This window comes from Lepidochelys kempii, chromosome 17 (genome assembly GCF_965140265.1).
Source record: "Lepidochelys kempii isolate rLepKem1 chromosome 17, rLepKem1.hap2, whole genome shotgun sequence".
Classification (NCBI taxonomy): Eukaryota; Metazoa; Chordata; order Testudines; family Cheloniidae; genus Lepidochelys; species Lepidochelys kempii.
This window is the reverse complement of record NC_133272.1, coordinates 3550768-3621341: the sequence shown is the minus strand read 5'-3', so window position 1 is coordinate 3621341 and position 70574 is coordinate 3550768. Positions and strand designations below refer to the sequence as shown.

Below are 70574 nucleotides of genomic sequence, written 5' to 3'. Positions count from 1 at the left end.
CAGGCAAGAGTTGAGGCTGGAATCCAGATCTCCTGACTCCCAGCCCTGTGCATAACCCAGAAGACTTTTCAGTATCCCTGGGAAATCACAGCCTATTCTGTCTATTGAAACATGACAAGACTCTGAGACGCCTGCCCAGGTCAGGAGGAAGAGCAGAGCACACACCTCTGGGCATTTCCTCCAGAATGACGTCATCATGTTGGAGATGAAACCCTTGGCTCTTTCAAAATCCTCAGGCTCGATGCTTCCTGATCCATCCAGAACAATGGCGATCTCTGTCCCTGAGTCTGCTAGGAGAGTTAAAAGTAGACATTTGAAAGGACAACAAGACAGAGCAGCATAAGCAAGAGGTCAGGAACCCCAACCTTCCCCAGCTTTGCAAATTGGGAACCACATAATTAGCAATAATGAAAAAGGGGAGAGGAACAGGAATTATTTCCCCAAAATCATATGCAACACCCGGGGCTCTGGAACCTGTGTCCAAAACGGCTGCATTTTCGCTCAGCTTCTGTTGAAGCGACTCCTGGTTCTGCAGCTTCATCAGTGCTAGCAACGATGGGAGCACCAATTTGGTGTAGCCGCTGATTTTACCAGCATGTCATCCAGCCACACTCAGAGTAGATCTAGTTGATATTGTATGGCGGTTTACACTTGGGAACTCCACCAGTACTACACCAATACTGAGAGACTTCGAGGAAAAGCTCAGTGACTAAATTACTACGATGATTACTACACATCACCACAAATCAGCCTTCATCTTCCCCCTTTTCCTACCCAGCTCACTCCCAACAGTGGGTTGAAAGTTATTTAGCTCCCATCTAACACACCTCTCCACCCTACTCCCCTGACTCATGAGACCACCTAGGCTAGCACATACCTTCGCATGCATGGCTGCTTCTTGAATTGTTGGAGGTGCTATCGACAGCTGTGCTGATGCCCAGGGCACTGTCTGCACCGATGAAGTTGTCAGTGTCCGTAACGTTGATTTTGTTGTTGTTGTTATTTTGGTCCCTGTTGTTAAATTTGGTCTCAACTACAGAACCAAAATAAAATAGTTTTTAGAAACACAAGTTTTTAACTAACAGGTTATGATGCAGATATATTTCTCTATCATAACCCACCCCCAGAGGGTCTCCCAAACCAGCATGCTAGGGGATAGATTTTTAAAGGTATTTAGATCCCTAAAGATTTAGATCAGTGGGAATTAGGTGCCTATGCACTTTTGAAAATACCACTAGATGCCTGCTGGAATCCTTAGACACCTAAATGCATTTAAAAATCTGTCCCTCAGTGCCTGATCATGCAGGATGCACAAGGCATGTAACAGAACATAAGTACACACAGTTATTCAAGAATGCCTAGGGCCAAATTCTACCCTGATGTCCCCCCGCACAACCCCAGTGAAATCCGCAGAGCCACATTTGTATAACAGATGGCAAAATTCAGCTCAAACTCTGGTTCTTAGATACTCCTAGCAGGCAATAGAAGCCACCTGGCTGGTGCTCAGAGGCATCTGGTGTCAGGGGAGCGGAGCTGGAATGGAACTGAAGTCATGGACAGCACAGAGGCAATTCCCATTGTCAAGGTCCCTCCCCACAGACAAGTTGCTCGCTTTGCTTCCATACTGATATTGCCAAGGTTAAGGAAAGCCTTCTCTTGGAAGTCTGCTGTGAGCTGGGTACAAATTCCATTCAACTCTTCTGTGATGCTAAGGGCCCGGTGCCACTTTTTCTGCAGGCAAGCCTGTGGGGGAAGGGAGGGCAACGCTGATAAGTAATGAGCAAACTGACCAAAGATGTGCAAAGAAACCAACTGGCAACACTTCAGAATCAATCAGGCCAGGGGACCAATAATCATGCCTGGGTTGTGTTGGACTTCAATGCTTAACCAAAGCAAAGGGTGAGGCTTCAATCCAGGACAGCCAGGAAGTGGTGTTAGATTTAAAACACACACAAGTCAACCGGGCTCCAGAGATAACAGCAGCACATCAGCCAAGTCCAAGTCTCTGCCCAGTTCAAACACCTTCTGCTTAGCCTCCTTTCCGCCTCCTCTCGGGAGGGATGGCATCTGCCAAGCACCGTTTCCCCTTGAAGACTCAAAGGTACAGCCCTCCCCACAACTGAAGAGAGGTCCTCAAACCTTGTCACCTGCATGGCAATGCAATAATGCTTGAGGCTAGAGGCCCACTGACTGCCAGGATGCCATCAGTACACAGCAGTATTAGTTCTGATTCTTTATATATTGCAGCAAATGGATACTGTACATTACAAACAGACATTCCAAGCCCTGAGGATCTGCCAATCTACTTACCAGGATCCATTCTGCGCTTCTGGCTATCACTATGCCACCATCCTGGATATTTTTTGACTTTTGAATATTTCCTAAATAGTGTTAAAAAAATAAAATAAATCAAGCAGAAAGGGGGGGAATTTAATTAAATGGAAATATGCCTCGTAGGTTTCCTAGCACCGGTCATCTCAACATTTCTCATCCTTGGGCAGACATGATACACTCAGACAAAGGCTGCTAATTCAGTGTGAGGGCTTTAGGAGTAGCCTATACAGTTAATCCATCTGTTAATATGCTAAGTTCAACTACTGTGGTGATGGGCACCATGGAAACACACCAAGTTTTCCCATGGATTCCAATGGGCTTTGAAGTAGGCTTCAAGTTAGACGGTCTCCAAACACTAAGATAAGCTTCCCCCCAAACCATGGCAGTGTGCATTTGGATTTCTTTTCCCATCAAAGCTGAGTGATGACCTAGAGATCCTTCATGCGTCAGGAAGTTCTCTCTGCCTCCTGCCCGAGTCTCTCTGTGATGGCACTTGCTAGCGTTTGCAACGTCCCCATCCCGTTCAAAACCAATTCAGAGCAACTACTGGGAAGACTGAGCCAGACTGTACCTCTCAGGCCAACTTCCTCGCAGTGGAGCCCATTGGAGGTAAGAGTACACTTATTCAGCCTACCGAGCTGCCTGCTTGGATTGTCCTCCACTGAGGAAGTAGCCAAAACCCTAAAGAAAATGGAGAAATAAGAAGGGCAGGGTGGGAATGAGGAAGCGGGGTCTGTTCTCATTGCAAAGTACAAGGGAGAAATCTATGTAACTATCAGCTCAAGCCAACCATGCTGGCTTCCCCTCTATGTTCCCATAGGTCACTGTTGTGTCTGACCCTTGGGTAGACTTAACTCATCATCGGGAGGGAGGGATAGCTCAGTGGTTTGAGCATTGGCCTGATAAACCCAGGGTTGTCAGTTCAATCCTTGAGGGGGCCATTTAGGGATCTGGGGCAAAAATTGGGGATTGATCCTGCTTTGAGCAGGGGATTGGACTAGATGACCTCCTGAGGTCTCTTCTAACCCTGATATTCTATGATTCTATGATCATCACAGCCAGACAGATATTTCGCAGTTCAATAAAGGAAGCGAAAGGTCTCTCACTTCCCCCCCACCACCTTAGCTTGGCAGCAGCTCTCGCAGCCCAGCTTTTAGTGCCTGGCGTTACAGCTTTTCCCATTACAATACCATGGGGTATGTGGACAGTGCCAACCAGCGGCTGGTCATATAAATAACCATCACTGTTCTCAATAGCTATTCGACAAGATGCAGTATGGTGCAAGACCCGACATTTCCCAGTTTAGGGAAGAGCCTGGGATTGCATTGCATATGGCAACATCTGCCAGGTTTATCCAATTTCTCTTGCAGACTCTTGGGTGGGGAGGGAAGGGGGAAGTCTTCCCACCATTCCCTCCCACCATCCTGTCATTGTCACCAGTGGGTCCCTTCCTGTGCTATTAACAAGAGATGGACAGGGAAGGCTTCCACCTTAATATGCTCCACCTTACCCTAGTCACCTGCACCTCCAGTCCAACCATTACCCACAGCAATGCCAGTTGCCTTAGCTGGCGGTATGGGGCAGGGAGACATCATTCATCTGATTCTCTACCCCCGCTGTGCTGAAGCAAGCAGCATATTGTCTGAAATACTGAGTCAGGTCAGGTGGGCCACGACCAAGCAATAGGTCCCAAGGGGACTTGCCCAATTCCCTCACTGGAAGTGAGGGGAGCCCAACTCATCTATGTAGTGGGCAGTAAGGCAGATCCCCCAGTCCTAAGAGATTCCCGCACTGCACTGGGAAATGACACATGCTGGGGGTATTGTCTACTTCACTCTCTGCTGAAATGAGCAAGGGCATTGTTGGGGGTTTGTTGGTTTTGGTTTTTTTAAACACTCCAAAGCTAAAACCAACCCTTCCTCCTTTATAGATACACTGCTACTCTAGCTCTCTCCCCTACACTATCTAGGCTGTCTCCATGACAACCCTTCTATCCACCTATCAGCACAGACACCAACTGCTGTTCCCCCACAAACCCAAGAGAACAAACACGGCAATCTCTGGCCAGTTATGCCATCACATCTCACGGCAGGTGCTGGGGGAGGGGTTGGAGCAAATACAGTTGTATCGTAGAACTTGGCTATAGACAATGGATCATGTGGTGTGGTCTGGATGAAAGCTGGAGGCATGTAGGTAGGAATAGCGGTCAGTAGGTTTCCGGTATAGGGTGGTGTTTATGTGACCATCACTTATTAGCACTGTAGTGTCCAGGAAGTGGATCTCTTGTGTGGACTGGTCCAGGCTGAGGTTGATGGTGGGATGGAAATTGTTGAAATCATGGTGGAATTCCTCAAGGGCTTCTTTTCCATGGTCCAGATGATGAAGATGTCATCAATGTAGCACAAGTAGAGTAGGGGCATTAGTGGCCGAGAGCTGAGGAAGCATTGTTCTAAGTCAGACATAAAAATGTTGGCGTACTGTGGGGCCATGCGGGTACCCATAGCAGTGCCGCTGATCTGAAGGTATATATTGTCCCCAAATGTGAAACAGTTATGGGTTAAGGACAAAAGTCACAAAGTTCAGCCACCAGGTTAGCCGTGACGTTATCGGGGATACTGTTCCTGACGTCTTGTAGTCCATCTTTGTGTGGAATGTTGGTGTAGAGGGCTTCTACATCCATAGTGGCCAAGATGGTGTTTTCAGGAAGATCACCAATGGATTGTAGTTTCCTCAGGAAGTCAGTGGTGTTTCGAAGATAGCTGGGAGTACTCTTGTCGGGGTATTTTAGCCATCAGGCCAGGGGAGATTTTTTAAGGAGAGACTTGAAGGTGAATAACGAAGTCTAGTCTAGTAGCCTGTCTGCTTCAGAGAGAGTTGCAAGAAACTCTATTGTGGAAAATTATGAGATAATCTGCCCACCTATGTAGGAAGGGAAGGTAGCTTAGAGACTGTTGTAAGCAATGTGCTGTGAAATCTTTGCCAACAGAACCAGCCATGAGCAAAATTCAAAAGGCTGGGAGGCTGGGTTTGGAGAGGCATCTGTACTTATTGCAAACCTGTGAACATTGATTTCTCTCCTGAGATTGCCAGGGGGACAGAGACCACGGCTTGTCTATATCATGTTTATCTTTGGCTTTGCATGTGTGTCACAGGCTTTGCCAAAATCAGGCTTGTATGGGTTCCTTCCTGCAAAGCCACTCCGTTAGGGGAGGGATGGCTCAGTGGTTTGAGCATTGGCCTGCTAAACCCAGGGTTGTCAGTTCAATCCTTGATGGGGCCATTTAGGGATCTGGGGCAAAAGTTGGGGATTGGTCCTGCTTTCAGCAGGGGGTTGGACTAGATGACCTTCTGAGGTCCCTTCCAACCCTGATATTCTATGACAGACAATCACACTTTGAGGAGACACGGGGCTTAAGTGAGACTGTAGCTCCAGAACTCATACCAGAGCCATTTAGAGCAGATTGTGGCATTCGGGGGTGGGTTGGGGGGTATCTCAGGGCTCTGAACTTCTGAAGCAGGAGTAGGGATGGGGGTGGGTATGCTTCTTGAATTGTGCATGCATCTTTTGGCGTAGTGCATGTCTAATAATACAGTATGTTTATAAGGCCCCTTCCGTCAGAAATGCTTTATAAAACTACATTAGAATCATTTCCCCCCTGAAATGCAGCCATCTCTGGGGTAGTCACGCAGACAACCAGTGCACACAGCACACCAGCAGAAGGGAAAGGCAAAACTACAGCCATGGGGCAAACCTCTAATCTTACGAATAATGCCATGGAATTGCTTAAAACTGGGAGGTAGCAAGGGCTGGAGGAAAGAACACAGAGCTGGGAACCAGGAACTCCTAAATTCTAAACACAGCTCTGCCAATGACTTGCTGTATAAACAAGTCACTTCCTTTCTGTGCCTTAATCTCCCCACTCATAAAAGGAGGCTAAAACTGATCTTCCTCCCACAGGGGTGTTCTGAGGAATGAGGAATTAATGTTCAGACAGGGCTCTGAAAAGGTGTTTTCACGAAATAAATAAATAAAAAGCCGTGTGCATCACATATTAACTGATGCATGATGGACGTGGCCTTTTCTGTATGGGCAAAATAGCTATGGAGTTTATATACAAGGGATAGAACTGACAGAAAGCTCCTCAGCACATAACCAGGACATGCTTAGACCCAGAGCTGAGCCCAGCGTCTACAGGCTAACACCTGATGATAAAACCCACAGGCACAGAAAAGGGTGACAGAGGATACCAAAGTGCACTGAAGAGAGGAGCTCTGTTGTAGGCTAAGATGGGATAGAGGTCACTGACAGCTATTCCATTTTAGTTTAAGTTTACATGAGTTAGATCCGGGCAGAGTAGGAGTTCGGGAGTTTTAATTAGAATTGTAGAAATCCCCATGCAGTGTTTACATGGTTAATAAAGATGAAAGTCACCTATAACTCTGAGCTTGAGTATGTTAACCTAATGTTAGTATCCTAGGAGAATACACCTAACAGACAAATACTCTACTCTTCAATGGCTGACCTATAAAACCTATTTCAGATGCATGCAATCTAACACACAACACACGCACACAAAAATTATGTTTAAAGAACATTGAGGTTGCAAAGCCAATCACTCAATTTAGGAAATGCCAGAATTAATGTTAGCTGTGCACCCCTAATTCGCCCCCCTTATGATTATGCATTCTGATACACATACTGGTTTTTCCAAGAGAACCCTGCCTTGTTCGCTGCGCAGGTGGGAGGATGCTCACTCTGGGTTGTTATGCAATATTTCTTTTTATCCTCATCGTTCACTGTGTGGTCTCAAGACATATTCACCACACACCAGCCAAACCCTGCAAATTATTTATTTCCCTGTGGACTCTTCTAAGGTATCCTCACCGTGCTATCTGAGTGCTTCACAAACATCCGTGAATTTATCTTCACGCACACCTGTGAGGTGCGGTAGTAGGATTAGCCCCATTTTATTAATGGGGGACTGAAGCACAGAGAGATTAAAGCCAAAATTGTCAACGTCCACTAATTTTGTGTGCCTAACATGAGATGCCATGGGCCTGATTTTTCAGTGCGTTTAGCATTTTTATAGTGCTTTGTATGTTCAAAGCCCTCCTCCAAACAACTTCAGTTGCAGTTTTGTGTGCCCAGCGCTTCTGCAAATCAGACCACACAGTCTCAAGTTGAGCACCCATAAAATAAGGAACACATAGTTAGTGGCTAGTCCAGTTTTCCAGGGCAGCAATCAACTGCCTTAACCATGCAACCATCCTCTTTCTTCCTGCAATCCCCTGCCTCATTCACTTCCAACTTCTGCAACAAATGAGGAAGGGGTTCTATAGACAACAGTCTCCTCCACAACCCTGATTCATCCCCAGAGCATGGTCCAGTTAGTGCACTGAATAAGGCACGGGTCTTGTGGAGGAAACTGTATATGATCACGTCAAGATTGTAACAAAATACATATGAAGAAGGGGCTGAATGAAGGTTGCTACTCCCTCCCCTCTTATCCCCTCCTTCCCCACTTCATGTGGGTCAGGCTGATTCCACCTTCTCCTCCAAGCTGCTTGGGTGCCAACAGCAGGGGCATGGAAAACACAGAAGACAGTCTCCTGGGTTTCACTTCTGGTGCTTGGTGACAAAAGAGCTCCTAGCTCATGTGGGAAGTAGCTGCAGGGAGCAGCCTGGAAATGAAGCATCCTGCCAGTATCAAAAGTGAGTAGGTTTTTAAACAGCTATTTGTCCTCATTTATATTTAACTTCTTACTTCCAGAATTTCAAAGTGAATTTTCTAATTCATATCTGCCTCTTTATTTATATCAATCCTTATTTCCAAATAAAGGGCTGAGAAAGAGGTTCTCTTTTTATCCTAAATACTAAGTTCAGAACACTTGATCAGAGTTCAGCCAGCCAAATCTCCATGGGCAATGAATTACTCAATGCATTCCCTGATTGGCACACAGACATGTATTTCTCAGGATGCTTATAAAAGGGAGAGCTCATGGACATAAAGACACTGGTTCACACGCTGCTCTCCATTACAACAGTGTAAAGACACTAACCTCACTGACTAAATAAAGCTTTTTACTTATGTAAATGAGAACAGAATTTTCTCAGTTGATTCATCGTGATTATATAGTGCAGTCTATCTATATACCCAGGCAGTTATATGATCCTCACCACTATAATATCTGAGCCCCTACCTGTCTGTCCCCTTAATACAGTTGAGCCCAGTGGATTTCACGAACACTAGCTTTTTCTAGAGAATTGCAAGAACTTACAAGACACTGAAATTACGCCCCCACCCGCCCCCACGATTAACTGATCATGCTGAAATACTAGAAAACCAATAATTTTGCAACAAGGACTTTTATACAGTGCATCTACAGTAAGTGCTGAAACCTTGAAACTTCCAAAATACGCTGCAGGCATAAAGCACTTTACTTCGTCAGCTTAAGTGACTGCCTCAAGTCCTCAGATTCACAACTTTCTTTTCACAGTCCAAGACTTACGTTTTCTAATTTAGGCGGGTGGAAAATAAATAAAATTCACTTACTTATTAAAAAGAGAAGGCATGGAAGGGACCTCATAACTCTGTTCCTGGCTTTCACGTGAACGATGCAGGACTGTAGTTTCAATATCTCACTCTGCCTGCAGATGACTCTCCCAGGACTGCTGGCTGCTGAGACACAGTTAGGCAAGTCTGTTGTGGATTTCCTAGTTGGGGTTTCAGTGTGTATTCTAGTGAAATACATTGAAATATAGATGCGGCAAACTACTGGCAGACCATTTTTATCAGTGCCTCTATCTGTCTACCAGCATCTGTAGCCATTACCAGGGTATCCTTGTGGGTTACCTTTGAAAGCTGTTTCAGAGTAACAGCCGTGTTAGTCTGTAGTCACAAAATGAAAAGGAGTACTTGTGGCACCTTAGAGACTAAACAGTTTATCTGAGCATAAGCTTTCGTGAGCTACAGCTCACTTCATCGGATGCATACTGTGGAAAGTACAGAAGATCTTTTTATACACACAAACCATGAAAAAATGGGCGTTTACCACTACAAAAGGTTCTACAGTCTCTACGTAAAAGAATAAATGGACACAAATCAGATGTCAAGAATTATAACATTCATAAACCAGTTGGAAAACACTTCAATCTCTCTGGTCACGCGATTACAGACATGAAAGTTGCGATATTACAACAGAAAAACTTCAAAACCAGACTCCAGTGAGAGACTGTTGAATTGGAATTCATTTGCAAATTGGATACAATTAACTTAGGCTTGTGTTATACCAATAAAATAAAAACCAGCAGGATCTTATTAAAGGGGAAAAGGCAAAATACCACATTTATTGTGAATACAGAAAGAATCATAGTAAGCAGTTAGTTATAGCTATAACATTCCATTCAATCTCATATTTATTCACACATTCATTCATACAAACACACACACACAGGTTCTGCAAGGTTGTTATCATAGTTACCAGCCTTAGAGTTGTTCATGCCAAGCCACTGGCCAGGTGGCCTGGACATGAGGAGAGAGAAGGGCCTTGTCAGATGCTCATCTGATGCTCCTGGAAGTTGGTTTGCAGAATCAGACCCCAAAGTTCTCACTTTTTAGAGTCTATTTGTATAGGAATTTCTTCCTATGCCAGTCTATGGGAATTGCTTCATCATGCTGTTGCTGAATCAATCAGCAGATAGCACATTCCTGACGGCTCTGTGCTGCTAGATGTTATCTTGTTCTTTGGTTCTCCCATTCTTGAGGCTGTTGGGTGGATTCCAGTCTGCCCTCTGGGGGTCCTCTGGATATTTCCACTTGATGCCTTCTTCAGCCGATGGACACTGGATTCTTAGGCTGGCACCTCCCTGATCATTCAGTTATTATCCACACCAAGCATCCATTCACTTACATTCTCTATCTCTATTTTAATCACAATTGTTAATACAACAAAAGGGCGGGGAGTTTCTGTTGTTAGAGTATTGCTTTGAGTCTCTCTCTCTCTCTGTGAATTGCTTTGAGACAGACTCTGTCTTAGAATGTCTAACACAATTAGCAGCTTGCAAGTTTCACACACAGAGGGAGAGAAACGGTACCAAAAAACAAGAGACCTCTTAATTAGTAATACCCTGGAATTTAAACTATGGGGAATCAAACTCATTTGTGATTTTAATACAGAACTTCTTTAATATGATCCAACACTTGAATAGAGACTGGGAGTGGCTAAGCCATTATGCAAGGTAACCTATTTCCCCTTGTTTTTCCCACCCCTCCCCCCTCCCAGACATTCTTGTTAAACCCTGGATTTGTGCTGGAAATGGCCCACCTTGATTATCATACACATTGTAAGGAGAGTGATCACTTTAGATAAGCTATTACCAGCAGGAGAGTGGGGTGGGGGGAGGAGAAAACCTTTTGTAGTGGTAAACACCCATTTTTTCATGGTTTGTGTGTATAAAAAGATCTTCTGTACTTTCCACAGTATGCATCCGATGAAGTGAGCTGTAGCTCACGAAAGCTTATGCTCAAATAAATTGGTTAGTCTCTACGGTGCCACAAGTACTCCTTTTCTCTTTGAAAGCTGCTAAGTGAGGTATTTGCACTATGCATCTCCACTTTCCATGCTAGCTACCTGGAGGTGTCGTCATCCTATGGAAATGTCTTGGTAACAGAGTGGAATAAACTTCAATGCTCTCAAGCAGGGATTTAAAAGGTACGTCACCTTTCAGATGTGCCTCATGACAGACATCGCTCACTTTAGACCCAGGTTTTCCTCTTTCCCACACAACGCTGTTGTTCTCTCTCTGGTTAGCACATTGTTACTATCAGAAATGTTGGCTCTTGAAAGGAAAGTTTACTGAAAATGTAGGGCACACTAAAGAAAGGAAACCTTATCACTTCCACTCCCTCTGCTGCCAATCCTTTGCTCCTAGTGTCCCCCCCTTTGGGGTGTCTGTACCACATTTCATAAGGGCAAGGCCTAGGAGTCGGAAGGGTCAGTATGTGTTCGTTAAATACCCGTGCTGCATTCTACTCTGACCCAGAGGCGGATTAGGGGTTTGTGGGACCCTGGGTCAGAGTAAGTGGAAGCCCCTCCCCACCCCTTTCACCTGGAGTCCCTCCCGCTCCCCCTCCTGGTGCTCCTGCCAGAGAAATAGGGTTTGGGGCATGGGGGCTTGCCCTGCCCTGCCTTGCCTGCCCAGGGCTCCTGACAGTGAGTGGGGTCGGGGCATGGGGTCTTGCTCCACTCCCCGACAGGAGCGCTGGGTGGAGTGGGTCAGGGCATGGGGTGCCCATTTTTCCAGGGGCCCCCCAGGCATGGGCCCCATTGGCCCAGTGGCTAATCCAACACTGCTGTGACCTATTTTGTGACTGGATTCCAGCTGCACAGAAATAGCCCCAAGTAACTGGTTCATGATGGCAGAAACCTGGTTTCCTCACAGACTGGCAATGCTCGGGGGCTAGAGAAGTTCACAGGGAAGTAGAGGAAGCGTTTCTAGAAACAGGCTGGTCTTTCCCAGCTTGCAGCATCTGTGTTTATTATACCCAATATTCTGGGGAAAGAAGAACGTACCCAATACCAAAGGAGGTTAGTATATTACCACCTTGCCCTTTTTTAGCTCCCCTACACCAAAAGGGTCACAAAGTACTTCATCAACGTTCAACAACTAAGCTTCATGGCACGGAGGGGCAGCATTATTCCAATTTCACGGATATTTGCTTGCTCCTTTTGCACAGAGAAGAAATTACATCAGAAGAGAGCATGAAGCATGTGTTAGTCACTGCATGTGACAGTCACACATACACACTATCCTCGTCTGTCTGGCCACACTGTGACTCACACAGCCAGCAGGCGTAAAGCCTTCTCAGAAATGAAGAGCTTTAAAAAGCTCCAGAGGAACCATTTAGAAAAAAACCAACGTTTTCTAGAATATAATTGTATTCCTGGTGGTTTCAAAGCTCACTGCTAATCACAAAACAACTTGCATCAGAGGTCTGCAAGCTGAACTGGTGCAGAACTAACTCCATGCAGCTTGTGCACACTTAGCTGCAGAATCTAGTTTTTCAAAGCCCCCCCCCCCCCCCTCTCGGAGCTGAGAGCCGAGTTTCAAAGCCTCCTTCCGCTAGCCACAGACCCCAGAATGGAAAGTACGTTGTAATAAGAGTGGGAGGAGCTCTCTGAAGCTCTACATAAGAATAGCCAATCCTACAGCACTCTGACCTCCTGAAAGGAGAATTAAAGAGCCGTTTCTCTCCCCCTTTACAGTTTTTCCTTAGTGATTAACTGATTTATTTCTGCCTCAGAAGATTTCAGGGTGGGAGGTTAAATGATTACACTTGCTCTGACTCAGCATTAGGATAACTGTAGCTCCTAATAATTTATTGCTCTGGTCTTCTTCAGAGGGCTTTGGAAACAGATTCCCTTAGAAAAGTGAGCTCTCCACCCCAGTTTATTGTGAGTTATGGTTTGTTTACAGAGGATGTTAATCCTGCTGGTGTGACAGATACACCTTTAGCTTCCTCCACCTAAGAGCTCAACTTGTAAAATGTGAAGAATCAACAAAATTAATGAATGTGTAAAACATTTACAATTCTGCATGGACCTGCCTTTCAAGCTACATGGTTCTATGGGGAGACAGGAACTAAGGAAACAGAACTTTTCCCAGCACCAGGAAATCCTGCTACAGCTTCTTGCCCTTAGTGCTGCCACTAGCAATGCATACAACTTTCAAGTGATCTTGCCACCTTCACCAGTAAGAGGCAGCAGACGGTGATGCCCGGGGATGTGTGATCTAGTAGCTAGAGCAGGGGTCTGAGAATGAACAGGGAGAGTCAGCTGAGAAAGTGGTAAGAACACCAGACAGTCATATACCACCAGGGTGGGGAAAAGGGAAAGAAATCAATCCACAAAAGTATCACTTCAGCAAAAGGACAGAGTCGATTCATCTCTGTATGACAACTTGCCTGGTTTCCCTGTTCCGCCTCCAGGCAGAGATCTGAAATGGCAGGTCTTGTTTTGCCTAATCTGCCATAGTACGTACTCACTTTCCCCAACATTTTAGTATTAAAATGCTTCTTTGAACATTGCCTTTGGCTGTTCCCTCTGATCAAAGATGCATTGGAAACCAAGATGATGCATTTACAACTTCAAAGATGGATGCGGGAATTGGCTGGAGGTCTCTGTCACATTTCAGTGCTCATGAAAACAAGGGTCTGATAGCACTGGTTTGAGCCTGGCCTAGGGCAAGCAGAGACTGCGCCCAACTCTGCCAACACTCTCCAACCCTGACTCAGAGCACATCATCCCCTGTGCTCCTCCACTCCTGGGTCTCCCGCTCCAGGAGTGTGTATGTGGAGCTCTAGAAACCCCTGAGACAAACTCTTTCAGTGAAACGTCCCTGGTGCACTGGATACCATATGGAAAATTTTCAAGCTACCACTTTTTTTTAATACAGAGGACTAAATTTCTCTTCCTGCTTTCCAGCAGAATTTCACAGCATGCGTCTCACCCTGTCTGAGGTGGTCAGCATGTGAAAATCAACATAAACTTAGGAACCATTTGGAGCATGACAGAAGTCCACAGAAGCGAACAGGAAGTTGTTTAAGAAGGGTGAAAATGGCAGAGGTTGTATTAGCCCCTGCATCTTCAAGAAGCTCTGATATGCAGTGCTCAGCAGCTCTCATTTGAAGAAGAGCACACCTGTGGGGAAGGGATGCCATATATATTTGCATTTCTAAGTCACAGTTTCAATAAGAAACAGCTTGGAGTGCAGCTGTTAGCAAAGCATACAACTTTCAAGTGACTTTGCCACCTTCCGTTCAGATACAGGTTAATGGTTCTGAGGCTGTCAAAATGCCAAGATTTGCTACCTTTGCTATGACAGAAGCCGTAGCACTGAGCTTAATGTTTCAGCTTGAATACCTCTTAACACACCTCCCAAAGTGACACACACTGTCTTGCATACAAGCCAACCTCATGCCATCAGAAACTTTGAACAATGCTTTATACACCTTTAATTCCAAAGCACTTCCCAGATAGATTGCCTGAAATGCAGTCACATGTGGGATTGAGGATAACAGTGCAGAAGAGAACATTTTTCTGGCCACAAACACTAGGACAAAGTTCTGTTCTCACAAAAAGTACTTGGTATCTTATACTGTCAGTACACAGCAGACAGGTCCTGTGGTTGGAAAAGTATCATCCAAAAGTTCTACACATATTGAGCTGCATGGAACTAAGTTTTCCTGTCTCACAAGCATGAAGGGCTAAATTGACTCAAATGAAATTTTAACCTGGCCTTCCAGAGAGAAATTTCAAACCTGAGGCTTCGATTACAAAACCATCCCATCGAGGATACACACCCCCAATCTCTCTCACACACACATCCTCTTTTTAAGCATTGTAGGAAGAAAGTATCAGGCAGAAGAAGTTGAACAGAAATTATTTCTTCAAAGGAAATACTTTGTACGCACAAAACACAGACTGAAACACAGTCTTTGATGAGACATGTTAATACAGATTACTTTTCCATCTCAACATTAGTGGCACCATAGAATGAAGAATTCCGTTACAGATGGGAGCAACGACGGGATCCCAATGCCGAGAACATGCTACAGTCTCTTGGCTTGTCCTTTTCTAGTGGCCTCCTCTCATTTACTGGTTGATGGGATGTAATGGCAACTGCTCCTCCAGTTCTGCTGAGTTTGCTTGCGCCTGTGACATCCTGTCCCGCACTCTCTTCACTGTAACACGAGACATAACAATGGTGGCCCTTAGTTAGTAGGGAGATGACAAAGATAAGGAAGAGGGTATTGAGCTGGTCCTAGGGCTATTGCAGGTTTACATAAAACTAAAAAAATTCTATTTGAGGCATTTTTGAAGTGCTGTAAACCTCCCCATCCCACTCCCTTTAGGCCAGCAGTTGGAGACCAACCAAAGATGGAACAGTGAAAGGGTCGGGTTAATCCTGATGGGGCTCCTACACAAGACCTGGCAGATTAAGCAAACAATATATTTTCATTGAAAGGAACAAATCTCTGTTTTCAGTGTAGGGCTCCTTAACCACGCACAGGTATGCTGCACCACAGCTCAAGACAGGAGGTGGTGAAGGGGGATGGGACTGTATCCACTTGAAAGTGCGGAGGATGTTCAGGCAAGTAGAATGTGATTCTACAAGTTAGAATTTGGCCACGATGCCAAGGTTAACACCCCGACTCTTGCTGAATGTGCCCTGGGACCTTTAACACCACACTGGGGCTGGACCTTAGTTTTACATTTCCCATAAAAGGAAACACCTGGGCCATTGATTTAGTTTGGACCTGAAGGCACTTAACTGAATCCTCAACAGTGTTTATTGGAGAACATTATTTTTCTTAAGGCGTCCTCCATTCAAGTACGGAACAGACCCAAGCTTACTTGGATTGTGCACGCTGACCAGATCACAAATGAAGGTGCGATGGCTGCAAGACACTTGATAGACAGCAGTTTCACAGGGTGTATCGGGGGTGAGGGCAAATCCACCTGAAATTTCTGGCACACAGAGTCCACCAAAGAGGTAACAGGCAAAGTGCATAAAGCATTTGCCCAGCAGGTAGTAGAAAAGGGGCTGACATCCTCTGCTCAGCCCTGGGATATTTTACCTAGGGATTCTATTTCCAAGTCTCTGGAGTTCCCAGGATCCTCCTTGATGACTCCCAGCTCCTTTTCCCAGTTGGCCCAGTTAATCTCCTCCACTCTGGAGACAGAAAATAGAACAATTTCCCCCATCAGCCAGTAGACAATGAGGCACTGGGGCAAAACATACTGACCACACAGCTGCGTACCAAGGCTGCATCTGTGGCATCCCAGTGACATCCATTCCGATGGATTTCAGAGTAACAGCCGTGTTAGTCTGTATTCGCAAAAAGAAAAGGAGTACCTGTGGCACCTTAGAGACTAACCAATTTGAGCATGAGCTTTCGTGAGCTACAGCTCACTTCATCGGATGCATACTGTGGAAACTGCAGCAGACTTTATATACACACAGAGATCATAAAACAATACCTCCACCCACCCCACTGTCCTGCTGGTAATAGCTTATCTAAAGTGATCATCAAGTTGGGCCATTTCCAGCACAAATCCAGGTTCTCTCACCCCACCCCACCCCTTTTTCTTTTTTCGGGAAAAAAGGGGGGGTGAGAAAGCCTGGATTTGTGCTGGACATGGCCCACCTTGATTACCATGCACATTGTAGGGAGAGTGGTCACTTTGGATGAACTATTACCAGCAGGAGAGTGAGTTTGTGTGTGTATGGGGGTGGGGGGGGTGAGAAAACCTGGATTTGTGCTGGAAATGGCCCGCCTTGATTATCATGCACATTGTAGGGAGAGTGGTCACTTTGGATGAGCTATTACCAGCAGGATAGTGAGTTTGTGTGTGTGTTTTTTTGGAGGGGGGTGAGGGGGTGAGAAAACCTGGATTTGTGCTGGAAATGGCCCAACTTGATGATTACTTTAGATAAGCTATTACCAGCAGGACAGTGGGGTGGGAGGAGGTATTGTTTTATGATCTCTGTGTGTATATAAAGTCTGCTGCAGTTTCCACGGTATGCATCCGATGAAGTGAGCTGTACGAAAGCTCATGCTCAAATAAATTGGTTAGTCTCTAAGGTGCCACAGGTCCTCCTTTTCTTATTCCGATGGATGGTGGTCTTATCGCCACAGCACTAATGACTTGGCGGCACCATCAGGAGCGGCTTTGTTGCCAAGGGAGTTCTTATTTAGCTCATACGCCCTGTGGAGTGCGCTAGTTCTGTGTCTTCCTCTGTGCTGTGAACAGTGCCGGTGTTTAAATAACACCCCAGTGCCTGGAAGGGGGGGGGGCACTTAACTAATGGAGTTTTCCCACAGCAAAGTCCCTACGCATGGAATGACACAATGCAATTCATAAGGTCCTGGTGTCATTATCGGAGCGCTCCAGATTTGGCTCCCCCTGTTGAATGAGGATAAGGGGTATTCCAGGTCCCAGTCTCCCACGCTTTACATGAACAAAGGGAGTGCTGCCACTTTGTGGTTCACGTAGCACATTGCAGAGGGTTAGCAGCAGCATTCACACAGCCAGAAAACTGAGGGCGTGTCGACATTAGTGCTCTTCCCACAGCTGGGCTAGCATTGGGACAGCTCCACCATTGGTACCACCAGTGGAAGCGCAAGTGTAGAGGAGATGCCAGCAGTTTCACCTCCTCAGGAGTAGCGCAAGACGACAAGCAAAACGCCTGAGGCTTGACTACACCACAGCATCCAGCATTGCGAACATCAGTGGAGTTGCATGCATCCAAAACCAATGCTGGAAATAGTACAGTACCAGCGTAGGCAAGGCCAGGGGGAATTTGATTTGGTAATTCCACTGCAACTGACAAACCACTCAGACTGAGTCCAGCTGCTTTCCTTTCAGGATCCAGCTTGCAGGTCAAAGGGCCCCATTCCAGGAGAAAGGGGCCGTGGAAGAGAGGAGGACAGTCTCCTGGCTGTAACACAAGGCAGTAGAAGTACCAGCACTACATGATGCCTAGATACAAAAGGTGATGGGGGAGCATGAGAAATGCACCAATGGATACTCGATTATCTAGGAGTGAGCAGAGTAATGTCTTGATTTCCCCCCACCCGCATCTCTCATACACACACACACACACAGATGGGGGGGCAGAATCCCTCACTCTCACAGATCTTGGGAGACAGACCAGTCCTCGCTTACAGACAGCCCCCCAACCTGAAGCAAATACTCACCAGCAACCACACAACAAACACACTAACTCAGGAACCTATCTTTGCAACGAAGCCCAATGCCAACTCTGTCCACATATTTATTCAAGTGACACTATCATAGGACCTAATCACATTAGCCCCGCCATCAGGGGCTCGTTCGCCTCCACATCTACCAATGTGATCTATGCCATCATGTGCCAGCAATGCCCCTCTGCCATGTACATTGGCCAAACCGGACAGTCTCTACGTAAAAGAATAAATGGACACAAATCTGACATCAGGAATCATAATATTCAAAAACGGGTAGGAGAACACTTCAACCTCTGTGGCCACTCAGTAAAAGATTTAAGGGTGGCAATTTTGCAACAGAAAAGCTTCAAAAACAGACTCCAAGGAGAAACTGCTGAGCTTGAATTAATATGCAAACTAGATACCATTAAATTGGGTTTGAATAGAGACTGGGAGTGGCTGGGTCATTACACATACTGAATCTATTTCTTTAAGTTAAGTATCCTCACACCTTCTTGTCAACTGTCTAAATGAGCCATCTTGATTATCACTATAAAAGTTCCTTCTCCTGCAGATAATAGCTCATCTTAACTAATTAGCCTCTCAGTTTGCATGGTAACTTCCAACTTATCTGTGTGTATATTACTATATGTTCCATTCTATGCATCCGATGAAGTGAGCTGTAACTCACGAAAGATTATGCTCAAATAAATTGGTTAGTCTCTAAGGTGCCACAAGTCCTCCTTTTCTTTTTGCGAAGACAGACTAACACGGCTGCTATTCTGAAACCTAGATAATTGAGTGTCCATAGGTGCATTTCTCATTCATATACATACATATAGATACATACACACAGATATGAACAAACCAGGCTCCCCCATTCACACACAAGGCCAACACACAGAATTCAGAATGTGGGCAGCTGCCTCCACTTTCTATCTTACCTGAAACACCATCTCTGATCTTCCTTATCATCAAGGCTCACAGACAAGAAGCAGCCAGATCTCTGCCTTCTTCTTGGGCACCACAGCCAGGACTTCTCTATTTCCAGAATGGCAATGGCTCTCTGAGGGTACAAGTCCGTGTTAGAGAAGAACTGGTGCAGCCAAAACCCAGTCGCGGAGCTAGCCTAAGTTCCAGTCAAGTCTTCCCCATCCACCAGTGTCATGACTGGGAAAGGCACTTTTGTGAATGTTCCTTGGCTGTTACTGCTGTCAGGACATACCCTAAAGTCTCCTAGGCCTGTGGGCTTAAGAAATTACTCTAAACTCTGCAATTTTCTAGATAGAGCAAAAGAGAGGACTGGGTTGCCATCAGTATAAAAGAGGATTTTGGACTCTGACAGATCCTGTAGTTCTCTCTAGCTCCCAGACTGACTAAGCACAGCCTAGCATCACCTTACAAGTCAAGGAAGGAGCTGCTAACTGCATTAGAAATTCCTCCAAACTGGGGTAAGCCAACAGAAGGTATAAAACACAGACAAATCTTCACAGAGCCCCACACACGAGAACAGAAACATCTCAAGTAACAAAGGCATGACACCTGCAAAAGGGTTAAACGTCTGTCTCCTAACATGGTTTTGCTCCCAGGGTATGCTCAACCAATGAAAGTATTGTGATGCTGTCGGGGTTTTATCCAGTGTTTTATTGTCACTCAATCTGCGAGGAGAGCTTGCTTGCATGGAGCCTCTGGAAGACCAGAATCAGCTCTCCCAGGTTGAGGAGTTGGAATAAATCTCCCAATAAACTCAGCTGTTAATTTCCCTCAACAAGCACCACAGCACAGCGTCACTTCCTCTTCTCTCCCAGAGGCAGGGAAGTGACAAAGAAGCACTTAAAATGTACAGTCCCACCCAGTAAAGAGGTCACAGTCTTTATAAGTAGATCTGGAAGGCAGATATCTCAGCACTTTAGATACTAAGGTGATGGGTACTATAGAAACGTGGAGAGAGAAAAATCTCATTACACTTTTACTACTTTAAATAAAACTTTAGAGCTCAGTGAAAACGTGCGTCAAATCTGATATCCCAGTGCATGCACAGCGGGAGAGAATTTGTTGCAAATGGCTCTCTCAGGCCCACATTTAGCACATAATATAAGGCCTATATTAGAGACCAGGTGAGTGGTGCAACGGACATACCTGCAGCTTCCAGACACTCTTGCTGTAACCAGAGACACTGGTGACAGTCTCGCTCATCAGGGCAATCAGCATGTTAAGCAGGAGGATGTAGGTCAGGATCACAAACAGCAGCAGCAGCAGCAGGACAAAGTATTTGAATTTCACATGCTCCTGGAACTCCAGGTCCCCCATGCCGATGGTGAACTTGAAGAGCTCCAAGGAGGTGCTCAGCAACCCACTGTACACAACGTGGCCTTTATCGCCATCCTCTTGGGTAACAGACTTGTTCTGGGAAGTTGGAGGAGCATCCCCTGTGAGGGTGACCAGAGCTGTAACGAAAGCAGAACAATGAATCTTTCCTGGCAAGTCTCCTCCTGGCAGCTCTGCCTGTAACACAGTGCTGAGTCAATCCTCACCTGCTGCAAAGCCAAAGAGGAAGATCACATAAACCATGAGGAAACGCAGCAGGTCCCTCAGGATGGTCTGGAGACAGAGCAAAAGGCAGCGTTATTAATCACCAATAACTTCACATGATATTTTTACAGCACAAAATTACCAGGACAACAGGAAACTAGCGCACCTATCAAATAAATATATTTGGCTCTGCACCAGTTCCGGCAACATTAACTCATTAATCCTCACAGTCCCTCGCAAGGGAGGCAGGTCAGGAAGTATTATTACTCCCATTCAATAGATGAGGATGTGATACAGAGGCCCACTGGTGGTTCACTGCTCCGAGTCACCAACTCCTATTAGGCCTGACAAACTCAGTACACCTAACTCATTGCTGTCATTGTATTTATCTATAAAGAATGTTGTGTGAGGTACCAAAGGAAAGCTTAGGCCATACTGGTCACCATAAGCATTGAGAGATGCAAGTACGGGTGTTATTTTAAAAGTTGTACGTATATACGGAAAATATTTTTAGAATCTGTGTTCCAGGCAGGGTTGATAAGCAGCTTTCACCAGACCTATCCGCCCTGTCTCTCATGTAAATTAAGCATTTTTAAACCAACACACAGGAAGTGCTATTTGCATATGAAGTCACCAAGTTGACTGGTGGGGTGAGGGGGTGAAACAAACATGGGAGAGCACACAGGAATCTGAGCACCAGGGGCTTTCCTGCCTCTCGAAAGGACGACAAACTTTGGAGAAAAAAAAAGGACATTTTGTGATCTATTTCACTGAGGAACATCCTTGGCAGAGGGGGGTGGATCACAACAACCTGGATCCTGAATTGAATGAAGATCAGCAAGCTCTGCATAAGGGCTCTGCATGACTGTGAGAAATGTTTTGAGATACAGGAGAGTAGCCTGTCAAGGTTATGATTAGTCTCTTAGATGCATGTTATGCTTCTGTTTTATTATAACCATCTGTTTCCATAATTCTTGGTCACTTGAATCTGTGATTCTCTGTTCTTTGAAAATACACTTTTTCTCTTTTTATTATAAATTCATCTCAGGGCTGTGAACTGCTACAACACATCTGGCTATGCCAGCCCTCCCTCCCCCTCTCTTTTTCACTCCCCCCCTCCCCCCATTGCTGATGTACCTCATCTCTGATATGGAGCATCCCCTGCTTCTCCAATCCTGAGCAGCACACACAAATCTGCTTATGTACCTCAATCCAGACTTTCCAATGCTAGGAAACATCTCCTGAACAGACTCGCACTCTGTGTTTTGTGTTGTGCTTTGTTTATTGGCGGGGGAGGGAGGGTTGTGACAGGCAGGCAAATGTCAGCTACTGTGGGGGACCAGGATGAGTCCCAACAAACTCATTTTTTCTTGTCACCTGAGCCAATATTTGAAAACCTGCTGCAAACTGAGCCACTGGTCTGCCCCATGCAGCATCCCACCTCCACCGAGAGAATACATTTACTCAAACGGGATGGAATTTCAGTGTCCACAGCCTAAGTATTAGCTCCTTTCATGTTTCTGATGGTCCTGACGGGAGAACAGAAACTGCAGCATTTGAACAATGCCTGATATCCCTGACCATCTCTTACAGGCTGTTGCTCCATACTGACCTTCTGTATCATGACACAATAGATCCCAGTCCACTGGAAGCCCCGAGTGTAGTACAGCATGTTCACCCATCCCAGCAGTAAGGAGAATACCATCATCGGTACATAGTCTTCTGAACCCACAATATACAGGACAGCTGAAAGCAGCAGCGAGATTGCCTGGAGCAAGCTGGGGGAAGGGGAGGAAACAATCATAGTCACACAGTGAGCTGAAAGTCTGAACGCCAAATCCTTTTTGTGCCACACTGGGCACAGCCAGCTGCATCTTGCAAGGTTACCCAATGGGGTATAAAGTGGCAGCTAATCAGATCCTGTAGTTATAGGTGAGTTAGTATCTAAATCCATCTGTAACATACTTTCTGCACAAGTATATTGCAGATTCATTAGACACTAGTGAAGTTCACATTACGGAAAATCTCAGATATACTGGGCCTGACTCATCTCTTTTTCACCAGATACATTTACATATACCAGGCCTGATTTCAGTGGAGTTACACGTGTATAACTGGTGTAAAAATGGAGAGAATCAGACCCATCACATATAGAAATATACACACACACACGAAAATTATAAAGTCTCTTCCCCTTAACAAAAACACCTCGCTCTCATACAGCGATCTTCAACCATTGATCTCAATGTGCTTTACAAATGGAGGTCAGTGTATTATCCCATTTTACAGACTGGGAAACTGAGGCACGGGAAGATGAAGTGACTTGCCCAAGGCCATGACTTCAATGGGAGCCACTGGTGGAGCCAGAAATGGACCCCAAGTCTCCTGAATCCCAGTCCAGTGCTCTGTCCACTAGGCCACATCGCCAAATCTCAGTCACTAAATGAGCAATTCCACATATGAGTTCATGTTATTATCATCTGTATTACAGTAGCACCTTGATGCCCCAATCAAGGGTCAAGGCTCTATTGCACCAGGCACAGTACAGATGAAAAAAAAGAGAAAGACCTAGAGAGCTCACAATCTAGAGTTATGACAAGAGGCAACCAGTGAAAGAAACAAGCAAAGAGTTGGTTGGTAAGATGACATAACAGCAGAACAAGCATGCTGTGAGAGAGAATGGGTCATTTCTGCTCACCACCTGCCTAGCTACCTCTTGCTAGTTCAGTTGCCTCTTAACAGCTGTTTGATTTTATATTAACTTTCATTTCCCACAACCTAAAGAACGTACAGAAAGACCTCAATGCAGCCATCGGAGAACACGTTCTTCAGGTTCCGCCATCTCCTCGAAAAGTACAGACCCTATCAGAAAAGGGAGAAATCAACAGGGACAGTTCCTTAACGCAGCAAGACACATATGAGTCCAGCCCCTGCTGGGATAATCTACTGCACAGCGAATGGTTTCTTCATAGCTCTTATATTTATACCGTTTGCTCCAATGATAGAAAAATTCAGACTATCCCTCTTCAGGGATGGAAAAGGGCTCCTGGTAACACAGAGCCAATAAAGAAATAGTAACAGAGCCACAGATCTTGTATGTGTCTTTTTAATATAGTCTATCCAATCATTAATGTACATTTGCTATTGTACAACATAAAACCCCTCTTGTGACCTTTTACGTTGTGTCCATCTTACTAATCCTCCCTTTGTGTCATCCTTTGCTTGCTATATCCTGCTTATATTGCAAGCACCTGATGGCAGGAACCTCTCCTTCCATTTATCTGTGAAGCTTTGTGCACATTTATGATATTATGGAAATAAATAAGAGTGGTGTACCAATGCCATGGGGGTGGTGGTTTTATTTCAGAGCAGATAAGTTAGATATCTTTCAGAGTAACAGCCGTGTTAGTCTGTATTCGCAAAAAGAAAAGGAGTACTTGTGGCACCTTAGAGACTAACCAATTTATCTGAGCATAAGCTTTCGTGAGCTACAGCTCACTTCATCTGTAGCTCATGAAAGCTTATGCTCAAATAAATTGGTTAGTCTCTAAGGTGCCACAAGTACTCCTTTTCTTTTTTAGATATCTTTGTACCTGAGCAATTATGAGATAAAAGCCTCCCAGGAAAACAACGATCTGTCCAGTGAGTTGCAGGAAGCCGATAGCTGTGAACTCTGTAGGAAACGGAGACTGCAAGATAAAAACAAGAATGTGAAGACAGCAGTGGGAGCTGTAGCCACCCAAAGCCCTTTAAACCCCTTAAACCACAGCCCCAGCATTCAAGCTCACTCCATCCCATCCAAGTAAGCCAGCCCTACCTGTAACTGCAGGGGACGATGGTAGGCAAGGACCGTGAAGATGGCCATGAATATAAAATAAGAGAAAAAACTTAAGTAAAATCTCCTGGCAGCAAATGAGTCCCATTTGTGCTGGAGCAGTTTGTTCAGCGGCTCCAAAACCACCATCTTGTATCGATTCTAGGGTGAAAGGAAGAAAAAAATAACACGTCATCAGGGATCCAGAATCACCATAAAGCCTTCTTCATCCAGTGTTGGAATTCAGAGGCCAGAAGAATTTCATCGGACCTCTCAGCATGAAAGGACGCTGGCATCCTATTGGACTTGGATACTGCCCGAGTCCTATAGCCCTGTACTTGGAGAGACCCAGGCTGAGTCACTGCTCCACATCAGGGAACAGAATATAAAGGTCCCAAACTCCTTCCTTATTGCAGATTAGCAACAAAGCTGAAGGGGTTTAATAACATTAACCATATATGTAAATTCCTCATCATTAAAAAATGAACAAATTCACACATTTCCCCCCCTAAAATAGAACAATCTGAAATGCCAAATTAATCTACATGATTTACATAATTTATGGTAACACTATAAAAAACTGGACAAAGCCATTCTATATTTGATTTTAAATAAGTCTTCAGGACTCACTGGTGTGTCACTGCTCTCAGCAAGGATCTCCAGCACAGAGTTTTTCTCATAACTATCTACAGAGGACAAGTCATAGAGAGATACATGGACAGGTCCATAGGTCCATTCAGTGAACTTGCGAGACAAGTGCCGGTACTCTGGATCCTTGATCTCTCTTTGGAGAATGTGTCTGAAGATCTGAAGGGAAAGTTTATGTTTATTATACTAATTATACATTAGAATGTAAAATGAAATTCCCAGCATACTTGAGTTGTCTTCAAGCCTGTAACCTGTTGCCTGCATACACTTTGCAGGTATGTTCTTGGTCACACATATGATCCGGCCAAGAACTTGAGGCAAACTAAGAACAGCTTCTAAAAGTTCAGTCAAAGGAGTAACAACTCTCAACCCAGCCCAGGAGCTCCCAGCTGTGATCACATCAGCACAGCTCCTAACAGGAGGGTCTGGAAGAGGGTTTTTTCATGCCTCCTGCGGTGGCACTGCTGGAGAGTCTCACGTGCAGTAACATAGGATGCACGTACATCAGACCCAGCCTCTAGGCAGGGGACTCACTCCACTGTCCTCACTATTTCTACCCATGCCCAGAGAACCACTCTCATTGCGTTTACCTCTACTTTGCCCTCCTTGGCAGCCAGTTTCAGTGGCGTTAACCCAGCCCGGTTCACTATCTCCTCGAGCTTCTCTGCTGGGTTAATCTTCGTGCCTGCCTTTAAGATCTCATCATACATCTTGCTCACTAACTCAGTGTTCTGCTCGGTGTCATCTGCGATCATCACCAGGGCATGGAGAACTGTGTTGCCCAGGGAATCCTGTTTCTGGAGTCTGGCTTTCTGGTAGGGGTTATCAAGGAGGTATTTTATCACATCAAGCTGGTTGGTGCAAGCAGCCAAGGAGAGGGGAAGTTCACCTGGAGAGATGGAGGCAGGGTTTTGGGAAAAAAAGAAAAAAGAAAAAGTAGTTTTAGGAGGAACATTTATATCTTACTCTGCAGAGTCTTGTTACTGTAACAGTGGTGGGCTTTTTCTGGCTGAATCTCTGTATTCAGGCTTGGATGTTTTGTAGTTAATTGGTACAGAAAAACAATCCCTCGCTACTTCTGGAAGCAGCTGGACCACTTTGCCAGACTCAGATTTTGGCAGCACGCCATCAGCATCCACTCCCTCCATCTATTTTTGGGCTTAGTCCACACATGTGGGGGGTCTGAAGCAGTCCCATGTCCCTCGAGAGGGACAAGTGCACACCGCTGAACGGCAGGAGGCAAGCACCGACTGGTGCAGAGGAGAGCTCAGTCTGGTGAAGAGGTCTAGCGCCCTTAGTAGGATGGGGCACCCAGGGTTATGGGATGGAGGAGATTACACCAAATGCATGGAGGGGCAAACCCAGGATGGGACAGTGTCTCCACATACTGCAGGGTTCCCAGATAGCAAGCCGGAGCCTGCAGTGCTGGCTTACCAAAATAAAAACCCACTCCTTCTTTCTTCTTCCTGAAGAATTCACCATGGGCTCTGGCATGGACATCGGCTCCATTCTCTACCAGCAGTTTCACTAAACCTAGGTGCCTCTTCTCTATGGCAATGTGGAGTGCAGTCTGACCTAAGAAAACAGGCTTTGCAGTCAGAGCTTGTTGCGATGGTGCCATGGACAGATGGAGCAGGAAAGGCCTTTCCAGAAAACCCCACCAACGTATCAAATCACCACCAGCAATACTGTCAATATGGTGAAATAATCATGGACTCCCAGACATACGGTGTGCAGGGAACTTGTGGCAAATGCTGACTTTGCAACAGCGACCGCTGGAAATGCAGTTTGGACACTGAGCATGTGAGCTGTCAGACACAAACTCCCCCAAGACTACGAGGAGCTGAACAGTGTAATTTCTCTTAGAGTTACGATAAGATCTCAGATCTGACCCATGACCTCAAGACCATGAAGCAGTAATAATGATCTAGAAAGATAAAGGTAATATACATGCACACAGAGGTATGTTTCTTTTGAATATTTGCTGTTAAAAGGACAAATCCGCTTAGCAGAACTCATTCATTTCTTAAATGTAACTTGTTTTCACTGAATAATACTACGTAATCTTTTTGCTTCTCCAAAGCACTTTACAAACCTTAACAACAGAACCTCACCATAATCCTGTGTAAATAAGCCAGTATTACCCCCATTTCTCAGATGACAGAACTGAGGCACAGAGCGGTTAAGTGAATTGCTCAAGGCCAGAGAAGTAGGTATCAGAGATGGAATTAGAACTCAGAAATGCCCAGCTCCCTTTTCTGTGTCCAGGCCATCAGTATACCCATTCCACAAACGAAGAACTCCAACATCCTATCAATTATGCATCCATCCAATTCCTGTTATTTTCCATAGATGCTGCCTTGCTAATTGTTGACTTCAAAGTCAGTCACACAGTGCTGGAGAACCCTTACCTGCATAGTAACTATTGGTGCATGCAGCATTGACAAGTGGCCTTGGAGTCTCAGTCTTCTGGTCTATTTCTAGCAACAGTGGGATAGTGGCATTTGTCCCGTCTTTTAAATTCAGCAGGGCTTTCATTAAGCAGGTCTTACCTGTCTTGGCATCTGGAAGAGAGAGAGACAGCATGGAGCGGGGCATAATTGTGTTTTGTACATGACTGCACCATCAGTTTCGTCTTGCCCAGAACTTAACTGTCAATGTAGCATTAAACACATTAAATTAAAAATCCCTTTCTCATGGTATTTCCAGCCTGCACTAGAAGCAAAGAGCTTAAAAAAAACCCATATTGCTTAGCACTTTACATCCCCAGATCTCAAAGTGCTTTGCACACAGGCGGGTAAAAGTATCATTAGCTTCATTTCACACATGGAGAAAGTCAGACACGGAGAAAGGAAGTGATCTGCATGACACAAAGCCAGGGGCACAGCGGGGAGCAGCACCCAGACCCGTGCTCGAGCCCTAGACCACACAAACTCTTGTTTGTGGCTGCAAGAGGTTCAGAGTCCAAACTTTTGATTTGGTGGAAGGGTGTATTGTGGGCAGGGGGAGTTGTGAGCCTAAAGACTTTTGGTTTGGTGCTTATTCAACGCGAGCAACAAACCCTTTGAGCTATGCGGGCCACCATCAAGGCATGCCTGTGTTAAATCACCAGAGTACTGAGCTTGTATCTACCTGTATATTCTGAATTGGAGAGAAATTTGGAGGTCCTGCTCAAGTAATCAAGCAAACCATCCAGCTCCTCTGGGTTACCCCTCAAGACAGCACCAAAGAGCCGATCTCTTTCAAAGCGATTTGCGTCCTTTTGGCTACTGGAGAAATGGAAGAGTTAACCATGTTCTAGACACTCAACAAGAGAGTATGTACCAATATCCCACGATGCAGGAGCTGCCGTGGTTTCACTGCAAGAAGAGCAATGGGCACGGCAGTTTGCCAAAAGAAAGAATCAAATTCTTTCAGCTCAAAGACCAAAAAAAAAAAAAAAAGTTAACTCCCCCAACCCTTTTTGTTTGTTTATATTGGCCTCAGCACTTTCTGGTTCCAGACAGAGGTGCACACTCTGAGTGTGGGGGGAAGGGGTAGTATGTATCCCTCTCCATCTGTGTACCACCCCCCCAGGACGAATGCAGGACTTGTGCATTTTCACTCTCTTGCAAAGTTTCTGGCACCAGCTTGAATTTCACTTGGTAATGGAAGGCTTCCCAAGGGCAGATCCCATAATTACTTACTTGCTGGAAAGTCCTGGTCGATAATTCAAGTTAATCTTGATTTTTGGATCAAAGTCACTGCTCTCTTTCTTGTAAGGAGTCTCCAGGGGTGGTGGTTCTTCCTTCCCTCCTTTGGCCCCTTTGCTTTCTCCCTGTTTACCAGCTGCACTTTCCTGGATGCTGTCATCTGTTTCTAACACACCCATCAGCCTGTTCTGTGACAGGCCTGGCTTCCTGACCATAGCGTTTGAGATATCCATGTCTGGTAGGACGATGCTTCAGATCATCAAAGGAGCTCCCTGTAAGAGTAGAGATCTGCAGAAGAGTGAGAATTCATTCAATATTGCAGCTGAATTAGACCTCTCACTTGCAGTCCATCCCTGTCAACCCTGCTCCCTCCTAGAAATTCCCAAACCATCATCCAGGGATCTATGGTCTAGTACCCTCTGCCCAGTGAAACTTCGTTATTTACTTGTTGAACACCTAGAGTTTATTCAGTGCTGTGCAGAAGGCAGCACAGTCATTGCCCCAAAGACTTTTACCATTCAAGGGCCTGTACCTGCAACTGTATCTATACAGGTGGGTCCCTTCAACGACCTGCTGATTTCAGTGGGACTCAGCCCAGGTCTATGAGCTTGCCTGCACCCATCAGACGGGAGGATCAAGTCCTTAAATAGTCTTTGGGGCAGGGAAATAACCAAAGAGTTGTAAAAGCAGGTTAGAGAGTACAGACCAGCAGGGTGTGCTAAGCAGTGTGTCACATTTGGGAGATAACCTCACCTGCAATTGACGGATGGCGTCCTTAGATAAAATGTACTGTGTGGAGTCCATTAGGACTCAGCAATAAAGGAGGGGGATGAATATCAACATTTAGGACACGGACACCATTGTCCTTGTCTTAATGTACCCAGTACAGGCTAGCTATCAAGTGGCCCAAGAAGATAAGATTATTAACAACAGGCCCTCATTGGAAAAGAGCATTAGGTTTGCTCCAGTTCTTTGTTTGGAAGTAGGAAAGGGGGAGGGGGACATATTTGCAGGAGAAACTCATGCCTAACAAACAGTATGTTCCTTGTGCACTGCTGCATCACATACTGGGGCATGAGTGCGTATGACCTAACATCTCCTGAAAGCTGTGGTGTGCTCCAGCCACTGCTATCCACATGCGCATGGGCTCTGACCCGCTGATCAACAACCTGGGCACACACACACACCATGTACAGCTGCTGTTCCGGTAAATATTGCTCTCCTGGCCTGAGCACAGTGCAGCCTCATCGCTCCCAGCCAGGGAGAATGAAGCAAGATCTGCTGTATAGCAGTGCTGAGCACTAACCATTACAGTACCAGGCCAACCCACCAGAATCTAATATTTCTGGTATTCTTTTTCCATCATTTTGAGCCCTCTCTTTACAAATATCTGGGTAGATCTCAGACCCATCCGTGCAAGCTCCCACTGAACACACGCGAAAAGGATCCACGAGAGGAAGAGATGACTGAAGGTTTGTTTACATGCAGTCTAAGAGAAGGCAAGGAAACACCCACGACCAATTCAAGCTAAACATCCTTTATCAGCAGTGCCTTATGCATATGCGCTGTCTGCAAAGAGTTAACAGTTCCTCAGGAATATCATGCTGCAGAGTTGGAAAGCCACGCTCCCTATTCTATGTCAGGGCAGCATCAGAGGAACACAGTATAAGCCCTGTGCTCTAGATTAGGATGCAGAGATGCTTATTTAGATCTAGGCAGTGTATGTTTACAAAGCAATTTTCATGTAGTTCACAGCAAGAGAAAGCCAAAGGCACATGCAAAGAAAGTCTATATTAACCATTTTATTTTAAGTTATAAGAAGGCTTCAGTCATGCAGCTTAGGCCCCATTCTATTGCCAAGGACCCCTATGCACACACAAACATATACCCCATAGTCCCCTGCACACCCTTCATGCCCTCCCCACAAACACTTACTGTGGCAGCCACAAAGCCTTCAGAAAGCTGTGTTTATTACTCATACCACACCCAGGTTGCGTTTTTGTGGCTTCTTGTTCCTGAATTCTCTTTCAGCTGCAGTTTCCATCCCTTCTTGGTGCTTTAAAGATGTACAGTCGTATTTACTCAGAAGGCATTTCAGGTTCTCTTTAAAAACAAAAGCAAAATGGGTCCTAAAAAAAGATCTTACAAGAAATACATCCCCCTTCTGGCTCCCTGGAGAATCCAGAGGGCATTCTTTGGTCCCCATCTGAGCTTTCCCCTGTGTATTCACCCCTTAGCAGGCTGCTAGTCAACTACCAAGCCACTCTGAATTGCACAGCACGAAGCAAGACCTGCAGCCAAATGAAAAGCACAGCACATATTCTGAGCTGGGGCTCCACCCAAGAAATGCTGCTGCCCTGATAGATGGGTCCCAGATAAGCTTTCAGAGGCTGACCCCCCCTTCAGTGCAAAGGCAAATACCAGCGATCACTAGCGAAAGCGCAAAGGTTAAATGAAGATTTGAAAAAGCTCTTACCCAGAGGTAAGATTAATCTTACCCTGCAAAAGAAACTGTGCTCCTTTTAGCACTCACTACTGCATGCTGATAGTGAGAAAGAGCATCCCTAGGCGGAGATCCTGGCTGGTGCCTATGAGGAATCCAGGCTTCTTGTAGGGAGTAAATGTTGATTCTGCACTGGCTAGCCACTCAGCAAATAACGGAAGAGTGGCAAAGCGCTTGAGCAGGAAGTGATTAGATGGATTTTGCAGTAAGAAAGAAACCCATATTAGAGAGCCAATGAGGGCAGTTATACTGGCAATGTCTGGCTCACTGGGTACATTGCAGGTTGTATGCTTAACCCCTGGTCACCCAGGCGGAGGCGGGGTAGAGTTTTGAGGCTGTCAACCACAGCAGGCTCAGGTCTGATGGGAGGTTGGTAAATTTTATCTCCACTCTTTCTGTAGCCAGTGGTTTTCCTCACGAGTATGTCACAAGGCTCAGGGATCAGCCGCAAAATGAGCGAAGTTGTCACGGAAATGTCTACCAGCAGCCCACTTCCTAGGAGTGTCAGTTTTTCTGCACCCAGCTTCACATGCCCAAGCTGTGGCAAGGCTGAGATCAGAATGAAACAAGAACCAGCTTAACCACAATGTTAACAAGAAAGACCCACAGTATCAGCTGCACAACACGAGCCAGGGGATAGCACAAAGGCATCCCAGTTCTAAAGAGCTGGGCTCTGTTGCTCCACTTTTCAGCAGCACAGTTCAATGCCCCATTGCTCCCAGGAGATGCAGCACTGGACAAGACCCCTTGCAGATAGTCAGAGACCCCAACTCAATTATTTATTGTTGTTAGCTGATGCTGTGTCTTTAAAGAAATTCTGATCTCATCTACATGCTCCTTCTTGATGGAGGACTAACTTCGGTGCATCATGATGGAGAGCAAGGTGCTGGGACAAACCCTAGTTCCCACTCCAGAGGTATGATACATAGGGAACACAGCTGCCACGCCAGGGCAGTTACACTGCATGGCACTTACACTGTGGGTGAACCCAGGACTGGAACAGCTGGGGGTGCTGCAAAGCAGCAGTGAGGCGAGTTGGCAAAACTTAGAGAAGAGATTCCTAACAATAAAATTAATGCACAGGTGAAGGACTTCATACTGATTGTTCATTTTCAGCTTCCTTCCTCTAATGCAGATGGGGAATTTTGTTCCATTCCTCTCTCCAACATGGTCTGCATCGCCTCATCCCAGCCAGACCTGAAGCGAAACTGCTGAGCTGCATATCTGAGATTAGGGTGGTAGATCCTGACGGTGGTCTTTTCTTTGTGGGCCATATCTTGCCCGTCTGTGGGATAGTGGGGTCCAACTGTGGGAAGGGAAATTCCATCAGTTGACATCTTATTAAGGGAACCTTTGGTGCAAGAATTGCCGGTGCAGCCGAATATGTGGTCTGCGTAGCCTGATCAGCCCAGCAGTAAGTTCCCAACAATGGTATACTTCACATTCACCAGTTGCAGAGCACTTCAGCCAGCACCCTGTGGTCTCTTGAGTTCTTTCTCCTCCTCCCCCCAGCAGATTCAAAGCCTCTGGATTTAGTGTAACCCCTCTATTTTCAGCAGTGTCGGTGCAGGATGACATTCAGAGCACTCCCCAACCACATCACCACACCGCTTAGCTGGGCCTACAACACTCTCGAGGCCCAATATCTTGAGTGGTCACTATATTCTGCATTGCCATGCAAGATACTGAACCCAGGGCTCAGGTTCTGATCTCTCATTACCCAACACTGCGAGAGGCCCAATCAAGTCTAAAGTAGTTCTCAGCTGGAAGGACTGCAGGCACGAGACAGCATAGGGGCAAACTTGGCCATCCCCCAGGGAAACGTTCCAAGTTAGCATCTAGCTAGAATCTGCCTCTAACAGAAATCCTGTTAGAAGCCATAGTGCCACCCACCTGCTCAATGGTACCGAATTAAATCATAAGCCAGTTTCTCAGATGCTTGTGTTAATCCCTGGGGAGAAACAGAGCTGGTTCTATAATGATGTAAAGCTATTTTTGCTTTCCTTTCCTGCTTAGTAGCTTTGACTGTGCCACAGATTCTAGTAATGACAGGTTTCAGAGTAACAGCCGTGTTAGTCTGTATTCGCAAAAAGAAAAGGAGTACTTGTGGCACCTTAGAGACTAACCAATTTATTTGAGCATGAGCTTTCGTGAGCTACAGCTCACTTCATCGGATGCATGCCGTGGAAACTGCAGCAGACTTTATTTATACACAGAGATCATGAAACAATACCTCCTCCCACCCCACTGTCCTGCTGGTAATAGCTTATCTAAAGTGATCAGTCTGCTGCAGTTTCCACGGTATGCATCCGATGAAGTGAGCTGTAGCTCAGGAAAGCTCATGCTCAAATAAATTGGTTAGTCTCTAAGGTGCCACAAGTACTCAGATTCTAGTAAATGACAGAAATCCGGCACAGGCAGAGAGATGCAAACAGGGCTCAGTTCTCCTCTCTCTTTCACACCAACTTTACACTGGTTTAACTCCACTGGCTTGGAGTCCACCTGTTGGGTCAGAACAGCAAAATACACAATGCCTCAAAGAAGCTGAGGAAGGACGGGGAAAATAGAAACTTTTGACATAGGATTTAGGAAGGACAGAATTCAAAGACTGACTATCACAATAGCAAATACTTCTCTTCAATCACTGCAACACTACACACACCCGTAGACAACATCAGGGTATGTGTTAATATAGTTCACAGAGTGGGAAAGTGAGACAGAAAAGTTACATGACTTGTCCAGGTTTATACAAGTCTGTGTCAGAGTCAAGAATCGAACCCAGGAGTCCTGACTCCCAGTGCTTTGGCTCCAGTCACAAGACTTGTCTGAGTGGAACTGATTTCTGGCCAACAAACTTATTTCACTAGTGAACAATTTCACACTTGAACTTGGAGTCTATGGAGGGGACAGTTTTCTATTACTCCATTAAAAAGGGTGGGGATATAAATAATAGGCTAATACTTTATAAAGTCAGAAGGGATCATTGTGATCATCTAGTCCAACCTCCTGTATCACGTGAGCCATAGAACTTCCTGGAATTAATTCCTGTTTGAACTAGAGCACAACTTTTAGTTCTTTTACATGAACGGCTGTCAAAGGAATTTAACAGACTATAAAGATTTCATGCCACTGTCCCTCTGCCCCCAGGTGAATCATTTCACAAGGTCATAGTTATGACAAAGACATCACATGAATATCCCCTACCTTCACTTTGCGAGTCTGAATGTTTCCATGTGACCAGCTGGCAGTTACACCACATCACTTGTCTCTGCCCTCCCAGACTCTAGAGATTGTGGAAAAAGGAAGCTCATGAAAGAATAATTTCTATTTATTTAAACTGTACTCAGCGCTCTGAGAGAGCAGAACCAAAGTGCAGGTGGCAGCCAGGATCATTTCTTCTGCCTTGTACATGGTACTTTCAGCCAACCCTTGAAACAACATCATATAAATAATTAAGTTAGTTATAACAGAAGATAAACCTCACATCTAGCCCGGATTAAGAGGGACAAGGAGAAGGGGTTTTGGATTCAGTGGTGCGCACTGATTCCTGTTATATTCCAGAGCCACAATATCAACTAGAACTATTTTAAATAGTTAACATGAGCAGGTCTGAGCTTCCTGCTCATTTTGGTTTGTCTTGTATGGTCCAGAATGAGCAGCAGAAGAGGCCCATCACCAACAGGCTGCTGCATGACCCAATATCTCTATTATTTGCAGTTAGAGGGGCAGAGGAGACACCCACTGAATGAGGGCAGAGATGCAGTGTAGTGCCTTGCAGTATGCAGCAAGCATGTTATGTGGATGCTTCTCCACAAAAGGCATCATGCACTGGACTTTCCAGCTCTTGAGAATCACTATTGGGAAATGACTGTCTCAAGCTGCATTCTGACTGGCTTGTGGGCCCTCCGGATGGTGTCATACTGTGCACCAGCTCCCAGTAATGCATAGCTGGGACCTTGCCCCTGAAAAGCAAAATCATTATGCCTGTCATAGCTGGGGAGAAAGAGTTAACGGGCGACAAAGATAATAGAAGCAGCCTGTAGGGAGGAAAAAAGGAGCCATTAAACTGCTCACATTCTCCAAAGTGCCAAGCGGCCTCTCAGAAGCAAGTTGTGGTCCTGCTGCCATTTTTATTGGGTGGGAAATTCAGACTGTTCAGTATTTCATTTCATGGAAGGAAATTGGTTGAAAGTGGCTGTTGGGCCAAAAGCTGCTACTGAAAGGGCAGCCAAGCCTCGGGAGGACAGAGGAGGGCTTTTTTCTCTCAAACAAAACTATAGTTCAAACCAGAAGAACTATCAGTGACGGATACATCACAGTGAAGGATACATCACACAGTCCACACCACACCCATACATCCATTTTTAACAGAGTTTTAGTTTTTAAAATGATTTTTAATGTTCATGGGAATTTTGTAGCATAAACCACACCAGTGTGCCCAGTAACAGGCAACCAGTGCCTGTCTTGGACAGCTGTCCTTTGACCTCATCCTACACAGAGAACCTAAAGGTGCATCACTAGCCGACTAATGCAAATACACCCTGTCATTGCTTATTGCGCCAGTGAAGAACAGGAGATTTCAGTTTCAGGTTTCAAAGGGGTTATTCGAATAAACAAAGCAAGTTCACACAAAAAGAACTCTTTAACAAGATCCTTTTAACATCATAACACTCAGTGTAGAATAAATAAAATTAAAACTGATTAAGAGATTGAATGAATTTAATTTATGCTGCAAAGCAAAGGGTGAAATAAACCAGCTCTTAACTGATGTCAGTCAACAGATAACTAGAAGGTTGCGGTTTTGGGTGGGGGGAGGGAGGAGGAGGAGGAGGGGATAGAGAGAGGGGTGAATAGACTTTCCTTGTGGCTAGTGCTACAGCCAGACTAGAAACAGCCTTTGTAAAGTCTGCTGTAGCAACAGGCCCTAGCAACGGTGGGACTCCTCTGCTGAGACAATCCGAAGCAATGGCAGGTGGCTCAGGAACTCTGACATGGCTACAGAAAGCCCGAAATCACATTGAGAACTCACAGGTATGGTAGAATTAGGCACAGAAAGTCAGGACAGGTCCTGATGGGCCAGGAAGGGGTTTAAAGTTTGGACTTTGTTGATCTTGGGCCAGAGAGCTGAGGCCAAATGCTGGAATTCACATTTCCTGAGCCCACGGCCCTGGGAGGAGGGACTGTCTTGCAGTTAATATCAAGGGGTTTGGGGGACGTGTGGCTGAGCCTTCTGCACCTTGGGCTAAAATAATGGACTGTATACATGAGTCTTGCTCCACTGGGTCTGAATTGCAACAGTCGGTTATAGGTTTCTGAAAAGCCAGAGGCAATCTGATGTGAGCAAGCTTCAGAAACATAGAGCAACCAGCACAAAAGCCAGAAAGCCCCCCTGCTAGAGAAACAAGCAAGACAATTGTCTGTAAAAATACCCAGTGATGTGATTACTGCAAAGGTCGGAGTCATAGAGGGACATTTTGGAGCTGTACTTACTAAGAAGGCAGCAGCTGTCCTGATGGAGAGTCTCTCTAACCTGCATGACCTCTGTGACCCCATGTGCTGTGCCTACAGCATCTGGGCTTCTGCTGGGTCTGTCTCATGAAATCATCTACAACGCTTGAGTCCCCTGGAGGCCCAAGGATAAAGCCTCTGCACTGCCACTTTCTAGATCTTGTACACACTGTTGCAGTGACAACATCTGCCAGAGATGGCGGTTGACAGGAATACTGTCAATCTCAGGGGGATTATTATTAGGGTTGAAGGAATGCCTGCCAGAAGGGAGTCTGTGGAGGCCCCCCCTGCACACGTCCACCTCTGTATCCCTCTTCCTGACCCATGGAGAGCGTGGCTGTCTTCACACATTTGGGATGAACATCCAGGCCCAAGGGAGGCTGGCCTAACAGAATCCCCTCTATGTTGGGCAGGAATGGCGAGACTTCACAGTGCAGTTATGTGATGCTGCCCAGCAGCAGATGACTGAGAGCCACGTCCATTTCTTCACTGACCTCTCTGCGGCAGAGAAGGCTTTCGTCCTTCAGCGAGCTGCCAAGGCCATCCAAGGAGGTAACAGCTTGGGAAGGGAAGAATATTCAGCCTCTCTCTTCCTTCAACTTCTAGGTTACCACCCGGTTGTTTCATTTTTTTTCCTGTCATCAAAGTACTTTATTTTGCTGAGCAGCTCAATAAAGTGCCCATGAAACTTTGGCTTCTTTCCTAGTCTCTGTATGGGCATTTACACCATGCCCATCACTGTTGTATCCAAGTACACTGAGTTTAGATGGGTAGTAATCAGGGCAAGATGCACGCTTCTCCTGCGTTGGCACAACAGCTTCTGCTAGTACTTTACTTGCCGTGTAACTCCAATGCTGCATTGCAAGAGAAAATGCCAAAAGGCTTGAGCCCTGCTTCAGCAATATCTGGTGACTGTAGTTTTGTTACAATAGTTAAATGTTAGCCATACACTCATGGCTAAATCACTGACTTACACCGCCCTACTTATCTTCTGGTTGTCTTACCATTATCCTGATAAACACTGAAGAAACCTTCTGGCTGTTTCAGGAGACCTGTGTAAAGCCCTGATGTCTCAAGTTAGCACTTGCCTAGAGGAGCAGCTGTACATTCAAGTTGCTCATGAACTGCAAGCTGGTGATCGTCTGAAAAACAAGTCAGCCCTGGTTCTGAGTCACATCAAGAATGGAGTGGTACATTTACTATCTTTTTCTAAGAGGGTTATTTTATTTGCATGAAAATTCAAAATAAAGGACTAATGTGACCTGCAGCTGTTCCAACCTGATGCAATCGTTGCACAGTCTAAAGACAAACCAGTTTCCTTTGTAGCCCTTCATCTATATTGCTCCAATGGCATGAAATTTGCCAAGAATCCAGCTTGTGATTTTGTCCTCAGATTGTAGACCAAAACTGCCGCTCTGGGACCCAAGTGGCTCAGGGCTCTCTATTTCTATGTGCAAGCTAAGATGTGTTCAACATCATAAGTGCAGAGGTCCCAGTTCAGTCCCTCTTGACTTGCACTTTAGAGCATCCATTCATTCTGCTCAGGAAAGACCAATACCTCCTCTCCCAACTCCAAACACTGGAATGTGCCACCCTGTCCTTTCCTTAGCACTTGGCAAAGTTCCATTCTGATCTTGGATCTTCTCTCCACCGTCACTCAGCTAGGTGGACAGGTCACCTGCCAAACATAAGCCCATCTAAAGGGACTATGAGGTAAATCAGTGCTTCCTGTCCATTGAATCTCTGATTATCTCATATCTATCCACAGCAGAGGTGCTGCCAGCAACCTGGCCAGTTCTAAACTATCAATGTCCAACGACCCACTCCCCAGCACAAGCTGAACCAGAATAAATCCACTCATCCATTCCCTAACAAATCTTACACCGATGGAGCAGTGCACAGACCTATAAAGCAACAGTCCTGCCTAGTGCCTGCATGTCATTCATCTTACTGCACACCAGCCTGACAGCTGCTGTATACAACTAACTTAGGCAGGAATGGGCAAACCAGACAGAAGCAGGCAGGATGGAAAAATCTGAACCAGGCTGATTTCCCATTTGCAGTCCTTATTCTTATGCTTGAAATGAGTTCACTTTCCTCCTGCTGTAACACTCTTGATTTTGAAAACTGTAAATAGTTCAGTGGTTATAAATGGCTAAGTGACTTGCTCAAGACAGTATAGCAAATCGGTAGCAGAGCTGGGAATAAAACCCAGATGTCTGACTTCCTGTCCTTTGCTTTATCTATAAATATAGCTGATGACAGACAGATCTGAAACCCTAAATTTAATTATCCTCCTTATTCTAAGTGATTTTATAGATAAGGAAATTCCATCTTCCCTCTAGGCCTGAAGCAGATACTAGACCTGCTTCTATATACCTCATGTCTGAAAACTCCCATTGAGCGGTTTCACTGGATTCCATGACTACAGCAGGGGTCCATATCATATAGAAGGGACACTTTGTCCTTATACTGAAAGGCTTTAATTTAGAATTTAGCTGCTGTCAATTATGCATTGTTTTTCAGATGAATTTGCTGGAGGAAAGGCCAGCTATGAAGGGGAAATTGCAAGCTTTTTTCAACCAGTCCCTCCCTGCAGACTTGAGAAGGCTCACCGGGAGGCTGCACCTGTCTAATACCGAAGGTATTTATTTATTTCAATGGTTCCTTCTTTTGTTTTAAAATATTTGACCATCCCAACTTCTGGGCACGTTTAGAAATCAATCTATCCTATCTATGCCATTCATGTGTGGTATGACACATAGGGATTAATATTTATCCACACCACAAAAGACAGGATACCTGGAGACTGCTGTTCACAGTCTGAATGACGAGTGTAAACAGCTTCACATCTCTCATGATGAAAATCCAGTGTTTTTCACTGGTCTGCAGAGATGTTGTTCCTTTAAATGAAACACTCGAAGGGGCTCCTTGGAGGCCCTTGCTAAAATTCTTGCCACAAAATTGAAGAGAGGGTTGGAGCAATCTCCCTCCCTTATTTATTCCAGGGGCTCATAAAATAGTTCTGAAGAGTACCTTTCTTGCCTTTGGAGTGGATCAGTTTGCTCCAATTATTTTCAGAAGTGATCTCTCAGGGTAGCGCAGTCATTACACACATGGAGTCAAATTCTATGATAATTTGCATCCTGTGCAGCCCCACTGAAACCAATGCATATATCTCAGTACAAAGTTTAGACAAAGATCATCAAGAATGTAAGTGGGTTCAACTGCACAGAGAGATCTAGTAGTGTCTTTATAAGAAATGTGGTGAAGTATGAGAACACATTAAAGTTCACGCAAAAAGTAAATGCTGTGGCTCCTTTATGGCCTCCCTTGTTCTTCTTCTTTCCAGCACGTACGGAGTATCTGTCCCAAGTAGCAGTGAATAAAGCTAAATCCCCAAAGGAGCGGGAGATTTTCCTGAGGTCTCAGGTTCTGCTGTCCACCGAACCCACCTTCCAGCACCTGAAAAATAACAAAGGTGAAGTCATATGTGGTTATCTTGTGATTGTGAAGCCATGACCTTTACTTTTTGCAACTAATAAAAGATTGTGTACAACACCAGGGAAAAAAGGACTCCGAAAAAGTTGGGGTTTTTATTTCAGTTGCAGCATGAGCCCTGAGGAACATCCTCTCTTATTACCATAAGCCTCAAGGCACAGCCACGAATCTGCCTGACACAGAGTATTTTTTACTGGTGCCTCTGCTGCAAGTCGTCCTAGACACTGCTGCCCCCAGCCTATGCTTGGACTCCATTTCTGCTGTTCTGGCTGAAGAGTTTATCACTTTCATTGAACCTTCGACCTCAGTTAATGAGGCTCTCTTCCACCAAGGTAGAGTCAGATGCCGGCTATGCATCTCTGGAGAAAGAGGGTGCAGCTGACTACAGAGGCTTCATTGAGTCCATGTGTCTGGGATCAGAGACAAATCATTGCTCTCCATCCTCCCTCATGGAGCTCCAGCCTTGGCTGCACCTCACAGCACAGGCTCCTATGCCACACGCATAGTCCCCCACAAACATAGATAAAATCTGCACTGGTCGTGCCCCATGTAGAATCAGGGGAAAGCCGTGCACTCACCCTCTTCAGTTTCTCTCCACGACCTGTATAGACAAGGAGTTGCCACACTCCAATGAAGTGAGCTGTAGCTCACGAAAGCTTATGCTCAAATAAATGTGTTAGTCTCTAAGGTGCCACAAGTCCTCCTTTTCTTTTTGTGAATACAGACTAACACGGCTGTTACTCTGAAACCTGTCACTGGGCCATTAGTTTGCCTTAGAAATTGTTTCCCTAGAATAAAACAGCTTGGGTTTAGAGAGACGAATGGAGCATCAGGCATTTTCCTTAGTTCTGTACAGCACCTTTTCTGAGAACTGTATAAAGAAAAGATGCCAATAGGACATAGTGTCCCTTCTCCTCAATGCATTTTAATTTCTCACACAGATGCTGTTATTTCTTGTTCTAGGATCCCACCAGTGCCAATATATTGGAGGAAGCAACCTCAATGTTAGAGCAAAAGGACAGGGACCTGGCAAACATCATTCGAGGCATTTACAGTCAGACAGGTAATTGTGCTGTATAGTAAATAAAATAACGGAAGTATTATATGGTAATAATTGCCCACTCCCTAGGAGGTGAAACACAAAGCCTTATCTTCCTTCAAGATACTCTGTTCATCATCTCAGCGGAAAGCTTTTCTATCAATCAGATCCTCAGCTGGTGTCCATCAGTAGAGCTCCACTGGATCTGGCCCTATATAAGTTGTAGAATTTAAATACAGTCACCAGCTCGTGAGACAACCAGCATGTTTGTCTCTGAGCTTGACTGAAACTTCAAGTAAATTCCAACTGTTATGCAGAATCTATTTACCCTGAACTCTTTCATTGTGTCCTAGCAGAGGAACCTCAGGAACCCCTGCAGAAGGCACTGCAGCACATGGTCCAACCAGCCATCAGTACGGTCTTTGCAGGTAAGGCCCTTACTGAGGTTTTTAAATGAGTCACAAGCCAACTTCTTCCAATCCTAAAATGAATCAGGCTTTTCCACATAAGGTCTAGCTTGTAAGAGAACAAAGGATGTTGTGTATTAAGAACAGTGGTACGAGATATTCCCTCCAACGGGAGGGAAGACAGCGAGATAGGGCCAAATGTATCACTGATATTAATAAACGGAAGTCATTTATTTGGTCCTTAGGGTGTAGCTACATTGCAGTCTCTGGTGTAATTACAGCACAGGTAGACATACTCATACTGACTTTACCCACACCAGCATGGCTAAGAACAGCAGTGTAGACACAGTAGCGTGGGCTTCAACTCCAGCTGTATAATCACACCAAGGACCCTAGGTACATACTCACAATGCTAGCCTGTGCTAATGTCCATGCCATTGCATCTCCACTAATATTTTTAGCCAGCCTTGCAAGGCTAAATCTAGCAGAGACAATCACACCTCAGATCATCTCTAGAAAGGAAAAAAAGAGTCAATTTGTCCACAAATTCACCCAGATGAAGCAATTTAGAAAGTAATTAACATTTGCTCATCTTTCATTCTCCCCTTTCCTACTCATTCTGGGGAACAACAAGCAACCACTAGCAAACAGAGACATAAAACGAGAGTCTCAGTTACCCAGAGTCTCCTGGCAGAGCAGTAATTGTGCAACTCATTCCTGTAATGACCAACAGATCTTCCAAACTTGGTGCATCTCATGCATACACACATCCCTGCCTGTAGTAAAAGGGTTACTCTGCACCTTTTCACAGGCTACCTGACCATGGGTACATTGCTTTATGTCTGGGACCAGGTAATCATTGGACTTGATCAGCCAGCATATAACTGCCTCCCTGCATTCAGCACAGCCTTCATCTTATTGCTTCGGGACTATCTGAAGACATGTCAGTCAGTAAGTGTCACATTTCCTTTCTCACAAAATATGCAATTTCATTCATAAGATTCAAGTCCATGATAACTTTTATTTCAGAAATCATAGTTTGGGGTAGATAAAATGTGGAGCTAAAGAGACAAAGACTGTTTAACACTGAGGTTAGGAGGTGAGTCAGTGACAAAAAGAAAGATTAAAAAAATAAGTTCAACCGCATCCCGACACAGAAGAGGGTGCGGAGATATAAAGGAAGGGCAGCGAGGATATGCCACAAATCTCACGGCAACTGCAATCCATTTTCCTGGGACATAAATCACTGCCTATTGTTTGGTTCAGCCAGGCCAGGTGGAAACAGCTCTAAGGACTCAAGGGCCAATTCTGTCTGTGCAAGAATTTCAAGACGTGATCAGAAAACACGTCTTCAGAGAACTCTCCAGCCAGCTACACAGAGATGACAGTGACCCCTTCCCAGTCCATGATCCCACACAAGGTGAGATCACATCCTGCATCTGGCATTGCACAAGACTTGCACCTGGAATAGGTGTCACAAAAACAACATACCCAGCTAGATGCAGCATGCCCAGTGATTAGCTGCCAAAATCTTAACAACCGGTTTCCTCTTCACCCCACAAGGGGGTCGTTGCCCACCCCCACTCCCCGGGACTCCTGCCCCATCCAACTCCCCCGTGTTCCTTGACACCCCCCCCCAGGACCCATGCCCCATCCACCCCCCTCCCCTGCCCCCTGACTGCCCCCAGAACCAGGCAGGAGGATCTCGTGGGCCACCGTAGTGGGTGCCCACCACACCCCTAAGAGCCAGAGAGACCTGCCGGGGGGCAAAGTGGGGAGTCCCGGCGATGCTTACCTGGGGCAGCCGGGAAGGGCTGAGAAGCAGGCGGCAGCTTCCTGCTCAGGCCGAGGGTGGTGGAGGTGAGCTGGGGCAGGAAGCGGTTCCCCTGCGGCACGACCCCCCCTCCTTCCCCGGGTTACCTGCTGCAGTGCGGACAGCCCTCCTCGCACCCACCCACCCCAGCTCACCTCCGCCTCCCTGGGCCTGAGTGTGAAGCCACCGCCTGCTTCTCAGCCCGCCCCAGCTTCCCATGTGAACAGCTGATTCGCGGGAAGCCGGGGGGGGGGGGGGGCAGAGAAGCAGAGCAGGGCGGTGCGTTCAGGGGAGGAGACAGAGCAGAGGTGAGCTGGGGCCGGGCGCAGGACGGGGAGCTGCCGGTGGGTGCTCTGCATCCACCAAATTTTCCCCTTGGGTGCTCCAGGGCTGGAGCACCCATGGAGTTGGCACCTAAGGCGCCACTTTTGGCCGGTTAAATTTAGAAGCCCTTTTAGAACCGGTTGTCCCTTGCAGAACAACCAGTTCTAAAAGGGCTTCTAAATTTAACAACCGGTTCTAGCAAACCAGTGCGAACCGGCTCCAGCTCACCACTGAGTATGCCCATAAAGCTGGTGGATATTCCAATACTTAGATTCACCAAGCCAGCATAAAACATCTTCTTTATTACCTTACTGGTTACACTCAGAAGTCCAAACCACAAAGATCCCTTAAAGTGATCCAGCCTCAGGCCTCCATCCAGGTACCCACATCAAATATGATGAAAATTTCTGTAAATCTTATTTCATTATATAAAAGAAATGGTTCTACCAACCCCAAAGGATCAGACACATTATCTCCCAGGTTAATGAATGTTTCAGATCTTACCCAAATACACGCTACAGCCAATTCTTATTAACTAAACTAAAATTTATTAAAAAACAAAAGAGAGAGGGAGTCTGGTTAAAAGATCAATATACATACAGACATAAGTTCAATTCATTGAGGTTCAGATTCATAGCAGAAATGGTGAGCTTTGTAGTTGCAAAGAGTTCTTTCAGAAATAGTTCATAATTTATAGTCCAATGTCCAAATCTCACATTCAGGGCGTACCAGCATAACTGGGACCTCAGTCTTGTGACTCAAACTTCCCCTGATGAAGCCAAAGCAGATCTCAGATGACAGAATCAGAACCCAAAGATCTTTTATACAATTTCATGTCTTTTGACAAGTTGGGGTTCCTCAGGGAACAAAAGGTCATTAGAATAACTTTGAAGGAGGTCCATCACCGGTACTTAGCTATATGAATTAACATAAGACCATTTGCTTGTTCCTCCACCATTCACAGTACATTTAAAAAAAGAGATGAATACCAAGATATCCCGTGTTTACAATTCATTTAAATGATAGGATGTTCTTTTGACCTCTGAATTATCAGAATACAGCACAGACAGGGACTGCTGATTACACTGTGGACTCTAATCATGCATATGTAAACACACAAAAACACAAACATCTCTCCACCCTCTTTTGAGGGTTATTTATTTTGCAGGATGTTTAACCCTAGCCATGTGTCACAAAACCACCACAATTAAGGAGCTGTTATAGCATAGTCTGGTCTCACCTGTGCAGATGGACCCAAATTATGTTTTAACCTTGTTAGTGGATTGTGCTATGGCTCCTATTAGATCCATAACACAATTCAAGTAACAGGCTCATACCAGGCAAATGCAGACCTAGTTATAAGACAGAACACTACCATGATGTAACAAGACGTGATAGATCTTGGTTTATAGACAAGTACTGTTTCTCCTATATCCAAAAAAGGAACCATATGCTCTCAGTCTTATTCCAGATTACAGGAAAAACAGCAAGAAAGAAAAAGTGAAGTCTCTGCGAGGGAGAGCACAATGCAGGCATCTCCTCTGTACAGGCTGCAGCAACTCTGAGAAGAAAATGGCCACTGCCTCTGCACTTAGGCACAGTTCTTACAAATGTAAAAGTGCAGAACATAGAAAATGTAACCAGCACTACTGTCCCTAAAAAACCCTGACTTCCTGTTCCACGGGAATGCTATCCTGCCAATAGAGAAGGAAGTTGGTGACTAAATGCTCTTAAAGCAACCTGGATAGGAAGCCCCAATAGCTGATGTTTGATAGATGAGCACTTACGTTACCAGTGATTTGTTAGCAGATTTCACAATATTTTCTAAATGTTTCTTCTGGAGAATTCTATAATCAGGCTATGGAATATATACACGTGTAGATGAAGCAGTATGTACTCAGCATGGAACTTTTATCAACTCAGATCTGGATTCATGTCGAACACGTCTGTGGGAACTGATGCAGTTGTCTGGCTATCTCTGTGTGCTCTTCAGAAAGCTGACAATTGTCATGTTCTCACGGTTTTTATTTTCTTCTCCACAGTTTTGCCTCCCTGGAACTACTTGTACAGACTACCAGTATCTCCAAGAACCAGACCTCAGGACAGAAGACAGGCAAGGTAGCTCTATTGGGCATTACTGTCACCATACAGTACTCATGTATTTCTCAACATTACTGCCAGGGCTGTGACCATTAAAATGGGTAGGTCACTCCAAGACTGCAGCCTTTAACATCTCAAATGGCCCTGTTTAATCCTTTCTAGCCATGTGTCACAACTAGCAAAACCACCACTATTAAGGAGTTGTTATAGCATAGTCTGGTCTCACCTGTGCAGATGGACCCAAATCATGTTTTGTTTAGTGAAGCAGTACAGACCTGGGGTGCTATCAATGACACAGCCCAGCAAGGGCACGGAGGGGAAGGCACCAAGAGCAGTTTTCAAAGGGGAACAAATATACGTTTCTACATTACAGAAGAAACCATGTTTGCATTTTTGCAGGGGGCACTATACCATACATGAGAGTGGGTGCAGAGCAGCTCCATCCTTGCCTTACTCTACCTTCAGGGTTGAGATAGAGAAGATGCAGGATACCTATTAAAAAGGGTTAGAGAACTGTAAGCCAACAGAGTCTGTCAGCGTACTCCAAAGACATGGGGTTTTCCTCCCAAGTGTTTACTGGCAGAATTTGGAGGTAAACAGGTTTTATCAAATGATTTTAAGCCAACAACTATCAAAAATCCTTGATGTGCTACCACCAAAAAAAAATCCTCTAAAGCTTAGTGCCCTGTTCCGCCTCCTTGGAGAGGCCTGCCTTAGTCTATTTGCTGCTAACCTTAGATCTCACACTTCTGCCTGTGAGCCACATTTATGGCACTCTGTTGCATTTGGTTCCTGATTGCTCCCCTCAGGAGCCCCACCTTATTATACCAACAGATTTCACCTGTGCAGCTACGAGCCATAAGAGACTTGATCAGAGAAATTAACTCTCCATCAGCTGGATTCAGTGTGGGACCTCCCAGCACACTGAGTATTTTGTGCCTAACTTTAAGGGATCGGCTGTAAAATTTATTAGAAGGGGGGGGGCAGTTTGAATTAGATTTTGACACAAATCTTGCAATAAGCTTCATGCAGGCAGAGGCCTACAGAGAGCTCATTGCATAAGCCTAGGAGTAGTTTCACAGTTTTTCTTTTGGTAAATTTTAAAGAAGAGTTGAAGGGAAAGGGGAATTTAAATCTTTTCCTAAGGTGTTTGGGTCACAAACCCAACAGCACTGGGCTAAGTGTGTGACAGCCAGAGAATGACATTGATTGTAAACAGTGAAACTGATCCTTCTAGCTTCATTATTATCCAACCTCCATGAACAGCAAAAAGTATACAAAGATTCCCACTTTATACCTGGAACTGAAACAGATTTACCAGCCTTACCTCTAAGGAGCCTAGGGGATAATGCACACCGCAGGCCCTGGAATACAGGCCTGTGATTTCCTACCCACCCTGAGGATAGATGGAGTTAGAGAGGCTGTCTCAACCACTGACTTTAAAAGTTTCTCTTCCTGTCCCTCTGCTCCCATTTTCCTAGAGAGTCCTTCCCTAAATACAATCATTAACAAAAACTTTAGCACCATCCACTGGCAACCTCCCATACTCCACTTTATCATCAATGCTATAAGTACGCTAATGAGCAAATCATTACCCACTGTGGTTTTGTCAGGTTAATGCTCTCTGTGGAGCAGATGAGTGAGCTCAAGTCCTGATATTTACACATTACTATATTTAAACCTAACGCTAGCAGAACACTCAGAATTAAAGTTGTAGTTGTATTCGTCCTGGATTTTACAGAGACAAGGTAGGTAATATCTTTTATTGGACTAACTTCTGTTGGAGAGAGACAAGCTTTTGAGTATACACAGAGCTCAAAGAAGACCTGAAGAAGTTAGTCCAATAAAATATATTACCTCCCTGACCTTGTCTCTTTAATCAGAATTAAATGCAGTTTTACTTCGTCTTCTGCATTTATGGGTACTCTCTGCAAGCTTGCGGCATCTTAAATGTTCCAGGAACCAAAACAATGTGGAATTCTGGAGACCTTTCCCAGGCACATTTTGGGGAAGGAAATTCACTCTCAACTAGAAAAGGGAGAAATTGAGAGTTTCAATAAAATTTATTTTGTGCTTGCTCTGCTGATCAGTGGCTTCTTTTACAGAGCACTATGCACTATAGTTTCCTAAAGGGACATGGGAAAGCAAAGCAGCAGTAGCACTGGGTGTATGTGGTTAATTCAATTCTAAGATTCATCTCCTGGCTCGTAGAAGTGCTTATCAGTGGAGCCCGTTTACATACACAACTCCTTCACATGCACGCACCGGTCCCGTTGTTGTGACTGTATCAGGATGTAAGCTTGAGGCATCTGACTCACAATGGGTGGGTGCACTGTTAACTCCTAAATGGTTTGCAGTTAGTGGTGTGTATCCCTACTACACTAAGGTGTGAGGGGATAACTTCTTTCCTTTCAGGAGAAATGGTTCTAAGGAAGACTAATGCATTCACTGGCATCACCTCAGTGGTGTGCAGATACTTAATGCAAGTGCCAATAAGGAGATCAAGCCCAAGAGCACACTACTGGGTCCCCAGGCCTCCAGCCAGCAGTGCTTGCCTTCTTGACGAGCAGACCAAGAAAAGACAATCTAAACAAGAACACCAACTTCAAAGCCAGGTGCATGGTTACCCTTGAAGCCAGATATAAGACTTGGAGGCACTGAAAGGAATAAAACTGTAAGGGGAAGGAAAAGGTACACTTGGGGCTCTGTCTCGGATGTAGGAGTAGAGGTGGAAACCCACACATACCTTTTTAAAAAAAAATCAATATGTTGTGGTTTGCAGAGAGGAATGTGAGATGTTTCAAAGGCAGCACATGGAGAGACTGAAACAGGAAGAAAGGTTGCAAAGGTTTAGAGAAGAGGAACAAAAGAGGTAAAAACACCCCCCCCCCCCAAAAAAAAGCCCAACCCAAAACAATCCCAGTATTCCCAGATTTAGGACTACAATAGCACTTCCCCATCACACTGCTCCAGCCTTTATGACTTTCTACTCTTAGCCCCTTGGCTCCCCCATCACATGCCCCCTCGTCTGATTTCCACCAAAGAATCTATTTTACTGCTAACTAGGAGCATGGAGGTAGCTGTACCCCTTCTCCAAGCACTCATTTTTCATATAATATACAGTGTCATGCGGGGGGACATCTTAAACACTGTCTGAAAACCCTCCCGTGATGCATAGTTTGGGAATGTTATGTAACCTGTGTATGTTAAGTGAGCTATACTTTTAAAAAAAATAGTCCCACCATCTGAAATTAACTATTTAATGGAATGATAGGCAACAAGAGGGCAGACTACTACAGCTTCTGGAAGAGACTAAAGGAACCTATGAAGCACAAAGGATCTATCTGGAAGAACAACTATCACAGGCACTATTTGGAGAAACGGAGAGGAAGAGGAACTGCATGGCTGATACAGGATATGAGTCAAACTGGAGTTGTAATTACCTCTTCACCCCCTCCACAGCAGCAGCAGCTGTATGGAAATAACATGCTTTCAGCCATAATCCCTTACATCTCTGCAGAGCTTTATTCTGAAGGATCCTAAAAGGCTTTAGTCTGCAATGTAGCAGGGTCACTTTCCTCTTCACAGAAACACAGTCTCTCTGCGGTGGGACACAGCCGTCCGTCTCGAGCAGTAGCACCACACAACGAGGTCCTTAGGAAGAGAGGAAAAGCTTCTCCAACTGAAGCTGCAGAAGGAACTTAGTTACTGTAGGCAGCACGAGTTCAAAAGTGGCCCGGATGTCACGGTTAACGTCTACTCTTACAAAAGAGGCCATCAAATATTTAATGACAAGTTGCTGAGGCCTAATTTTTATCTGTTGTCTAAAGAGGCCACCTCCAATAGCATATAAGCGCCCCCCATCCTCCACTGCCTTCATATGGAACTCTTAGCAAGAACCTCAGAAATCTGCCCAACATAGTTTTAATTCCCATAGGACACAACCCCGAGCATCATTATCGAAATTAGGGCTGTCAATTAATCGCAGTTAACTCAAAAAAATTAATTGCCATTTTAATCGCACTGTTAAACAATAGAATACCAAGTGAAATTTATTAAATATTTTGGATGTTTTTCTACGTTTTCACATATATTGTATTGTGTGTTGTAACTGAAATCAAAGTGTATATTATTTTTTATTAGAAATATTTGCACTGTAAAAATAACTAAAATTAATAGTATTTTTCAATTCACCTCATACAAGTGCTGTAGTGCAATCTCTTTGTCTTTGCAACTTGCAAATGTAGATTTTTTTGTTACATAACTGCACTCAAAAACAAAACAATGTAAAACTTCAGAGCCTACAAGTCCACTCAGTCCTACTTCTTGTTCAGCCAATTGCTAAGACAAACAAGTTTGTTTACATTTACAGGAGATCATGCTGCCCTCTTCTTATTTACAATGTCACCAGAAAGTGAGAATGGGCATTTGCATGGCACTTTTGTAGCAAGGTATTTACGTGCCAGATATGCTAAATATTAATATGCCCCTTCATGCTTCAGCCACCATTCCAGAAGACATGCTTCCAGGCTGAAGACGCTCGTTAAAAAAATAATGTGTTAATTAAATTTGTGACTGAAGTCCTTGGGGGAGAATTGTGTGACCCTGCTCTATTTTCCCCGCATTCTGCCATATATTTCATGTTATAGCAGTCCTGGATGATGACCCAGCACATGCTGTTCATTTTAAGAACACTTTCACTGCAGATCTGACAAAATGCAAAGAAGGTACCAACGTGAGATTTCTAAAGATAGCTACAGCACTCAACCCAAGGTTTAAGACTCTGAAGTGCCTTCCAAAATCTGAGAAGGATGAGGTGTGGAGCATGCTTTCAGAAGTCTTAAAAGAGCAACACTCAGATGCGGAAACTACAGAGCCCAAACCACCAAAAAAGAAAACCAACCCTCTGCTGGTGGCAATGAAAATGAATGTGTGTCAGTCCACGCTATGTTGAATGGTTATTGAGCAGAACCTGTCAACAGCATGGACGGATGTCCCCTGGAATTATGGTTGAAGCACAAAGGGACATATGAATCGTTAGTGCATCCGACACGCAAATATCTTGAGACGCCAGCTAGAACAGCGCCATGAGAACGCCTGTTCTCACTTTCATGGAGCCTTTGTAAACAAGAAGCAGGCAGCATTATCTCCTGCAAATGTAAACAAACTTGTTTGTATGCACGATTGGCTGAACAAGAAGTAGGACTGAGTGGACTTGCAAGCTCTAAAATTTTACATTTGTTTTATTTTTGAATACAGATTTTTTGTACATAATTCTACATTTGTAAATTCAACTTTCTTGATAACGAGATTGCACTATAGTACTTGTATTAGGTGAATTAAAAATACTATTTCTTTTGTTTTTTACAGTGAAAATATTTATAATAAAAATATAAAGTGAGCACTGTACACTTTGTATTCTGTGTTGTAACATCCAAAAATATTTAAATAAATGGTATTCTATGATTGTTGAACAGCGTGATTAATTTTTTAATAGCGTGACAGCCCTAATAGAAATGTTTTCTGTGCTTGTTCTCTTGTAGTGTTGCAACAGAATTTTCACTGACCTTTGCCTTCCTGATCACTGCTGGTAAACTAGATGCCAGAAGACACAAATGGCTTTTGATGTCTAGATTATTTACTCACTTTTGCCATCTCAAATTACATCTTCCAGGAGAAACAATTGCGCTATGAAATACAGAGGAAGGCAGAGGCACAGATCAATGGGCTGCAAGCTGAAATCAAAAGACTCATGGAGAAGAGGGTAATAAAAGAGCTGAATTTATTAAAATGAGCCCAAATGGACACTGCTAAGTACTACAGGTCATAAAGAGCCCATGAGGGCTCATCGCCAACTCTTAAGAACATTCTGTTTAGAAATGCTGATGCTTAAATAATTTATTTTTCTTCCTTCATTATCATCAGGCACTTATACATGAAAACAAGGTCTTTACTAATTAAGCTTTTGTTATTCTCCATCTTAGTTTTTAATTCCATTTGTGACAGCACAATCATTTCCACATCAATCAGTTTATAATCCTCAGAAACTTCTGGTAAAGTTTGTTTGTTTGGGTTGTTCTGATTAGCATCTGTGTCTTACGTCTTGGTCTTCAGGGATTCCATTCAATGGAGAAACCATATTTGAATTAAATTAGTCTTTTATAGTAGCTGGAGCAGAGGGCTGGGGGCTCAATACTCCTGGATTCTAATCCTGTCTCAATATATGTCTTTTTGCAAGTCACAGATCCCTTTATATGCCTTAGTTTACACATCTCCAAAGTAGGAACAATAACTACTACAGCATATCCCACTGGGGTTATGAAGTTTAATGTTTATATGTGTTCTAAGATACCTGAATGAAGGGCATTATAGAAAAGCAATTTATTATAAATAACCTAATTTAATTCCTTTCAATCTTCTAGATTTATTAGTTACCCACAGAGAAAACGTACTTATCCGGTGCAGCATTGATTCTGCCTTGTACTAACACTGATGCAAATGAATGTTCTGTCAACAATACTACCAAACAGCCCAACCTTCCAGAGGTAGCTCAGAGAACCCTTGTTCAATAGACTGGGAGAGGTACCTTTGTGGAAGGAGTGAAACTCTCCCAGGCCCACTCTGTCTCGTCTGATATTGAAAAGCTGGCCCGCCACAGCTCTGACATGGGTATTCAGTTGGAGACATAGTGAAGGCAGAGAGCTAATCTCAAAGCTGTTTAAAAAAATCTTGATTTAGAATGTTGCTTTCTGTTTCTCTTGTAGCTTTCTATTGATGCATACTCAGAGGGAAGGTAAGATGCTGTGCAATATGTTACCAAAGAGAACACTCAGGGGGGAAAAATGATCTTAGTCAAGATAACATCCCCAAGACTTTCCAGAGTGGTTTTGTAATGCACCAGAGTGATTAATGCCTTAAAAAAATCCCAAATGAAATACAGCAAACTACAATGTAACAAATATTTTAACAGTTCCAACCAAATATTTCTAAGTCATATGACCAAAAGTGGGAAGAGGATTTATTCTCCAGAACCATGGGGCAAAATTTCCATAGAACTGGAGGACTGAATGGCTCAGGGGATTGGTAATGATATAAGGCCACTTTCAGTCAGAGTTCCACTCACACAGTATGGCCTAGTAGATGGAGAACTAGACTCAGGAGACTTGTGTTCTATTCCTGGCTCTGCCACCAGGCTGCTGCTGGGTGACCTAGGACGAGTCATTTCACCTCTCTGGGCTTCAGTTTCTCCATCTGTAAAATAAGGATAATGACACAATCCACTGGCTGGAAGTTGATGACAGCCAAGTTAAGACTATAAATAAGGCATACATTTTTAACAGTAAGGGTAATTATCTATTGGAACAATTTACCAGGGGCTGTGGTAGATTCTCCATCATTGCTTTTTAAATCCAGATTGGATGTTTTTCTAGAAGATATGACCTAGGAATTATTTTGGAGCAGTTCTCTAGCCCATGTTATACAGGAGGTTAGATTAGATAATCACAGGGCTCCCTTCTGGACTTGGAATCTATGAATACAGATGAAGATGACAGCAGCTCAAAGTCATTACTATCTAAGTACTTATTGTACCTGATACACATTTTGTAGTCTCTGAGTGGAACCAATGACTGAAAGTGGCTTTATATCATTACCAATCCCCTGAGCCATTCAGTCCTCCAGTTCTATGGAAATTTTGCCCCACAGTTCTGGAGAATGAATCCTGTTAAATGAGCTGGTGGAATGGAGTCTTCCTCATAAACTCCAACAACATAAGTAGAGCCCTGCGCAGATACAAATTTATATCCATGGATGCAGATATTTCACAGATATAAATTGGTATCTGTAGAACTGCAGAGCTCTCCCAGGGGTGAAATGAGCATAATGCAGGGCTGCCGCTACCAGGAGCTAGCGCTGCATGCTGGGAGCTCCCCCAGTGTGCCTGTACCGCCCCCAGCCCTGCCCCCGTCCCATCCATGCAGGTATCTGCGTCTCCCGTCTGGGGGCGTGTGCGCCGCTTGAACACAAGAGCACGACCAGGGACAGCTGCTGGTGATCCTGGTGCCGCCCCACTAAGCAGGGCTGGGGTCGGTACAGCTGTGCCAGAGGAGCTGCCGGCATGGGGCGCTAGCTCCTGGTAGCAGCAGCCCCGCATTATGCTCATTTCACCGCTGCAGTTCTTGGGAGAGCCCTGAGGTTCTGCGGATACCAGTCTACATCCGTGGATATAAATTTGTGTCAGAGCAGGGCTCTAAACATAAGTGGCACTAACTGGCACCTTTAAACAGAGAGGTTAAGGATTAAGAGTGTGATTCACAAAGGGCACGGAGACTCAGCTATCCACTGCCCCTATATGGTTTCTTTCAGCTGAGGGTTATGGTACACTAGTTGGGAGTGCATGGAAAGATTGCACTGCTGCTGACCATGCTGTACCCATTCTGTGGATAAGAGAAGACATCAGTTTTCAGGACTGTCAAGCCAACGTGTTTCATTAGCATCAAATTCACTTAAAAATAAAAACTGAAAATCTGTATTGCTTACATAGGATCCTTTTTATGTTATTTATGATATTATGCCTCAAGCAAAAGGAAGGACTCAGGTATCTCCTGATCTGGAATTCATTCACCTCTGTTATTGTCCCTCTTTATGCACAAGTTTGTAGGACAAAGAAAGGACAGGGAGTGAAAAGGAGGGGATGGTCTGACAATGAAAGGCAGGTTATCACCCACCGTTCAGACAGAAAACACATTGCCTCAGTATCAGCAAAAAGGTGTGATAGAAAGAAGCAGCAAAGGGACTTCAGGAAAACAAATACAGCATGTGTCACAATGGAGTATGCCTCTGGAATACATGAGAATGTGTCTTTCCTCTCTTATAGCCTCACAGCACCTGCACCTTCGCTGCAGTCCCTGACTCCATCTCAGACGTTGCATCCTCAACCTTCTCCAGTACAAACACCACCTCCTACAGGTTAGTGAAAGTTACATGGCTCTTATCACGTACACATCTATATCATAAAGGCTTTATGGGAACATGGAGGGTACCCTGGGGAAAAATCTGATCGGCTCTTATTTTTATAATCAGTGATGCTCCACATTCCTTCCAGCTTTGAAGGACTGGGGGTGAGCTTTGAAATCAGCTGATGACTCGGGCTGCCTTTGAAATCAGTCAAACTTGCTCTTCAGTATCCCAGAGGAGTTAGCGAGGTGTTTCTCTTCCCAGGAAGGGCTAACAATACTGCAAAATTAACTTGTGGAACTCATTGCTACAACATATTACTGAAGCCAAGAGCTTATCAGGTATTTTGTTTTGTTTTTTTAAAGTATCAGGCATTATATATGAATAATTAGAACATCCACAGCTACCTTAGGCTGGATTTCCCTATTCCTTTTGTGGCATTTTTCCTTGGAGGGGGTTATTTAGTCTAGAGCAGGGGCTCTCAAAGTTCATTGCACCGTGACCCCCTTTTGACAACAGAAATTGCTTCACGACCCCAGGAGCGGGGACCAAAGCCTGAGCCCACCCAAGCCCCACTGCCCTGGGTGAGGGGGCCAAAGCCCAAACTCTACTGCTTTGGGCAGGGGACCAAAGCTGAAGCTCAAGGGCTTCAGCCCCAAGCAGGGGGCCTGCAACCTGAGCCCTGCTGCCCAGGGCTGAAGCCCTCGGGCTTTGGCTTTAGCCCTGGGCAGAGGGGCTCAGACTTCAGCCTTAGGCCCCAGCAAGTCTAAGCCAAGCCTGCCAACCCCATTCAAAAGGGGCTGCGACCCACTTTGGGGTCCTGATCCACAGTTTGAGAACCGCTGGTCTAGAGTTACCAAATATAACCAGGACAGCTCCTTAACTCACCCACCACCATTGGCAGCTGCTTTAGGTACAGTATAGTGCACTATTTCACTAGCATGGAAAGATTAAGCTGGAGATATTTTTTTTTAATGAAGCACAAGAGAGAGGGACAAATACAAATATATACAAGATATAAACCTTCATGTTTTAGAGCATAAACCAGCAACTAACAGCCTGGGATTAGGAAAAACTTTTGTGTAAGATCATTCCATAACTGTCCATCAGGGAGTTTCATGGAAACCTTTCCTCATCAGGGTTGAGCCTCATCACCCATACGTTATTTATCTCTAAAGAGATTAAGAAATTTACTCCTGGCCTGAAAAGTGGTGAGTCTACATTTGTAGCCTTTGCTTTAGTTACAGATGGCACAAATAGGACCAGGGAAATTCATGGCAAAACAGCAAAAACCATAACACTGGATCTACTTGAACAACTAATGCAGGCTGCAAACACAAGTAAGTAATATGGTTTTCTGAAAAGCTAGAAATCAAATAAAGTCCCTGAAATATCTGTTGACTGATCATATTCCTCTTTTTACCAATAAGTTTCAAATATAGTTTTCTGTTGTGATTAATACTATATATATATCGCATATGCTGTTTGCAGTACAGAAAAGTGACTTACCAGTAACTGAAGTTTAAGTATATTGCCTCTATCCATCTATACCATGGGTAAGTGGTTCAGAACCATCTCCAAAACAGTGATTGCTATAGACTTGCTCCACTTGTGCACCCCAATGGAGATTAGACCAAAAAATAATTCTACACCATGGATGTCAGGTACATAATGGCTCTGGACAAATCCTGTTATGGTCACTGCACTGAAAAAATAAAGCTGATTTACATAAATATCATAAATATAAGGATATCCCTTTACTAGTACCAGTGAATGTCATATCTAAAATTAAGATATTACTAAATATATCCTCTGTCAGGACTGGATTCCAGGGTTCTAACCTCTCATGGTATTAATTTAAATTATAAAATTCTATCAAATTTTAGCATTACATTACAATATTTGAAGTTTTCTACATCTATATAGCTCCCAAACCCAATCCTCTCCTAATCTGGACTCCTATTACTACGTCTATCTAATCTAGCTACATGCTAACAAGAATTATCAGTTGACTGAATTATTTTGATAGAAAACTACTTGGAGGATGATTTGCTCTCTTCTGCATGGCTATCCAAGGAAAGGATTATAAAGTAGAGGACATTTTCCCAACTATTTTCAAGATGATATAAGCTTCTGATGCTGGGCAGTGCATATCTTGATAGACAAAGCGTAAAAGTCTTTCTAGGTCCCAATTATCCAAAACAGCATTTCTATCTAGTTCTACTTCCCCACCAATGTGCCTGTTCTGGAGGAACCACCCATCTGTAAGGTTAAGAGGGTAACTGCATTCTTCTCTAGGTAAAAATGTCCTTTCACTTGATGTGTTCTTTCTGGCTCTATATTTATAGCCTGCTGAACAAAACTTGCAATGAAAATCAAATGTCAGTGAAAATGTAAAAATGAAGTTTTTTTTTTAAATCAGCACCTCTGTGGAGCAATGATGACATCCTGTGGCTTAAAATGTAATTGCTTCTGCTTAAGAAAATAGGCCCTCGGGGGAGACTCTCTAAGCCCATGTGTCTAGTTAACCCCAAAGAGAGTTGCAGGCCTGCACTGAGAGAACAGGTTCCAATGATTTATTCCTAGCATTAAAGTGGGTATTAACAGCTTGTCTTGTTTAAAACAGCACTATTCCAAATAAGCTTCAAGGATACAATTATATTCCATAAGGAATTAAAATTGTTGTAAATTTACGTTTCTGATGCCCAGTGTCCAAAAGGAATTTATTTTTTGTGTTTTTCAGTTGCTAATGGGAGCAATGCAGCTGAGCATGACTCTTTGAATGCAGCTACCAAAGAACATCTTTGGAACTACAACCAGGACTGCAAAAATGCAGAGGTATTACATATGCTTACTCACCCTTTGCCTCTCCCCTTAATGCTATAACCCTATGGTTATGCAGTGTACATTTAGGGGGGAAAGTACTGTTTATCTTCTATCAGTGACTACTGCAGCAGTGTAAATGATGCAGCCACTTAATCCTCATACTGTTGTCAGGCCTGGACTACAAAGTTGCAGCAGTTTATGTAAGGGTGTGATTTTTTTAAAAACTGATTTAACAGGGCACAAATTGCAGGTGGACTAGACTCACCCAACCATCTTTAATAATGTAAGGTTACGACAACACAGAGTCTTAAAGCATCATAAACGATGGGGAAGGAAACCCAAGAAAAAAGGCACATGTCCCAAAAACAAGTTCCTGAGGTCAGGAAAAAATCTGCCATGTTTCAATACTAATGCCCCTCCTGAAAAGTAACAGTGTAGGGTAATGTTTTAGATTTAGATATATATTTAAACAATCTTGCATTAGGAAATGAACGACTGGCTGGGAGAGTTGGTAGCCTAAGAGGGAAACAATCCATATTAATGCAAGTAGGCCATTAATACGCACGAAGAGTCCACGCAAATGTTGTTTCATAAAACATTGATAAAAAAATACCCTGCTGCTATCAAAGTCTTAGTTTACATTCTGAGATTGTTACAGAATAGTAAAAGTCCTTTTTTAGATGTTTCCAGACAAATCTTTTAAAAAGCCTGTTTTACTATTTTTACAACTCAAAGTCTTCATTAAGTAAGATGTAAATTATTAAATATTGCTACAATATTGTCTTCAATTTAAGAGTTCCTTTTTTGCCTTAACAGATTGAAGTATTTGGGCATCAGATAAACACAGAAGACAGAGAAAAAATTCCAGAACCCAAAAGACAACTAAGGGAAAAATTAACCACAGCTATCAGCAGAAATGCAGAGGCCCGTTACAAAACGCAGTTTGAAGCAGTGAGGATGTTATCAGAGCCTGATTATATGGTATAATGCTCTGTACCTCGGGAGAACACCCAGCACCCCCATGTCCATCCTTGTAAAATGATTGTGTGGTATCCAATGCAAAGTTTGTCATGTTGGGTGTCCTCAGAAGGCTCATGATGCACTGATCATTGTTGTTACAATAATGTTACAGGTTATAATTTCATGTATGTAGTTATGAGGCTGAAAACGTATCCTCACGGCTTAAAATAAGCCCAGGCAAAAACTCTCCAAGAGCAGAGAGGCAGTTCACACCTCATCAGGGCAGGAATGGGACAAACCCAGCCCAGCCTCACAGGAACAAAGGACACTGGCCTAAACAGCAATAAAAGTACTCCTTTTCTTTTTGCGAATACAGACTAACACGGCTGTTACTCTGAAAAGAATGTTAGACTCTCAAAGGAGTCACCCCCCTTCCTTTGGTCAGTTTGGAACTGCAGTGAGGTAATGCTCACGTGACACTGAAGGGGGGGGGAGGTACACACATGCACAAAGCCAAGGGAGAGATTTGCTATGCTCTTCCACCTACATCCAGACACCACCACACCAAGGGTAAGTCTATACTGGAAACTTCAAATAGCGAACGCAGGAATGCTCCTGCAGCAGCACTTTGAAGTGCTAACATGGTCACGCTCGAGTGCTGGGAGAGCACTCCTGGTAATCCACGTCCACAAGGGGATTTGCTCTGAGCACTGCTCAGAGCCTGTCTACACGAGCGCTTTAAAGCACTGACTTGCTGCGCTCAGGGGGGTGATTTTTCACCCCCCAGAGCCAGCAAGTTAGAGCACTATAAACTATAAGTGTAGACAAGCCCTAAGCAACTGAAGCGCTGATCAAAGGGGAGAGGCAGGCTGAAGAGCAACCAGCCAACCTGTGGTGAGGAGCATCTAAGTTTGTACAGGCATTGAAAGTGTTAACAGCTTAGAATACATTTTGCTTTTATTTCATTTGACCAAATCTGATTTATAATCACTTAAAATCTTTTTATATTTAACTATCTGTATTTATTCCACCTAAAGCAATGCATTTGGTTTGAAGTGTCAAGAGACTCCCTTTGGGATTACAAGCCTGGTACATTATCAATTTGTTAAACTGACAAACTCATAAGCTTGCAGCATCCAGCAGGCACAACTGAACATTGCAAGATGGAGGTTCCTAGGGTTGTCTGGGACTAAGATATTGGCTAGTCATTCGGTTGCAAGTAGCTGCGAGGAACTTACATACCAGAGGCTGTGTGTGAACAGCCCAGGAGTGGGGGTTCTCACAGCAGAGCAGGGTAAGGCTGGCTCCCAGAGTCGAGGGTTAGAGTGACCTAGCAGATCACCTGCCCAGGTACCAGAGGGGAATATCACAATTTGGCTACTAATCTTGTGCTCAGTTTAACCTACCATTATTACTGGGCTCTGAGAATAATAAATCTGTATTATAGATGGGGCTGCTAGCATGTTAAGGTTGTTCCTGCCCACTTCCCATTACAGACCCAGTTTTCAGTTGCTTGTAACTTTGTGCACATGTACGTATCTCCAAAAATTCACAACATCCCAGAAAAGCCTGGAGACCTGTTTTAGCAGGAATCTTTTGCAACAGACCTATTATAGTTAGGAACAATCAGTTTTGCTACAAACTCAGTACAAGAACTGTATCATACTACTAGCTGGCTGCCAAAGCACTTTACAAATTAAATGCTACAATTTTACTTCTGGGAAAAAGAGCATAAAGTGACTCACTTTGAATGCAGCAAAGTCACTGAGAGCGTAAAATAAGCCAATCACCACAAATTACCAGACCAAATCATTTTCAGTTATGTTTACTTATGTAGAGGGGAATCAAATAATTTTCTCTACCATTTTGTCAATGTTTTGCTGATAGAAACTATTTACAAAGGGAGTCACATCAAACTTTTACCCTTTGGTGTAGAAGTTATTTTAAGGAGTCTGTAAGCAGGAGTTAAAATGTATTTTGTTAATGGGATAACACACCATTTGATGCTAACATTGATAATGTAACTTCCCATAGAAATGTTTAAGGTTGAAACTCCCTCAACCTAGAATTAGTTGTTACAGGAAATATCCCACCTATTTATGAAGAACCCACAAACTGAAACAGTGAAGTTTCCTCAACAAGAGCACCAGTGGATACGGTTACACTATATTCTATAAGCTTTTCATTATGAGTTTAGTTCTGTGTATTTATGCACCATAAATTACACAATATTGAGTTGCTATACAGTATATTTTCAACACCCACATTTGCTGGAGCTAACACTGGTTCTGCTATACTTGAGAAAAAACAAAGTGCTTTACATGAAAGCATGACGTAGTAGTAGGCAAGTTATCGGGCATAGAAACACTCCAGATATCACAACACCTTTACTTAAAACTAAAGCCCACTATTTAACTAATACCAGATTAGTTAATAAGAGTAAGTGTAGCACTAGTAAATGACTGTTAGCTCTTACAAAGCTAGAAAGACTTTCAGTCTCTGCTCAAAATCAGGGCCAAAATTTCATGTATGTGTTTAATACCCCCATGTGTGAATGAGTGATTTTCATTGATTTTTTTATTAGTAAACTGTAAAAATCCAGTGAAGTGTTTTCCTCTTAATTCAGTACTGTTGATGCAATCTACAGATTGAAAAGAAGAAACAGCAGAGAACTGAGAATATGTTCAGTTCTCCCAGTCCCTTCTGTTCCCACTAAGGAAACAATTCAAATGTCAAACAGCAGGACTTACTCTTGGCTTTTTCCTTAAAAGATTAGTGTAAGCAACATTATTAAAGTTGGCATAATCTAGAGGAAAAAAAGCTTCTACTAAGCATTGCATAAGAACACAAGCCATTCAACTGTTTATAGCCAGAGGAACCAGACTCTGCTCAAGAGACCGAAGGAGTTATAGTAATAACATCCTTAAACATACCAAGGAAGTTCCATAATAAACGGAGAATAGTCTAGATAAGTGTTACAACCTTACTTTGCATAATTCTGACTTGTTGAAAGTAAGATCAACATCAGAAATTAGTAGCTAAACCTCCACACGCCCCTCCATGAAACAAGTTTTTTTATTGCATGAAGATTGGGTAAAATGTACTAGAGTTTCACAGTTAGCAAAGACCATCAGGTAATGTGCAACAAAAAACTTTATTAGCATTCACAGACTGTTCAGCAGTTACTGCAACTTGTATTTAACTTACAATATTAAGACATTAAAGGGCTACAGTGCAAAAACAAATGCTATTGGCAATCATGTAAAGCATGGTCCACAATAACTAACAGCCACCCCTCAGACGCAGCACAAGATGGAGGGTGGATTCCTTCTGGATGTTGTAGTCAGACAGGGTACGGCCATCTTCCAGCTGCTTGCCTGCAAAGATCAGCCTCTGCTGGTCGGGTGGGATGCCTTCTTTGTCCTGGATCTTAGCCTTGACATTCTCAATAGTGTCACTGGGCTCAACCTCTAGGGTGATGGTCTTGCCAGTCAGGGTCTTCACAAAGATCTGCATACCACCTCTCAGACGCAGCACAAGATGGAGGGTGGATTCCTTCTGGATGTTGTAGTCAGACAGGGTACGGCCATCTTCCAGCTGCTTGCCTGCAAAGATCAGCCTCTGCTGGTCAGGTGGGATGCCTTCTTTGTCCTGGATCTTAGCCTTGACATTCTCAATAGTGTCACTGGGCTCAACCTCTAGGGTGATGGTCTTGCCAGTCAGGGTCTTCACAAAGATCTGCATACCACCTCTCAGACGCAGCACAAGATGGAGGGTGGATTCCTTCTGGATGTTGTAGTCAGACAGGGTACGGCCATCTTCCAGCTGCTTGCCTGCAAAGATCAGCCTCTGCTGGTCGGGTGGGATGCCTTCTTTGTCCTGGATCTTAGCCTTGACATTCTCAATAGTGTCACTGGGCTCAACCTCTAGGGTGATGGTCTTGCCGGTCAGGGTCTTCACAAAGATCTGCATACCACCTCTCAGACGCAGCACAAGATGGAGGGTGGATTCCTTCTGGATGTTGTAGTCAGACAGGGTACGGCCATCTTCCAGCTGCTTGCCTGCAAAGATCAGCCTCTGCTGGTCGGGTGGGATGCCTTCTTTGTCCTGGATCTTAGCCTTGACATTCTCAATAGTGTCACTGGGCTCAACCTCTAGGGTGATGGTCTTGCCAGTCAGGGTCTTCACAAAGATCTGCATACCACCTCTCAGACGCAGCACAAGATGGAGGGTGGATTCCTTCTGGATGTTGTAGTCAGACAGGGTACGGCCATCTTCCAGCTGCTTGCCTGCAAAGATCAGCCTCTGCTGGTCGGGTGGGATGCCTTCTTTGTCCTGGATCTTAGCCTTGACATTCTCAATAGTGTCACTGGGCTCAACCTCTAGGGTGATGGTCTTGCCGGTCAGGGTCTTCACAAAGATCTGCATACCACCTCTCAGACGCAGCACAAGATGGAGGGTGGATTCCTTCTGGATGTTGTAGTCAGACAGGGTACGGCCATCTTCCAGCTGCTTGCCTGCAAAGATCAGCCTCTGCTGGTCGGGTGGGATGCCTTCTTTGTCCTGGATCTTAGCCTTGACATTCTCAATAGTGTCACTGGGCTCAACCTCTAGGGTGATGGTCTTGCCAGTCAGGGTCTTCACAAAGATCTGCATACCACCTCTCAGACGCAGCACAAGATGGAGGGTGGATTCCTTCTGGATGTTGTAGTCAGACAGGGTACGGCCATCTTCCAGCTGCTTGCCTGCAAAGATCAGCCTCTGCTGGTCGGGTGGGATGCCTTCTTTGTCCTGGATCTTAGCCTTGACATTCTCAATAGTGTCACTGGGCTCAACCTCTAGGGTGATGGTCTTGCCAGTCAAGGTCTTCACAAAGATCTGCATATTGAACTATACAGAAAGAGGTATCAGAAAGAGTTCTAACTTCCCATATTGATTAAACTTGCTACAGAACACAAGTCATCCCATAACACAGAGCCTTAAGCTTCACATCAACATTTCAGTTTAGAAAACTAAAGCTCAGTAATCAGTAAAATCAGAATACTGAGAACTCTTCCCTGGTCTCTATATTTAGATAAAGAAAATGTTTTGGTGAGACATTTCCATAACTGGTTCCCTGGACCCTAACCAGCCCCTATGTTGCTGGCTTAAGAACATGTCTGTCTCCTGTCCACAAGGGGTGGTATCAGACGTTAGCAAGTTCAAGCCCTTTCCCCGGCAGCCGGGAACCCAGCTCTTCCCTTTCGCGGCTTCACCAGCGCTCCCGTCCTCAGGGGAGGGAACGCCGCGCCACCCACCCGCGCTCTTCAGCGCCTTTACTTACCCGAGCGCTCACTCGGTCGCCCCCATCCCGGTCTCCGCGACCCTTCTGGGCGACACACGCGGGTTACCGGAGCTTGGGACCGCCCCGCTTCCCTCCCCAGTCACAATGAGCGCCCGTGACTCAGCACTCTTCACTTCCGGGAAGGCAACGCAATGGCGGCCCGCCGCCTCCGCTATCTTAGACCGGGCCCCCTTCCCGCACAGACGCGGAGAGGGGCAAAACCCAGAGGCTGTGCCTCCAACTCCCCTAAGCGGCTCTGTGCCGTCCCCACACTAATCGCCCCTACTCTCCCGAGCGAGTGGCCTCCCCACTTTCCCCTTCACACTGCCCTGTGTCGCTTCTTACCGTTAACCTCCCGCGGCTTGGACACTTACGTGGAAGGCTATAAAATCAGCCTGTCAACGCCGAGACCGCTCAACTATAACAACACTGTCCGCTTGTGAACTACGCAGCTCTCTGCGCACCGGCTCCTATTTATAAGACTGGGGACGCCAGACGCCCCACCCATTCACGCACAGATAGTGTCAGTCCGCTGCAGAAAATAGTCCCAAGCAATGGCCCTGCACCAAAGGAGGGATACAGACCCTTCCCCGTCACAAATCCTTTCCTGAAGTCTCAGGGTATGTCTGTTCCTCCCTGTGAGAAATCCACAGCTCTCCCTCCGAATAATCGAAATCTCTCAGGCGCGGAAGGATATCGGGGTACGGTGAGAAAGCTACCAGATAGCTCTGGAAGCTTCGTAGACTGAGAGGACGGTAGGCGGGGTTATGCCAGGTGTCGGCGTTGATTGGTGCAGAGGAAGAGAGACGGGCCATTGATTGGTTCACAGAGTCAGGCGGGCGAGGCCACGAAGAAAGCTCTGGAACCAGGACGGGGAGAGAGGGGTGATTCTCGTCGCTGATTGGTACAGGGTGAGGTAAGCCTTGTTGCTAAGGGGTGCCGCCTCAGAGAAGCAGATTCCGGGCGGGGGAAGAGAAGGGGTGTTGCGCGCGCGGGAGCGCGCGGAAAACAGTGGTCTGCAGTGGTGGGGGAGGGGCACCGAGGGCCTTCATGGGGGTGGGCCCTCACGGGGAGGCTGGGGCCCAACAAGGCCAATGGCCTGTGGGTAGCGATGGCTTTCCTCCCCTCCCCTCCCCTGGCAGCCAGGATGGGGGAGGGCTTGGGCTTTGGAAGGGGGAACCCCCCCCCCCCCATACACTATCATACGGCTGCCCTGAGCAGGGGCCCGGAAACCATTCATGCCAACTGCTCTGGCCCCTGGCCACCTTTCTCGAGCTGGAGTGATGAGCACCAAGGCGTGTGGTGCTGAGACACTGGGCCGGTGTCATGTCCAGTGGGATGTGTCAGCCCGTCAGTTAAACTGGCTCTAAGGGGCTGCTGTGTGGACGCACCTGGGTCTGTTAAAACTGGGCTTGGTTTATTATTTTAACTCAAATAACCTGCCCTTAGACCCAAATGAGAGTGGGGAACTCAATGGGTTTGCACTCCTGTAAGTTAAACCGGTGCAACTTCTGCATGTAAGTAAGGCCTGGCACTTCTGAGTAGTGAAGAGCCAAGCTGCTCCTTCTCTTGGACCTGATTCATAGAATCATAGAATCATAGAATATCAGGGTTGGAAGGGACCCCAGAAGGTCATCTAGTCCAACCCCCTGCTCGAAGCAGGACCAATTCCCAGTTAAATCATCCCAGCCAGGGCTTTGTCAAGCCTGACCTTAAAAACCTCTAAGGAAGGAGATTCTACCACCTCCCTAGGTAACGCATTCCAGTGTTTCACCACCCTCTTAGTGAAAAAGTTTTTCCTAATATCCAATCTAAACCTCCCCCACTGCAACTTGAGACCATTACTCCTCGTTCTGTCATCTGCTACCATTGAGAACAGTCTAGAGCCATCCTCTTTGGAACCCCCTTTCAGGTAGTTGAAAGCAGTTATCAAATCCCCCCTCATTCTTCTCTTCTGCAGGCTAAACAATCCCAGCTCCCTCAGCCTCTCCTCATAACTCATGTGTTCCAGACCCCTAATCATTTTTGTTGCCCTTCGCTGGACTCTCTCCAATTTATCCACATCCTTCTTGAAGTGTGGGGCCCAAAACTGCACACAGTACTCCAGATGAGGCCTCACCAATGTCGAATAGAGGGGAACGATCACGTCCCTCGATCTGCTCGCTATGCCCCTACTTATACATCCCAAAATGCCATTGGCCTTCTTGGCAACAAGGGCACACTGCTGACTCATATCCAGCTTCTCGTCCACTGTCACCCCTAGGTCCTTTTCTGCAGAACTGCTGCCTAGCCATTCGGTCCCTAGTCTGTAGCTGTGCATTGGGTTCTTCCGTCCTAAGTGCGTCCTAAGTGATTCATTGTTGCCTTGCACCTCCTGTAGTTATGCCAGCACAAACTTGGTGTGAAAGGTCATCATCTATATGTTGCTGGCACCCAGTGCCGAGAGGCAAAACAACAGCAGGGTTTGGTTCGCTACCTGGTGTGCTTCACCCAATAATCACAACGGGGTGGAGAAGCAGAAAAGTTTATTTGAAGCTTCAGAAAGGTACAGGGAGAATAGAATCTCAAATCCTGCACACAGAGCAGGAAGTTACACAGGCTTTTATACATCCTATCTTCAGCATACTTATCCAATAGCAAGCTGCCCTGAGTATCCATATAGCCAACCAATAGCTACCTGCTCGTTCCCTTGTTTTTTGTATCATTTGTTAAACTATACATAAAGCTGCTTTATTCAGCATTTTTCTTCCATATCTGCCCTGTTTGGCCTTGTTTAGTTTCAGGCAGTCTGACTCTGCAACATATTGTTGCAGATCCTCAGCATAATTGCTGTGAGTATCTCCAGGTGGGGGGCCAAGGACACTTGGGCCTAGTACACATAGCTGCTGCGAGTGCCTCCAGGCTGGGGGGGACCAAGGACACTTGGGCCTAGTGCGAGGGGGCTTCATAGACACTCGTGGTCTTCCATCCCCTCGAGTTACCATGCTCCAGTGTCCCCAACATATATGAGGCTTTGTGTACATTACACACTTACTTTGGTATAACTACGTAGATGTATGACAAATGTTTAAGCAATGTTATATTTTGTTTTAAAATTTCTGATTTTTCGTGGATGGGTGGGTGTTTTGTTTTTGTTTCATTCCTAGTAGGTTATTATTTTCCTGTATATAGTGCTAAAAATGGGCTAAATGTTTGATCCATGGGAGCTCTGTATGTACTGAACTAAATTAAAGGGTTTAAAACTCAGCATAAAACATAATGAGCAACCTACATCTGTTCTGTGTAGAATGGAATAAACATGGAAGAAGCAGGAAAGAGTTTTTAAACTGTTTTAATTTAAATATCCAACCTCAACAAATAAAATTAGAACAAAGATCTTTGTATAGAGTCTGCCAAGTGGTAGTGTCAGGAAATATGAGTATAACTTTTTAAGATCCAGAATCTATTAGAAAATAGCAGGAAACTGGATCTCTAGGGCTCTGGTAGGGATGCAGAGTATCTGTGGGTGGGAGGTATCTCTATAATTGTTTCACTGTGATTAATAAACCAGAAAACACCAGAGTCTCTCTTATTGTTTCTAGGTGTGGTTCCCAGTAATATTAGCTAAACTGCTTTCCCTCAGTTACTGTTGGTTTTCTTTTTACCTATTCAAAACAGCAGATTAGAATCAAGTCTCAGTAGTTTCACCATAGTCTGATCTTAAAATAACTTGTTGCTGTTTCAGAATAATTGATGCTTCATGGAAGTGTCATTTTATTAAGCTACTACAGGGATCTGCATGCCCACACAAAATGCAGACTCCACATTCAAAATAACAATGGTGTTTATATGAACTATGGTGAAATTAATTATCCTTCCAACACACACGCGCACCCCCAATTGATTTTCTCAGATAACCAGATGTCCAAATAAGATAAACAATTACGTGGGCTTTGTGCAAAGAATTTGGTGTGGGGAAGGTGGAGGTTGGAGGAATGGAATTGACCCCCACAACGTGCATGTGGGCCACACAGCCACCATTCCAGCTTTGGGCTGGATTAGTGTCTGTTCCAGCTTTGCACCTCCTTGATTTGGTGCACTGGATTCACATAATTGTGGATTCAGTGGCCTCTCCCTTTACCTTTCTACCATGGCCATCTGTTCCATCTTATTTGGAGTCACCACAGAACCCTCCTGTGCTGGGCAGAGGTTAGAGATAGCTCTCTTGTGCAGCCCCATAATTGTGGATTCAGTGGCCTCTCCCTTTACCTTTCTACCATGGCCATCTGTTCCATCTTATTTGGAATCACCACAGAATGCTCCTCTGTGCTGGGCAGAGGGTAGAGATAGCTCTCTTGTGCAGCCACTCTTATTAAATGTGTCATCCCACCCACCCTTCCGTTCTTTTCCTCTCTGTGCAGAGCAAATTCAAAGCCTGTTCTATACTTAAAAATTATGTCAACCTAGTTATGTGGCTCAAGACTGTGAAAAATTTCATGCCCTGAGTGTTGTCGTTAGGCCAACCTAACCCTAAGTTGATGTAGATATGGCTAGGTCAATGGAAGAATTTTATCCCGTCTCGGAGAGCTGGAAAAATCCTTTCCTAGCTGTAGCTGTGCCACTGTAGCAGCTGTAGTGTAGACATGCCCCAGGGCTGACATGGTGCACTCTGGACCTGGACACATTCCCTATATGCACAGAGGATTTAACTCTGCCCTTTTATTATCTTGATACTCTGGGTGGCACTTTCTTGCTATGGCAGTCACAAGCTTGTGTGTGTTTTACATGTAATATACCAGATTCTGTTTCATTTACAACAATGTGAATCCAGACAACTCCACTGGAGTCTGGTATATAGCTGAAAACAGAGTTTGGTCTCGTGAGTTAGTAAATGACAGTTTCAGCCTTAGCTCAGAATTTCTGTTGGTGAGAAAAACAAACTTTCGAGCTTACACAGCTTGTCTCAGGTTTTGTCTGCACTGGAACTTTGTTGGCAAAACTTTGTTGCTCGGAGTGTTAAAAATCACACACACACCCTGAATGACAAAAGTTTTACTGACAAAAAGCGCCGGTGTGAACAGCACTTTCTGAGCAGGAGTACTCTCCTGCCAGCAAAGCTGCTGCCGCTCATTGAGGCTGGAAGACTTTTGTCTGCAGGAGAGCTCTCTCCTACCAACAAACAGCAGCTAAACTGCGTGCCTTGTAGCGGCACAGCTGTGTCTCCAAAAGGTGCAAAATGTAGACAAAGCCTTAGGGCTAGTCTACACTAGCAATGTTAAAGCGCTGCCATGGCAGCGCTTTAATGTGGCTTGTGTAGTTGTGGCTCGAAAAACCCCACGAGGAGGCGTAGCTACCAGCAGTGCTGGTGCACTGTCTACACTGACACGTTACAGTGCTGAAACTTGCAGTGCACGGGGGTGTGTTTTTTCACCCCCCTTAGCGAGAAATATGCAGCGCTGTAAAGTGCCAGTGTAGACAAGCCCTTAGTCTCTCATCAACAAAAGTTGGTCCAATACAAGATATTACCTCACCCACCTTGCCTCTCTAATATCCTGGGACCAACCTGCCTACAACAACACTGCATACAAATACGATAAACACAGATTAGGCAGGTCTGGATGTCTTTAATTCTTCAGGTAACATAATTTTCTTTCTACAAAGTATAAGCATTTTTTATTTTTTCATATGTTGTGCTGACAATTTTATGTGAAAAAGTATCACCAACCAGCAGTTGACTCTGAATAATATATAAAGAAACCGAGTCTGGAAAAAATCCAGATCTTGTGACTGGTTTGACTGCACAGGTGGCTACAACATTTGCCGGATCATGGGACACAGCTAGGAACACAGCTTCCTTGTATAGTGGTTTCAAAAGTAGGTCATTGGGCAGTACTACAAAGCAACCCACTTGCTGAAAAGAGGGCTCCATGATCACAAGAAATTTATCAGACAGATTTGTACATTCCGGAGCACAAATCATAGGTGACCTATCCTGCAGTAGAGCCTGAGCAACTGCAAATCCTATCTGCTGGGACATTGCAAAATCAAGCAGTTTATTTGTACCTACAATGGCATAACCTGTGAAAGGCAGGCTGTTGGAAGATTTGAGTGTGACTACCGTAAATGCAGTATTTTTCCTGCAGGGAAGGGCTACTCTCTGATTAATTTTGCCACAAGGGAAAACCAGTATTTATTCCCAGTTCACTCCTAAACTTACTAAACACCTCTTTCTATAACATTAGGATAATCACTTCTGCCTATGTCATAGGAGCACTTGTGAGGACTAATTAACTACGCATAGTTCCACTTTGCAGTGGAAATAGGACCTATCCTTTTTTTAAGATCTATGCTAAAGCCTTAAACATGTCTGGATAGGTCTAGATGACAGAGTCTAAAATACCAGCAGCTAATTTACATTAGTGCATCTGTCATGGCTAGGATTGGTGCTATAATAGTGGGATATTTAAAAAAAATCTCAGTGCAGTAAAGGCTTATGTGTGACTAACGAAATGTGAGGGACGAAGTGAGTGAAAGGAAGGACCGAGAATATAAGTGGAAGATGAA

General features: G+C 44.7%; 4 protein-coding genes across 15 annotated transcripts in view; 1 reads left to right on the top strand and 3 right to left on the bottom strand.

Annotated features, from left to right (window-relative positions):
• The window catches only part of ITGAE (integrin subunit alpha E), a 5856-nt gene extending 2091 nt beyond the window's left edge, over positions 1–3765 (bottom strand). Inside the window, exons 1-6 of the mRNA XM_073316006.1 lie at positions 3755–3765; positions 2906–3015; positions 2311–2381; positions 1626–1743; positions 878–1033; positions 166–290 (exon numbers count right to left, since the gene is read on the bottom strand). Of these exons, the coding sequence (XP_073172107.1) occupies positions 166–290; positions 878–1033; positions 1626–1743; positions 2311–2381; positions 2906–3015; positions 3755–3765 (591 nt within the window). The remainder of the gene's footprint in view (positions 1–165; positions 291–877; positions 1034–1625; positions 1744–2310; positions 2382–2905; positions 3016–3754) is intronic.
• An 11065-nt stretch (positions 3766–14830) lies between these two features.
• On the bottom strand, positions 14831–39919 carry LOC140899629 (transient receptor potential cation channel subfamily V member 2-like). Of its 6 annotated transcripts, none has more exons than XM_073315443.1 (17): positions 39820–39919; positions 30708–30875; positions 28767–29060; positions 28213–28349; positions 27492–27644; positions 26515–26655; positions 25671–25969; positions 25063–25239; positions 24436–24594; positions 24212–24307; positions 23410–23480; positions 22231–22396; positions 20621–20687; positions 20226–20533; positions 19031–19152; positions 15975–16069; positions 14831–15077 (listed from the first exon to the last, which is right to left on the bottom strand). In XM_073315443.1, the coding sequence occupies exons 3-17, from the start codon at positions 29003–29005 to the stop codon at positions 14989–14991; spliced, it is 2319 nt and encodes a 772-aa protein (XP_073171544.1). In that variant the 5' UTR covers positions 29006–29060; positions 30708–30875; positions 39820–39919; the 3' UTR covers positions 14831–14988. The 6 variants fall into 6 exon arrangements, with proteins under 6 accessions (XP_073171544.1, XP_073171543.1, XP_073171542.1 ...); XM_073315442.1 differs by lacking the exon at positions 39820–39919 and adding an exon at positions 36766–37653; XM_073315441.1 differs by lacking the exon at positions 39820–39919 and adding an exon at positions 31249–31683.
• Positions 36218–59720, top strand: LOC140899631 (uncharacterized). 6 transcript variants are annotated; one of them, XM_073315450.1, is made up of 14 exons: positions 40179–40264; positions 41248–41347; positions 41680–41751; positions 42542–42681; positions 42997–43150; positions 45910–45985; positions 48750–48839; positions 49242–49440; positions 51642–51731; positions 52732–52760; positions 54843–54934; positions 56164–56262; positions 57666–57760; positions 58565–59720. In XM_073315450.1, exons 2-14 carry the CDS (start codon positions 41287–41289, stop codon positions 58733–58735), a joined length of 1368 nt encoding a protein of 455 aa, XP_073171551.1. In that variant the 5' UTR covers positions 40179–40264; positions 41248–41286; the 3' UTR covers positions 58736–59720. The 6 variants fall into 6 exon arrangements, with proteins under 6 accessions (XP_073171552.1, XP_073171551.1, XP_073171550.1 ...); XM_073315449.1 differs by having other exon boundaries at positions 41677–41751; XM_073315451.1 differs by lacking the exons at positions 42542–42681; positions 42997–43150; positions 48750–48839; positions 49242–49440; positions 51642–51731 and adding exons at positions 36218–36306; positions 37197–37335; positions 37831–37973; positions 39310–39427 and having other exon boundaries at positions 40136–40264; positions 41677–41751.
• Positions 59721–61843: 2123 nt separating this feature from the next.
• Positions 61844–64511, bottom strand: UBB (ubiquitin B). Of its 2 annotated transcripts, none has more exons than XM_073315447.1 (2): positions 64406–64511; positions 61844–63598 (listed from the first exon to the last, which is right to left on the bottom strand). In XM_073315447.1, the coding sequence occupies exon 2, from the start codon at positions 63590–63592 to the stop codon at positions 61991–61993; it is 1602 nt and encodes a 533-aa protein (XP_073171548.1). In that variant the 5' UTR covers positions 63593–63598; positions 64406–64511; the 3' UTR covers positions 61844–61990. The 2 variants fall into 2 exon arrangements, with proteins under 2 accessions (XP_073171548.1, XP_073171549.1); XM_073315448.1 differs by having other exon boundaries at positions 64377–64489.
• Positions 64512–70574: the final 6063 nt, after the last annotated feature.

What these genes read in the sequence shown, in the direction of transcription:
- LOC140899629 (XM_073315443.1), bottom strand. Translation starts at nt 29,005, where the DNA reads ATGGATATCTCAAACGCTATGGTCAGGAAGCCAGGCCTGTCACAGAAC. An exon ending in CTGAGAGCAGTGACACACCA is followed by an intron (nt 24,595 to 25,062) that starts GTGAGTCCTGAA and finishes CTTTCACCCTAG; the next exon opens with AATCGATACAAGATGGTGGT. An exon ending in CCTCTTTGGCTTTGCAGCAG is followed by an intron (nt 20,534 to 20,620) that starts GTGAGGATTGAC and finishes CTTTCGTTACAG; the next exon opens with CTCTGGTCACCCTCACAGGG.
- LOC140899631 (XM_073315449.1), top strand. Translation starts at nt 41,287, where the DNA reads ATGTTAGAGCAAAAGGACAGGGACCTGGCAAACATCATTCGAGGCATT. An exon ending in CAGGACAGAAGACAGGCAAG is followed by an intron (nt 45,986 to 48,749) that starts GTAGCTCTATTG and finishes TGTGGTTTGCAG; the next exon opens with AGAGGAATGTGAGATGTTTC. An exon ending in CCTCCACAGCAGCAGCAGCT is followed by an intron (nt 49,441 to 51,641) that starts GTATGGAAATAA and finishes TACATCTTCCAG; the next exon opens with GAGAAACAATTGCGCTATGA.
- UBB (XM_073315447.1), bottom strand. Translation starts at nt 63,592, where the DNA reads ATGCAGATCTTTGTGAAGACCTTGACTGGCAAGACCATCACCCTAGAG.